This window comes from Carcharodon carcharias, chromosome 3, assembly GCF_017639515.1.
Source record: "Carcharodon carcharias isolate sCarCar2 chromosome 3, sCarCar2.pri, whole genome shotgun sequence".
NCBI lineage: Eukaryota > Metazoa > Chordata > Chondrichthyes > Lamniformes > Lamnidae > Carcharodon > Carcharodon carcharias.
This window is the reverse complement of record NC_054469.1, coordinates 138,056,632-138,128,720: the sequence shown is the minus strand read 5'-3', so window position 1 is coordinate 138,128,720 and position 72,089 is coordinate 138,056,632.

Genomic DNA, 72,089 nt, shown 5'->3' with positions numbered 1-72,089 from the left:
CCCCCCTGCCCCCCTCCTCGTCTTTCCCCCCTGCCCCCTCCTCCTCTTTCACCCCCTGCCCCCTCCTCCTCTTCCCCTCTCCTCCACTTTCCCTCCTCCTCCTCTTTCCCCCATCCTCTTTCCCCCCACCTCCTCTTTCCCCTCCTCCTCTTTACCCCTTCCCCCCTCCTCCTCTTTCCTAACCTCCCCCCAGCCCCACCTCCTCTTTCCCCCCTCCCCCACCTCCTCTTTCCCCCCTCACCCCTCCTCCTCTTTCCCCCCTCACCCTCCTCCTCTTTCCCCCCTCCTCCACTTTCCCCCTCCTCCACTTTCCCCTCCTCCTCTTTCACCCTCTCCCCTCCTCCTCTTTCACACTCCCCCCTCCTCCTATTCACCCCCTCCCCCTCCCCCTCTTCACCCCCTCCCCCTCCTCCACTTTCCCCCTCCCCCCTCCTCCTCCTCACCCCCTCCCCTCCTCTTTCCCCCTCACCCCTCCTCCTCTTTCCCCCCTCCCCCTCCTCCTCTTTCCCCCCTCCCACTCCTCCTGTTTCCCCCTCCCCCTCCTCCTCTTTCCCTCCTCCTCCTCTTCCCGTTCTCCTCCTCTTTCCCCTACCCCTCTTTCCCCCTCCTCTTTTTCCTCCCTCCTCCTTTCCCCCCCTCCCCCTCTTTCCCCTTTACCCTCTTTTGCCCCTCCCCTTCTTTCCCCCCTCCCCCCTTCACCTCTGCTCCCCCTCCCCTTCACCTCCCCTCCCCCCTCCCCCGCTTCCGCCTCCCCCTCTTCCCCTCTTTCCCCACCTCCGCCTCCCAATCTTTCCCCACCTCCCCCCACCCCCACTTCCCCCCCTCCTCTTTCCCCCCTCCCCGCTCCTCCTCTTCCCCACCTCCTCCTCCCCACTCCTCCTCTTCCCCCACCCCTCCTCTTCCTCTTTCCCCCTCCTCCTCCTCTTTCACCCTCTCCCGCTCCTCCTCTTTCCCCCCTCCCCCTCCTCCTATTACCCCCCTCCTCCTCTTCCCCCTCCCCCTCCTCCTCTTACCCCTCCCCCTCCATCTCTTTCCTCCTCCTCTTGCCCTTCCTCTTCTTTCCCCCTCCTCCTCTTTCCCCCTCCCCATCTTTCCGCACCTCCCCCTCCCCTCTTTCCCCACCCTCCCCCTCCCCCTCTTTCTCCACCCTCCCCCCTCCTCCTCTTCCCCCTCCCCTTCCTCCTCTTCCCCCCTCCCCCTCCTCCTCTACCCCCCTCCACCTCCTCTTCTTCCCCCCTCCTCCTCTTCCCCTCCTCCCTCCTCCTCTTTGCCCCTCCCCCACCTCCTCTTTCCCCCTCCTCCTCTTTCCCCCTCCTCCTCTTTCCCCCTCCTCCTCTTCCCCTCCTCCTCTTTCCCCCCTCCTCCTCCTCTTTCCCCCTCCTCCTCTTCACCCCTCCTGCTGCTCTTCCCCCCCCCTCCTCCTTCCCGCCCTCCTCCTTCCCCCTCCTCCTTTTCCCCACCCTCCTCCTCCTCTTTCCCCTCTCCCCCTCCCCTTCTTTCCCCCTACCCCTCCCCCTCTTTCCCCCACCCCACTCCCCCTCTTTCCCCTCCCCCTCTTTCCCCTTCCCCCTCCCCCCTCTTTCCACCCTCCCCCCACCTCCCCATTCCCCCTCTTTCCCCACTCTCCCCCCTTCCCCACCCTCCCTCCTTCCCCCTCTTTTTCCCGTCCCCCTCCCCCTCTTCCCCTTCCCCCTTCCCCCTCTTTCCCCCCTCCCCCTCCTCCTCTATCCCCCCTCCTCCGCTTTCCCCTCCTCCGCTTTCCCCTCCTCCGCTTTCCCCTCCTCCTCTTCCCCTCCTCCTCTTTCCCCCCTCCTCCTCCTCTTCCCCCTCCTCTTCTTCCCACCCTCCTCCTGCTCTTCCCCCACTCCTTCTGCTCTTCCCCCTCCTCCTCCTCTTCCCCCCTCCTACTCCTCTTTCCCCACTCCTCCTCCTCTTTCCCCCTCCTCCTCCTCTTTCCACCCCCTCCTACTCTTTCCCCCTCCTCCTCCTCTTTCCCCACTCCTATTACTCTTTCCCCCTCCTCCTCCTCTTTCCTCCTGCTCCTCTTTCCCCCTCCTCCTCCTCTTTCCCCCTCCTCCTCTTTCCCCCTCCTCCTCTTTCCCCCTCCTCGTCTTTCCCCCTCCTCCTACTCTTCCCACCCTCCTCCTCCTCTTTCCCCCCTCCTCCTCCTCTTCCCACTCCACCTACAATTTCCACCCCTCCTCCTCCTCTTTCCTCCCACCTCCTCCTCCTCTTTCCCCCTTCCACCTCCTCTTTCCCCCCTCGTCCTCCTCTTACTCCCACCTCCTCCTCTTTCCCCCTCCTCCTCCTCTTTCCCCCCTCCTCCTCCTTCCCCCTCCTCCTCCTCTTTCCCCCTCCTCCTCTTCCCCCCTCCTGCTGCTCTTCCCCTCCTCCTCCTCTTTCCCGCCCTCCTCCTCCTCTTTCCCCCTCCCCCTCCTCCTCCTCCTTCCCCCTCCTCCTTTTCCCCACCCTCCTCCTCCTCTTTCCTCCTCCCCTCCCCTTCTTTCCCCTCCCCCTCTTTCCCCTCCCCCTCTTCCCCTCCCCCTCTTTCCCCTTCCCCCTCCTCCCTTTTTCCACCCTCCCCCCACCTCCCCCTTCCCCCTCTTTCCCCACTCTCCCCCCTTCCCCACCCTCCCTCCTTCCCCCCTTTACCCCCTACCCCTACCCCCTCTTTCCCCCCTCCCCTGCTCCTATATCCACCCTCCTCCGCTTTCCCCTCCTCCTCTTCCCCCTCCTCCTCTTTCCCCCTCCTCCTCTTTCCCCCTCCTCCTCTTTCCCCCCTCCTCCTCTTCCCACCCTCCTCCTCCTCTTCCCACCCTCCTCCTCCTCTTCCCACCCTCCTCCTGCTCTTTCCCCCCTCCTCCTCCTCTTTCCCCCCTCCTCCTCCTCTTTCCCCCCTCTTCCTCCTCTTTTCCCCCTCCTCCTCCTCTTTCCACCCCCTCCTCCTCTTTCCCCCTCCTCCTCCTCTTTCTCCACTCCACTTCCTCTTTCCCCCTCTCCTCCTCCTCTTCCCCCTCCTCCTACACTTTCCACCCCTCCTCCTCCCCTTTCCTCCCCCCTCCTCCTCCTCTTTCCCCGCTCCTCCTCTCTTCCCCCCTCCTCCTCCTCCGTCCCCCCTCCTCCTCCTCTTCCCCCCTCCTCCTCCTCCTTCCCACCCTCCCCCTCCTCTTTCCCCCTCTCCTCCTCCTCTTCCCCCTCCTCTTACACTTTCCACCCCTCCTCCTCCCCTTTCCTCCCACCTCCTCCTCCTCTTTCCCCCTTCCACCTCGTCTTTCCTCCCTCGTCCTCCTCTTCCCCACCTCCTCCTCTTTCCCCCTTCTCCTCCTCTTTCCCCCTGCTCCTCTTTCCCCCCTCCTCCTCCTCTTTCCCCCTCCTCCTCTTTCCCCCCTCCTCCTACTCTTTCCACCCCTCCTTCTCTTCTTTCCTCCCCCCTCCTCCTCCTCTTTCCCTGCTCCTCCTCCTCTTCCCCCCTCCTCCTCCTCTTCCCCCCTCCTCCTCCTCTTTCCCCCCTCCTCCTCCTCTTTCCCTGCTCCTCCTGCTCTTCCCCCCTCTTCCTTCCCACCCTCCTCCTCCTCTTTCCCCCCTCTCCTCCTCCTCTTCCCCCTCCTCCTACACTTTCCACCCCTCCTCCTCCTCTTTCCTCCCACCTCCTCCTCCTCTTTCACCCTCCTCCTCCTCTTTCCCCTCCTCCTCTTACCCCCTACACCACCCCCTCCCCCTCTTTCCCCCTCCCCATTCCCCTCTTTCCCCCCCTCCCCCCTCCTCCTCCATCCCCCTCCTCTGCTTTCCCCTCCTCCTCTTCCCCCTCCTCCTCTTTCCCCCTCCTCCTCTTTCCCCCTCCTCCTCTTCCCCTCCTCGTCTTCCCCCCTCCTGCTCCTCTTCCCCCCTCCTCCTCCTCTTTCCCCCTCCTCCTACTCTTTCCACCCCTCCTCATCCTCTTTCCTCCCCTCCTCCTCCTCTTTCCCCCTCCTCCTCCTCTTCCCCCTCCTCCTCCTCTTCCCCCCTCCTCCTCCTCTTTCCCCCTCCTCCTTCTCTTTCCACCCCTCCTTCTCCTCTTTCCTCCCTCTCCTCCTCCTCTTTCCCCGCTCCTCCTCTTCTTTCTGCCCTCCTCCTCATCTTTCCCCCCTCCTCCTCATCTTTCCCCCCTCCTCCTCCTCTTTCTCCCCTCCTCCTGCTAAACCCCCCTCCTCCTCCTCTTTCCCACCCTCCTCCTCCTCTTCCCCCTCCTCCTCCTCTTCCCCCTCCTCCTACACTTTCCACCCCTCCTCCTCCTCTTTCCTCCCACCTCCTCCTCCTCTTTCCCCCTTCTCCTCCTCTTTCCCCCCTCCTCCTCCTCTTTCCCCCCTCCCCTTCCCTTCTTTCCCCTACCCCTCCCCCTCCCCATCCCCCCTCACCCTCCCCCCTCTTTCCCCCTCCCCCTCTTTCCCCTTCCCCTCCCCCCTCTTTCCACTCTCCCCGCCACCTCCCCCTTCCCCCTCTTTCCCCACTCTCCCCCCTTCCCCACCCTCCCTCATTCCCCCTCTTTCCCCCTCCCCCTCCTCCTCTATCCCCCCTCCTCCGCTTTCCCAATCCTCCTCTTTCCCCCCTCCTCCTCTTTCCCCCTCCTCCTCTTTCCCCTTCCTCCTCTTTCCCCCTCCTCCTCTTACCCCTCCTCCTCTTTCCCCCTCCTCCTCCTCCTTCCCCCTCCTCCTCTTCCCACCCTCCTCCTGCTCTTCCGACCCTCCTCCTGCTCTTTCCCCATCCTCCTCCTCTTTCCACCCTCCTCCTCCTCTTTCCCCCCTTCCTCCTCCTCTTTCCAACCCCTCCTCCTCTTTCCACCCCCCTCCTCCTCTTTCCCCCTCCTCCTCTTTCCCCGCCTCTTCCTCTTTCCCCCTCCTCCTCCTCTTTCCCCCTGTTCCTCTTACAACCTACCCCTCCCCCTCTTTCCCCCATCCCCCTCTTTCCCCCTCCTCATTCCCCCTCTTTCCCCCCACTCCCCTCCTCCTCTATCCCCCTCCTCTTCCCCCCTCCTCCTCTTTCCCCCTCCTCCTCTCTCCCCCCCTCCTCTTCCCCTCCTCCTCTTTCCCCCTCCCCCGCTTCTCCCTCCCCCTCTTCCCCTCTTTCCCCACCTCCCCCTCCCACTCTTTCCCCACCTCCCCCCACCCCCTCTTCCCCCCTCCTCTTTCCCCCCTCCCCGCTCCTCCTCTTTCCCCCATCCCCCCTCCCCCCTCCTCCTCTTCCCCACCTCCTCCTCCCCTCCTCCTCTTCCCCCTCCCCTCCTCCTCTTATCCCCCTCCCCCTCCTCCTCCCCCTCCTCCTCTTCCCCCCTCCTCCTGCTCTTCCTCCCTTCTCCAACTCTTTCCCCCCCTCCTCCTACTCTTTCCACCCCTCCTCCTCCTCTTTCCCCCCTCCTACTCCTCTTTCTCCCCTCCTCCTCCTCTTTCCGCCCCCTCCTCCTCTTTCCCCACCGCCTCCTCTTTCCCCACCTCCTCCTCTTTCCCCCTCCTCCTCCTCTTTCACCCTCCTCCTCCTCTTTCCCCCTCCTCCTCTTACCACCTACCCCTCCCCTCCCCCTCTTTCCCCCATCCCCCTCTTTCCCCCTCCCCATTCCCCCTCTTTCCCCCCTCCCCCTCCTCCTCTATCCCCCTCCTCTGCTTTCCCCCTCCTCCTCTTCCCCCTCCTCCTCTTTCCCCTCCTCCTCTTTCCCCCTCCTCCTCTTTCCCCCTCCTCCTCTTTCCAACCTCCTCCTCCTCTTCCCCCTCCTCCTGCTCTTCCCCCTCCTCCTCCTCTTCCCCCTCCTCCTCTTTCCCCCTCCTCCTCTTTCCCCCTCCTCCTCTTTCCCCCTCCTCCTCTTTCCCCCTCCTCCTCTTCCCACCCTCCTCCTGGTCTTCCCCCCTCCTCCTGCTCTTTCCCCCCTCCTCCTCCTCTTCCCCCCTTCTCTTTCTCTTCCCCCTCCTCCTCCTCTTTCCACCCCCCTCCTCCTCATTCCCCCTCCTCCTCTTTCCGCGCCTCCTCCTCTTTCCTCCTCCTCCTCCTCTTTTCCCCTCCTCCTCTTTCCCTCTCCTCCTCTTACCACTTACCCCTCCCCCTCCCCCTCTTTCCCCCATCCCCCTCTTTCCCCTGCCCATTCCCCCTCTTTCCCCCACTCCCCCCTCCTCCTCTATCCCCCTCCTCTGCTTTCCCCCTCCTCCTCTTCCCCCCTCCTTCTCTTCCCCCTCCTCCTCTTTCCAACCCCCCCCTCCTCTTCCCCTCCTCCTGCTCTTCCCCCCTCCTCCTCCTCTTTCCCCCTCCTCCTCTTTCCCTCTCCTCCTCTTCCCCTCCTCCACTTCCCCCCTCCTCCTGCTCTTCCCCCTCCTCCTCCTCTTTCCCCCCTCCTCCTCCTCTTCCCCCCTTCTCTTTCTCTTCCCCCTCCTCCTCCTCTTTCCACCCCCCTCCTCCTCATTCCCCCTCCTCCTCTTTCCGCGCCTCCTCCTCTTTCCTCCTCCTCCTCCTCTTTTCCCCTCCTCCTCTTTCCCTCTCCTCCTCTTACCACTTACCCCTCCCCCTCCCCCTCTTTCCCCCATCCCCCTCTTTCCCCTGCCCATTCCCCCTCTTTCCCCCACTCCCCCCTCCTCCTCTATCCCCCTCCTCTGCTTTCCCCCTCCTCCTCTTCCCCCCTCCTTCTCTTCCCCCTCCTCCTCTTTCCAACCTCCCCCTCCTCTTCCCCTCCTCCTGCTCTTCCCCCCTCCTCCTCCTCTTTCCCCCTCCTCCTCTTTCCCTCTCCTCCTCTTCCCCTCCTCCACTTCCCCCCTCCTCCTGCTCTTCCCCCTCCTCCTCCTCTTTCCCCCCTCCTCCTCTTCCCACCCTACTCCTGCTCTTCCGACCCTCCTCGTGCTCATTCCCCCCTCCTCCTCCTCTTTCCACCCTCCTCCTCCTCTTCCCCTCCTCCTCCTCTTTCCACCCCCCCTCCTCTTTCCCCCTCCTCCTCTTTCCGCGCCTCCTGCTCTTCCCCCTCCTCCTCCTCTTTCCCCCTGCTCCTCTTTCCCCCTCCTCTTCCTCTGTCCCCCCTCCTCCTCCTCTTTCCCCTCCTCCTCTTCCCCCTCCTCCTCTTACCACCTACCCCTCCCCCTCCCCCTCTTTCCCCATCCCCCTCTTTCCCCTGCCCATTCCCCCTCTTTCTCCCACTCCCCCCTTCTCCTCTATCCCCCTCCTCTGCTTTCCCCCTCCTCCTCTTCCCCCTCCTTCTCTTCCCCTCCTCCTCTTTCCAACCTCCCCCTCCTCTTCCCCTCCTCCTGCTCTTCACCCCTCCTCCTCCTCTTTCTCCCCTACTCCTCTTTCCCTCTCCTCCTCTTCCCCTCCTCCTCTTCGCCCCCTCCTCCTCTTTCTCCCCTCATTCTCTTCCCCCCTCCTCCTCCTCTTCCCCCTGCTCCTCCTCCTACTCTTTCCACCCCTCCTCCTCCTCTTCCCCCCTCCTCCTCCTCTTTCCTGCCTCCTCCTCCTCTTCCCCCTCCTCCTCTTTTCCCCCCTCCTCTTTCCCCCCTCCTCCTCCTCTTTCCCCCCACCTCCTCCTCTTTCCCACCTCCTCCTCTTCCCACCCTCCTACTGCTCTTCCCCCCTCCTCCTGCTCTTTCCCCCTCCTCCTCTTTCCCTCTCCTCCTCTTCCCCTCCTCCTCTTTCCCCCCTCCTCCTCCTCTTCCCCCCTCCTCCACTTCCCCCCTCCTCCTGCTCTTCCCCCCTCCTCCTCCTCTTTCCCCCCTCCTCCTACTCTTTCCACCCCTCCTCCTCCTCTTTCCCTCCTCCTCCTCCTCTTTGCCCCCTCCTCCTCCTCTTTCCTGCCTCCTCCTCCTCTTTCCCCCTCCTCATCTTTCCCCCTCCTCTTCTTTTCCCCATCCTCCTCTTTCCCCCCTCCTGCTCCTCTTTCCCACCTCCTCCTCTTCCCACCCTCCTCCTCCTCTTCCCCCCTCCTCCTCCTCTTTCCTGCCTCCTCCTCCTCTTCCCCTCCTCCTCTTTTCCCCCTCCTCCTCTTTCCCCCCTCCTCCTCCTCTTTCCCCCCACCTCCTCCTCTTTCCCACCTCCTCCTCTTCCCACCCTCCTACTGCTCTTCCCCCCTCCTCCTGCTCTTTCCCCCTCCTCCTCTTTCCCTCTCCTCCTCTTCCCCTCCTCCTCTTTCCCCCTCCCCCTCCTCCTCTTCCCCCTCCTCCACTTCCTCCCCTCCTCCTGCTCTTCCCCCCTCCTCCTCCTCTTTCCCCCCTCCTCCTACTCCTTCCACCCCTCCTCCTCCTCTTTCCCTCCTCCTCCTCCTCTTTGCCCCCTCCTCCTCCTCTTTCCTGCCTCCTCCTCCTCTTTCCCCCTCCTCATCTTTCCCCCTCCTCTTCTTTTCCCCATCCTCCTCTTTCCCACCTCCTCCTCCTCTTTCCCACCTCCTCCTCTTCCCACCCTCCTCCTGCTCTTCCCCCCTCCTCCTGCTCTTTCCCCCTCCTCCTCTTTCCCCCTCCTCCTCCTCTTCCCCCTCCTCCTCTTTCCCCCTAACCCTTCGGTGTCTTTTCCCCCTCCCCTCCCCCTCTTTCCCTCCTCCCCATTCCCCCTCTTTCCCCTCTCCCCCTCCTCCTCTTTCCCCCTCCTCTGCTTTCCCCTCCTCTGCTTTCCCCCTCCTCCTCTTTCCCATCTCCTCCTCTTTCCATCTCCTCCTCTTTCCACCTCCTCCTCTTTCCCCCTCCTCCTCTTCCCCTCCTCCTCTTCCCCCCTCCTCCTCTTCCCCCTCCTCCTGCTCTTCCCCCTCCTCCTCCTCTTTCCCACCCTCCTCCTCCTCTTTCCCCCTCCTCCTACTCTTTCCACCCCTCCTCCTCCTCTTTCCCCCCTCCTCCTCCTTCCTCCCCCTGCTACTCCTCTTTCCTCCCCCATCCTCCTCCTCTTCCCCTCCTCCTCCTCTTTCCCTCCTCCTCCTCTTCCCCCTCCTCCTCCTCTTTCCCCTGCTCCTCTTTCCCCCTCCTCTTCCTCTTTCCCCCTCCTCTTCCTCTTTCCCCCTCCTCCTCCTCTTTCCCCCTCCTCCTCTTTCCCCCCACCTCCTCCTCTTTCCCACCTCCTCCTCTTCCCACCCTCCTACTGCTCTTCCCCCCTCCTCCTGCTCTTTCCCCCTCCTCCTCTTTCCCTCTCCTCCTCTTCCCCTCCTCCTCTTTCCCCCCTCCTCCTCCTCTTCCCCCCTCCTCCACTTCCCCCCTCCTCCTGCTCTTCCCCCCTCCTCCTCCTCTTTCCCCCCTCCTCCTACTCCTTCCACCCCTCCTCCTCCTCTTTCCCTCCTCCTCCTCCTCTTTGCCCCCTCCTCCTCCTCTTTCCTGCCTCCTCCTCCTCTTTCCCCCTCCTCATCTTTCCCCCTCCTCTTCTTTTCCCCATCCTCCTCTTTCCCCCCTCCTCCTCCTCTTTCCCACCTCCTCCTCTTCCCACCCTCCTCCTGCTCTTCCCCCCTCCTCCTGCTCTTTCCCCCTCCTCCTCTTTCCCCCTCCTCCTCCTCTTCCCCCTCCTCCTCTTTCCCCCTAACCCTTCGGTGTCTTTTCCCCCTCCCCTCCCCCTCTTTCCCTCCTCCCCATTCCCCCTCTTTCCCCTCTCCCCCTCCTCCTCTTTCCCCCTCCTCTGCTTTCCCCTCCTCTGCTTTCCCCCTCCTCCTCTTTCCCATCTCCTCCTCTTTCCATCTCCTCCTCTTTCCACCTCCTCCTCTTTCCCCCTCCTCCTCTTCCCCTCCTCCTCTTTCCCCCTCCTCCTCTTCCCCCTCCTCCTGCTCTTCCCCCTCCTCCTCCTCTTTCCCACCCTCCTCCTCCTCTTTCCCCCTCCTCCTACTCTTTCCACCCCTCCTCCTCCTCTTTCCCCCCTCCTCCTCCTTCCTCCCCCTGCTACTCCTCTTTCCTCCCCCCTCCTCCTCCTCTTCCCCTCCTCCTCCTCTTTCCCTCCTCCTCCTCTTCCCCCTCCTCCTCCTCTTTCCCCTGCTCCTCTTTCCCCCTCCTCTTCCTCTTTCCCCCTCCTCTTCCTCTTTCCCCCTCCTCCTCCTCTTTCCCCCTCCTCCTCTTTCCCCCTCCTCCTCCTCCTTCCCCCTCCTCCTCTCTCCCCCTACCCCTTCCCCATCTTTTCCCCCCTCCCCCTCTTCCCCCCTCCCCATTCCCCCTCTTTCACCCCCTCCCCCCTCCTCTATCTCCCTCTTCTGCTTTCCCCCTCCTCCTCTTTCCCCCTCCTCTTCCCCCCCTCCTGCTCTTTCCCCCTCCTCCTCCTCTTTCCTCCCCTCCTCCTCCTCTTTCCCCCTCCTCCTCCTCTTCCCCCCTCCTCCTCCTCTTTCCCCCCTCCTCATCCTCTTTCCCCCCTCCTCCTCCTCTTTCCCCCCTCCTCCTCCTCTTTCCCCCCTCCTTCTCCTCTCTCCCCCTCCTCCTCCTCTTTCCCCCTCCTTCTCCTCTTCCCCCCTCCTCCTCCTCTTTCCCCCCCTCCTCCTCCTCTTTCCCCCCTCCTCCTCCTCTTTCCTCCCCCTCCTCCTCTTTCCACCTCTCTCCTGCTCCTCTTTCCCCTCCTCCTCCTCTTCCCCCTCCACCCTCCTCCTCTTCCCCCTCCCCTCCTCCTCTTATCCCCCTCCCCTCCTCCTCTTCCCCCACACCCTCCTCCTCTTTCCCCCTTCCCCCCTCCTCCTCTTCCTCCCCCTCCTCCTCCTCCTCCTCTTCCCCCTCCCCCTTCCTCTTCCTCCCTCCCACCCCTCCCCCCTCTTCCCCCTCCCCCTCCTCCTCCTCCTCCTCTTCCTCCCCCTCCTCCTGCTCCTCTTTCCCCCTCCCCTCCTCCTCCTCCTCCTCCTCCTCCCCCTCCTCCTCCTCCTCCTTCCCCCCCCTCCCCCTCCTCCTCTTCCTCCTCTTCCGTTCCCCCCTCCCCCCTTCCTCCTGTTCCCCCCTCCCCTTCCTCCTCTTCCCCCTCCCCCTCCTCCACCTCCTCCTCTTTCCCCCCTCCCCCACTCCCCCTCTTTTCCCCCTCCCCCTCTTTTCCCCTCCCCCTCTTTCTCCCTCCCCCTCTTTTCCTCCCCCTCCCCCTCTTTTCCCCCTCCCCCTCTTTTCCCCCCTCCCCCTCTTTCCCCAGCCTCCCCCTCCCCCTCCCCCTTCCCCTTCCCCCTCTTTTCACCCCTCCCCCCTCCTCCTCTCCCCCTCCCACACCTCCCCCTCCCCCTCCCCCCTCCTCCTCCTCCTCTTCTTTCCCCCTGCCCCTCCCCCTCTTTCCCCCTCCCCCTTCCCGCTCTTTCCCCCTCTCCCCATCCCGCTCTTTCCCCCTCCCCCATCCTGCTCTTTTCCCCCTCCCCCATCCTGCTCTTTTCCCCCTCCCCCCTCCACCTCTTCCCCCTCCCCTCCTCCTCTTTCCCCCTACCCCTCCCTCTCTTTCCCCCCTCCCCATCTTTCCCCCCCTCCCCATCCCGCTCTTCCCCCCCTCCCCATCCCGCTCTTCCCCCCCCTCCCCATCCCGCTCTTTCCCCCTCCCCCTCCTCCTCTTTCCCCCCTTACCACTCCTCCTCTTTCCCCCTTCCCCCTCCTCCTCTTTCCACCCCTCCCCTCCTCCTCTTTCCACCCCCCTCCTCCTCTTCCACCCCTCCCCCTCCTCCTCTTTCCAACCATCCCGCTCCTCCTCTTTCCCCCTCCTCCTCCTCTTCCCCCCCTCCTCCTCCTCTTCACCCCTCCTCTTGTTTCCCCCCTCCTCCTCCTCTTCCCCCTCCTCCTCCTCTTTCCCCCACTCCTCCTCTTTCCCCCACTCCTCCTCTTTCCCCCTCCTCCTCTTCTTTCCCACCTTGTCCTCCTCTTTCCCCCTCCTCCTCTTTCCCCATACACCTTCCCCCTCTTTTCCACCTCCCCCTCTTCCCCCTCCCCCTCTCTCCCCCTCCCACTTCCCCTCTCCCCCTCCCCCCTCCTCCTCTATCCTCCCTCCTCCTCTTCCCCTCCTCCTCTTCCCCTCCTCCTCTTTCTCCCTCCTCTTCTTCCCGCTCGTCCTCTTTCCCCCCTCCTCCTCCTCTTTCCCCCCTCCTCCTCCTCTTTCCCCCTCCTCCTCCTCTTTCCCCCTCCTCCTCTTCCCCCCTCCTCCTCTTCCCCCCTCCTCCTCTTCCCCCCTCCTCCTGCTCTCCCCCCTCCTACTGCTCTTCCCCCCCTCCTGCTCTTCCCCCCTCTTCCTCCTCTTTCCCCCCTCCTCCTCCTCTTCCCCCTTCCTCCTCCTCTTTCCACCCCCCTCCTCCTCTTTCCCCCCTCCTCTTCCTCCTTCCCCCTCCTCCTCCTCTTTTCCCCTTCCTCCTCCTCTTTCCCCCTCCTCCTCCTCTTTCCCTCCTCCTCTTTCCCTCCTCCTCTTTCCCTCCTCCTCTTTCCCTCCTCCTCCTCTTTCCCTCCTCCTCCTCTTCCCCCACCTCCTCCTCTTCCCCCTCCTCCTCCTCTTTCCCCACCTCCTCCTCTTTCCCCACCTCCTCCTCTTTCCCCATCTCCTCCTCTTACCCCCCTCCTCCTCCTCTTACCCCCCTCCTCCTCCTCTTCCCCCCCTCCTCCTCCTCTTACCCCCCTCCTCCTCCTCTTACCCCCTCCTCCTCCTTTTTACTCCCTCCCCTCCTCCTCTTCCCCCTCCCCCTCCTCTTACCCCCCTCCCCTTACCCCCCTCCCCCTCCTCCTCTTCCCCCACCCTCTCCTCCTCTTTCCCCCCTCCCCCTCCTCCTCTTCCTCCCCCCGCTCCTCCTCCTCCTTCTCCTCTTCCCCCCCTCCTCTTCCCCCTCCCCCTCCTCTTTCCCCCTTACCCCTCCTCCTCTTTCCCCCTTCCCCCTCCTCCTCTTTCCACCCCTCCCCTTCTCTTTCCACCCCTCCCCTCCTCCTCTTTCCACCCCTCCCCCTCCTCCTCTTTCCACCCCTCCCCCTCCGACTCTTTCCACCCCTCTCCCGCTCCTCTTTCTCCTCCTCCTCCTCTTCCCCCCTCCTCCTCTAACCCCTCCTCCTCTTTCCCCCCCTCCTCCTCTTCCCCCCTCCTTCTGCTCTCCCCCCCTCCTACTGCTCTTCCCCCCTCCTCCTGCTCTTCCCCCTCCTCCTCCTCTTCCCCCTCCTCCTCCTCTTCCCCCTCCTCCTCCTCTTCCCCCTCCTCCTCCTCTTTCCCCCTCCTCCTCCTCTTTCCACGCCCCCTCCTCCTCTTTCCCCCTTCCTCCTCCTCCTTCCCCCTCCTCCTCCTCTTTCCTCTCCTCCTCCTCTTTCCCCCTCCTCCTCTTCCCCCTCCTCCTCTTCCACCTCCTCCTCTTCCCTGCTCCTCCTCTTTCCCCCTCCCCCTCCTCCTCTTTCACCCCTGCCACCTCCTCCTCTTTCCCCCTCCCCTCGTCCTCTTTCCCCCTCCCCCTCCTCCTCTTCCCCCTCCTCCTCCTCTGTCCCCCCTTCTCCTCCTCTTCCCCCCCTCCTCCTCCTCTTTCCCCTTCCTCCTCCTCTTTCCCCCTCCTCTTCCTCTTCCCCTCCTCCTCCTCTTTCCCCCCTCCTCCTCCTCTTTCCCCCTCCTCCTCCTCTTTCCCCCTTCTCCTCCTCTTTCCCCCTTCTCCTCCTCTTCCCCCCTCTTCCTCCTCTTTCTCCCTTCCTCCTCCTCTTTCCCCCTCCTCCTCCTCTTCCCCTCCTCATCCTCTTTACCCCCTCCTCCTCTTGCTCCTCCCCCTCCTCCTCTTCCCCCTCCCCCCTCCTCCTCTTCACCCTCTCCCTCCTCCTCCTCTTCAGCCCCTCCCCTCCTCCTCTTACCCCCCTCCCCCCTCCTTCTCTTCCCCCCACCCCCTCTTCCTCTTTCCTCCTCCTCCCTCCTCCTCTTCCTCCCCCCGCTTCTCCTCCTCCTTCTCCTATTTCCCCCCTCCCCCCTCCTCTTTCCCCCTCCCACCTCTCCCCCTCCTCCTCCTTCCCCCCCTCCTCCTCTTTCTCCCCTCACCCCTCCTCCTCTTTCACCCCTCCGCCCTCCTCCTCTTTCACCCCTCCGCCCTCCTCCTCTTCCCCCCCTCCGCCCTCCTCCTCTTCCCCCCCTCCGCCCTCCTCCTCTTCCCCCCCTCCCCCTTTTCCCCCTCCTCCTCCCCTTTCCCCCCTCCCCCTCTCCCTCTGCCTCCACCCCGTTCCTACCCATCCACCTGCTTCCTCCACCCACCCTCACCCCCTCTTTTCCCTTCCCCTCCCCCCTCCACCCCCTTTCCTCAACCCCTCCACCCGCTGCCCACCCTCTGCCCACTTCCCCCACTCTGCCCGCTTTTTTAAAGGAACACAACCCTTAAACTCCAAATTATAAGCGAAAAGCAAACTTATCAAGTTAAAATAAAACTGTTCCTACTGTCAATTATATAGTCTTTATGTCAAGAGCACTTTAATGCAAAGGATTGAGGATTATATTATAGCTGTACAGAGCCCATGTTAGACACTGTCTGGAGGATAGTTCTGGGCACTGGAGAGGTTACAGTGCAGGTTCGCTAGAATGATACCAGGACTGAAGGTGTTAAATTATGAGAAAAGTTTGAAGAGAGATTGTTTATATTCTGTTGAAAGTACAAGATTAAGGCATGATCTAATCTGAATGTTTAAGATGATTAAAGGATTAGAGAGAAACAATTTCCTTTGGTGGAGAGTCCAGAATAAAGAGGCATAGCCTTCTAATTAGAGCTAGACCATTCAGGGGTAATGTCAGAAATCAGTTTTTCACAGAAAAAGTAGTGGAAATCTGGAACTCTCCTCTGACAAGTTGTTGAAGTTAGGTCAATTAAAAATCTTGAAACTATGATTGTTAGATTTTTGTTTGTTAGGCAAAGGTAGTAAGGTTCATGAAACCAAGACAGGTAGGGGGAATTAAATTGCAAATTAGTCATGATCTAATTGAATGACAGAACAGGCTTAATGAGCTGAATGTACTATTCTATTGCTATGACTGTTGCTACTCTGAAAGCAACTGCATATGGTGGGAAATACTCAAGATCTGGATTTTCATTTCACACACAGCGTGCAGATACATTCAAATAAGTAACCAGATTGGATTTAAATCTCTTACTTGCCGTTAGACAACTTAAATAAACATTCCTAGTAATAAATTATCTGTTGGCACTTGGAGCAAAAAGTTTTGAAGTAAAGAAAAATAACTAATTTCCAAATGACGGAATAGTTTTCAATAAAATTTAGCAAATATCTCTTCCTTTCTAGAGTAAAATGTGAAACGCCCATGTTCATTATAGATTCCAAGATATCAGAAAATAAAGTATCAATAATTAAAAATTTTTGAGGATTAATTCCTTCAAACGTCTCTGGAAATATCATCTTGAACCTTTAACATCCAGACACATTCAGGCTCCATTTTCTGTTTAAATTTAATAGAAAGTTATAAAGTCATATTATTTGCAAACACTTAAAGTGAATTCCAGAGTTAACATTCACTCTATTGTAATGACTATCCCATAAAGCCAGAGTATTTTCTGAATGACAAAAAACTAAGAACTGTAATTCAGCAGAATGATTTTGGTGTTCAAGTTCAGAAATCACTAATAGCTAGTGGACAGGTATAAGAAATATTTTGAAAGCTAATGGAATTTTGACCTTTGACACATCCACATTCTGATGTCACTCTCATCATGACTGAAACCTTTATCCGTTGTTTCTTACCTCATTGACTGATCTCTCCAACACTCTGCTAGGCTGCTTTTCAAGTTCCAACTCATCCTACACCTATTTATCATATACTAGATCCAAAACTTATTAATACCATTCATGGCTAAGCTTCATAGACAACACATAACCTTAAAATTGTAGTTATTTTCAAATCCCCCATAGCCTGATTCTGCTCAGTGTTTTCTTTGTGTCTCATTCCACTGCACAGGAATCTTTATGCAGCATGCTTTTGCACACTGAACTCCCTAAACCTTCTACCTTGAACGTCTTACCTTCAAGACATATCTTTTTGATCATGCTTTCAACCATCTCCATATACTCCCTCCCACTTTCTGCTTGGTTTCTTCCAATCTTCTGTAAAGTATCTTGAATATTTATAATATGAAAGGCAATATACACGTGTAAGATGTCATTTTAGCAAGTTAGGAAAGTATTGTCTTGACTGGGGAAATAAAGCTGTAAAGATTCAAAATAAAACATTTTCAGAAGAAGCACCAAGGATTTACAAAATACATTGTTATTACTCATTAAATGGAGTGCAGCTGAGCTAACTCAGTGAAGACTTGGAGTTTGGTGAGAGGGGAGTTTTAAGTGTTAATTTTTCTCCTACAATTTAACCTAGTCCATAAATAGCAGTAACTGGAAAGTACTATGTAAGCAGGCTTAATTCTTTCTTCCTCGCAGTTTGGACAGGGTAAACTCACTCTCAGCTGTAGGAGCTGAGTAGTTAATTAGCTAACTGGTTGAATCTGGTTACAATAGCCCCAGTTCAGTTTACTATAAATTTAGGGTTCTTTAGCGCAGCCTTCGGCAAATGGAGTGTAGCTGAGTTAACTGAGTGAAAACTTGGAGTTTGTTGAGAGAGGGGAGTTCAGGGAAGGATACAACACCTGCCGCTTTATCTCCTCCCTCCTCAACGTCCAAGGGCCAAAACACTCCTTCAGGTAAAGCAGTGCTTCACTTGCACCTCCTTCAATTTAGTCTACTGCATTTGTTGCTCCCAATACGGCCTCCTCTACATTGGAGAGACCAAACGCAGACTGGGTGACCACTTTGCGGAACACCTTCGGTCTGTCCACAAGCATGACCAGACCTTCTTGTCGCTTGCCATTTCAGCATCGCATCCTGCTCTCACACCCACATGTCCATCTTTACCCTGCTGCAATGTTCCAATGAAACTCATTGCAAACTGGAGGAACAGCACCTCATCTTCTGATTAGGCACTTTACAGCCTTCCGGACTTAACATTGAGTACAACAACTTCTGACCATGATCTCTCTCCTCCATCCTCACCCCCTTTTTTATCCCCCTTTTTCATTATTCATTTTCATTTTTTATCCACTTATTTTTATTTTTATTTATTTTCATTTTTATTCACTGTTTTATCCCCACCTTGTATCCTATTTACAATCTTTTTTCCCACCACTGTCCCCTCCCCCTACCCCACCCCCACAAGGGCTACCTTGTTCATGTTGTTCTTTCCAGAGTGCTTACCCTTGTCCTGCTATTATCACATTCTGCTTTCTGACCCTTAATGCCACCATCAGCACCTCCTCTACCCTGTACCTCTATCAGTAACACCCTTTTGTCCATGACATGTCTGGCAATCCCACCTTTGCCTCTACCTATTGCTGGCCTTCTATCCAGCTCCACCTGCTCCACCCCCCTTGAACAGTATAAATTTCATCACATCTTTATTTCTCTTTACCTCTGAAGAAGATTCATGTGGACTCGAAATGTTAACTTTTTTATCTGTCCACAGATGCTGTTAGACCTGCTGAGTTTTTCCAGCATTTTCTGTTTTTGTTTCGGGGAAGGATGTGTTTGTTCCTTTTTTCTATCTTTCTCATCCCATAGAAATTGGTTCTTGCTCTACTACAGGGAAAGGAGCTAGCTGTCTGGTGAGTATCTGGTAAGTGGTTAACTTCTATCCTATCCCTAAGGTTTAAAATAGTACACAAATTGGTGGTAAAGTTAATAAAATATATAAGAAAACAACATAAATAAGTGATTAATATAATTAAGTAATTATTAAAACACATTAAAGATGGCAGGACAGGTGATGTGTCAAGCTTGCAGCATTTGGGAGCTCCTGGATGACATTATGATCCAGGGCAAAAAAATGTCTGCAATAAGTGTTTGCGCTTGAGGAACTTTGGCTCAGAGTCATTGAGCTGGAGGCTCAGGTGCAGAATCTGCAGGGGGAAGGGGGAAAGTGGGAGGGGGGAGGGGGGAAGTTACCTGGATGCTTTATACCAGGAGGCAGTCACAACACTTTGGATAGGGTCTTCTGATTTGGTCAGCAACAGGAGGGTGTGACAGTGAGTGAGGCAGGTAAGGGGACCCAGGGGGCAGGAGTGTGAGCCTCTGCAACTGTCCAATCAGTTTGAGGTTCTCTCAGCTTGTTTGGATGAGGGCAGGGGCTGCACGGTGAATGATCGAACTGACCATGGCACTGTGGTACAGGAAACCATAAAAGTGGGGGCGCAAAAAGGAACGTAGTGGTAATAGAGGACAGTATAGTGAGGGGGATTGACACTGTTCTCTGTAACAAAGAGCATGAGTCCGTGCGGCTTGTTGCCTGCCCGGTGCCAGACATCTGCTCAGGGCTGGAGAGGAACTTGCAGTGGTAGGAGGAGGATCCAGTGGTTGTCATCCATGTTGGTACCAACGACATAGGCAGGATGAGGAAGGAGGCCCTGCATAATCAGTATGATGAGCTAGTCACCAAATTAAGAGGCTGAACCTCAGAGGTAATAATTTCTGGATTATTACCTGAGCCACGTGCAAATTGGCAAAGGGCAAATAAGATTCGAGAAATGAATGCGAGGCTCAAAGACTGCTGTGAGAGAAGTAGGTTCCAGTTCATGGGGCACTGGCACCAGTATTAGGGAAAGTGGGATCTGCACCACTGGGACAGTCTACACTTGAACTTTGCTGGGGCTGGTGTCCTTGCAAGCCAAAACTAGGGAAGTAGAGAGTTTTAAACTGAATAGTGGGGACAAGGGATCAAATCTGGGAAGATGTGGTAAACCAAAGTGTAGAGACCATGCAAGAGAGAAAGATATTAATATGGGAAATGATAAACAGACTGTGACAGAAAGGGACAGAGAGTACAATTCTAAGAGTAAATCAGCAGTTAAGGCTAGACTCTACAAAAAAAAAGGACAAAACTAAAAGCTCTGCATCTAAACACACGTAGCATTCAAAACAAAACAGATGAACTGATAGGGCAAGCAGAAATGAATAAATAGGATCTGATAGCCATTACTGAAACATGGCTACAGAATGATATAGAGTTGGACCTGAATATTGAACGGTACATGACATTTAGGAAGGGCAGGGAGTTAGGAAAAGGTGGAGGGGTGACTGTTAATTAATGATGGTATTAGCACATCAGCGAGGGATGACCTAAGCTCAGGAAACCAGGGTGTAGAAGCAGTTTGGTTGAGATGCGGAATGATAAAGGCAAGAAGTCACTTGTGGCAGAGGTGTACAGGCCCCCTAATTGTTTCTGCACAGTCAGACAGAGTATTAAAGAGGAGATAATGGGAGCTTGCCAGAAAGGTACAGCAATAATCATGGGGGATTTTAATCTACATATAGACTAGAAAAATTAGATGTGCAAAGGTAGCATAGATAAGGAGTTCATAGCATGTTTTTGGAATAGTTTCTGAGAACAGCATGTTCTGGATCCAACCAGGGCGCAGGCTATACTAAACTTAGTATTGAGCAACGAGATAGGGTTAATTGATAACACTATAGTGAAGACAGCCCTTGGGACCAGCGATCATTATATGATTGAATTTTACATTCATTTAGAGGGAGAAACAAGTGCATCCAAAACTAGTGTTTTAAACTTAAATAAGGGCAATTATAAGGGCATGAAAGTGGGGCTAGCTAAAGTGAACTGGCAAATGAGATTAAGGGATAGGTCAATAGAGGTTCAGTGGCAGACATTTAAAGGGATATTTCAGAATACACAGAACATATACATTCCAATGGGAAAGGAAAATTCCAAGGGAATGTCTTGCCAGCCGTGGTTAACTAAAAAAGTTTAAGCAGTATCAAACTTAAAGAAAAAGCACATAATTGTCCAACAGTTATGAGGTTCTAGCAAGCTGTGTGGATGAGAGCGGGGACTGCAGGGAGGATGAATGAACTGACCATGGTACAGGGAGGCGTTCAAGTGGGGGAAAGAAATAGGAACATAGTAGTGGTAGGACACAGTATAATTAGGGGGACAGATACTGTTCTCTGCAGCTGTGAGCATGAGTCCCGAAGGCTGTGTTGCCTGCCTGGTGCCAGGGTTAAGAACATCTCCTCAGGGCTGGAGACGTACTTGGAGTGGGAGTGGTGGGGGGGTGGGGGGTGTGCAGGATCCAGTTGTCGTCATCCATGTTGGTACCAATGAAATTGATAGGACTAGAAATAGGTTCTGCTGAAAGAATTTGAACAGTATGAGCTAAATTAAAAAGCAGAACCTCCAAGGTAATAATCTTAGGATTACTACCTGAGTCACGGGCAAACTGGCATAGGAGTCAAGGAGTTAAAGGCATGGCTCAGAGATTGGTGTGGGAGGAATAGGTTTCAGTTCCTGGGGCACTGGCACCAGTACTAGGTTGGAGGGAGTTGTTCCAGCTTCACCTAAACCATGCTGGGAGGAGGAGGTTCACTAGGTTGATTCTGGGTATGGAGGGATTTTCTTATAAGGAGAGGTTGAGTAGGTTGGGCCTGTACTCATTGGAGTTTAGAAGAATGAGAGGCGACCTTATTGAAACATATAAGATTCTTTGGGGGACTTGACAGGGTAGATGCTGAAAGGTTGTTTCCCCTTTTGGGAGAGTCTAGGCCAGAGAGCATAATCTCAGAGTCAGGGGTCGCCCATTTCAGACAGAGATGAGGACGAATTTCTTCTCTCAGAGGGTAATGAATCTGTGGAATTATTTACCGCAGAGGGCTGTAGAGGTCATTAAGTGTATTCATGGCTGAGATAGATTTTTAATCAGTAAGGGGATCAAGGGTTATCGGGAAAAGGCAGGAAAGTGAAGTTGAGAATTAGAAGATCAGCTATGATCTCATTGAATGGCGGAGTAGACTTGATGGACCAAATGGTCTACTTCTGCTCCTACATCTTATGGTCTAATTACGCAAAGATGGATGGCAGGTCAGAAAATTGGGAAAATATAAAGAACAACAAAGAATGACAAAAAGGTTAATAAAGAGGGAAAAATTAGAATATGAGAAAGTTGCTAGTAATATAAAAATGGATAGTAAGAGTTTCTATAGATATTTAAAAAAGAAAAGAGTTAACAATGTGAGCATTGGCCCTCTAAAAAGTGTGTCTGGGGAATTGGTAGTGGAAGGTAGGGAGATGGCAGAGGAATTAAACAGGTATTTTGCTTCAGTCTTCACTTTAGAGGACACAAGTAACATCCCAGAAATTGCTGTAAATCAAGAAATGGGACGGAAGGAGGAACTTGAGGAAAATTACAATCACCAGGGAAGTGATATTAAGCAAATTGTTGGGGCTGTGGTTTGCCAAATTCCCAGCTCTGGATGGACTTCACCCTCGGGTCTTAAAAGAAGTGGCTGGTGAGGTAGTTGAGGCATTGGTTTTACTTTTCCAAAATTCCATATATGCGGGAAGGTTCCATTTGATTGGAAAATAGAAAATGTAACTCTTTAATTCAAAAAGGGAGCGAGACAGAAAGCAGGAAACTACAGGCCAGTTAGCTTAAAATCTGTCATAGGGAAAATGTCAAAAGCTATTATTAAAGATGTTTTAATAGGGCACTTAAAAAAATTCAAGGCAATCAGGCAGTCAACGTGGTTTTGTGAAAGGCAAGCTTTGTTTAAATAATTTTATGGAGTTCTTTGAAGGAGTCACATGTGTTGTGGATAAAGGGGAGCCAGTAGATGTACTGTACTTAGATTTCCAGAGGACATTTGATAAGATGCCACATCAAAGGTTATTGCAGAAAATTGTGTAGGGGGTAACATATTGGCATGGATTGAAGATTTGCTAGCTAATAGGAAATAGAGAGTTGGCATAAATGGGTCTTTTTTCTGATTGGCGGGATGTAACAAGTGGTGCACCACAGGGATCAGTGCTGGAGCCTCAACTTTTTACAATTTATACAAATAACTTGGATGAATGGACTGAAGAAATGGAAGGAATAGGAAAGTAAATTGTGAAGAGGACATAAGGAGGCTACAAAGTGACATAGATTAAGTGAGGGGCACAGATCTGGCAAATGGAGTATAATATGAGAAAACGTGTAATTGTTCATTTTGGCAGGAAGAATAAAAAAGAAGCTTATTATATAAATGGTGAGAGATTGCAGAGCTCTGAGATTCAGAGGGATCTGGATGTCCTAGTGCATGAATCATAAAAGGTTAGTATGCAGGTACAGCAGGTAATTAGGAAAGCTAATAGAATGTCATCATTTATTGTGAGGGAATTGATTACAAAAGTAGAGAAGTTATGCTTCAGTTGTACAGGGCTCTGGTGAGACTACATCTGGAATGTTGTGTAAAGTAGTGGTTTCCTTATTTAAAGAAAGATGTAACTGCATTAAAGGCAGTGCAGAGAAGGTTTACCAGACTAATAACTGGAATGGTTGGGTTATGAGGAAAGGCTGGACAGGTTACGCTTGTATCCACTGGAATTTAGAAGAGTAAGAGGTGACTTAATTGAGACCTTTAAGAACCTGAGGGGTCCTGACAGGGTGAATATGGAGAGGATGTTTCCACTTGTGGGAGAACCTAGAACTAGGGTTCACTGTCTTAAATGAGCGACCCCTTATTTTTAAACAGAGATATGGGGAATTTTTTTCTCTCAGAGAGTTGTGAGTTTTTGGAACTCTCTTCCTCAAAAGGTGGTTGAAGCAGAGTCTTTGAATATCTTTAAGGCAGAGCTAGATAGATTCTTGGTTAACAAGGGATTGAAAGGTTATCGGGGGTAGGCAGGAATGTGGGGTTGAGGTTACATTCACATCAGCCATGACCTTATTGAATGGCAGAGCTGGCTTGAGGAGCCAAGTGACCTGCTCCTGCTCCTAATTCATATGTGGTATGCTAGTATGTAATAGTTGTATAAACATTTACTACAGTCTTTTAAATATGTTAAAGTGACGCTACGATTATGAATTAAGAAGGCCAGTCAATTATAATTTATTCTCCAGGGAGTTTTAAATATTTTTCATTATAATGCCTTAAATTATTCCAGGGTTTTTGACTCCATCTATCAAATGTCAATTCCACATGTTGATCACTTTGCATAAAAAGAAGTTCTGATATCTATGCTATTGTGAGTTTGAACTGGTATTGCCTAATTCTACTCAATTAACGTAATGTTCTCACCTAACTTTTTCTATACATTTAACAATCTCAGATTTCTACAAGATCACCTTGGAGGCCTTTTTTGAAGATGAAAAGCCCAAATATGTTCAATCTTTCTTCATAACATGGGCTTAAGTGATCTGCTTCATGGCTCTTCTCTGCATTGCCTACAATGCTTGAATGTCCCTTAGTGACCAAAATTGGATGCAGTATCTAATATGCAGTCTAATGTGCCTCTTCTAATTCCACTGTCCTTCTAATTTTGTATCACCGGCAAGTTAGATCACTTTGCATTGAGTTCCTGAATCTGGGTAATTTATGTGAAATAGAAGGAGTGGCCCTACCGTGCACTGGGCCCTGAGTTTTTATTATTTCTCTAATGCATACAAGTTTCCTAAATTTCACCCAATTTCTTGTCCATCCACATGGTTTAGCCTTGAGTTTGGGTTATAGCCTTTCGTGCATAATATTATCAAAAACCTTTAGGCAGGATCTTTTCCCGAATACTAAATGACTGCTGCAGCTAAGTTATTATTGTACAGAAGATCAAGTTTACTCCTGATAGTCAATTGAAATGGAAAATTATTGGGTCTGTAGTTTTCTACGTCGGTTTTCTCAACCGGGTTATTTCTAACGTAATCCAGATTTATTTATTTTGAGTCCATTTAGCCTGTGTATGATTTCCACTTTCTTTACAGCATTGTCATTAATTTTACTTGGGATACCTTTGTATGTTATTCATCTTTTTCTTACTTGGTAGTAGTTACAGAATGATTGCTAACTTATGCACACTCATTTCAAGCCATTTGTATTAAGAGTTTTGTCATCTTCCAATTGCCTGCTTACTGTTATCTCATTAAGAAATTAATGTTCATTTCAAAATATGTTGGTACTTTTTTGTCTTTTTAAATTGTTTCTTTAGATTCAAAATTAAAATGTTTGTAGCAAGTATAAGCTCATCACATGTCATTATGGATTTCATTTACGAAACTTGTATCTTTTAAGTATCAAGTATCTTTTAAGAGCCCCCATTGAAAAAGCAATTAACTACAAATCCATCTATCTGCAATTCCTCATGTTGAGGATGATTCTTTCTTGTAGATGGCTGGCTTTGAGTCAGATGTCAATGTTAGCTATGGGTTATCAGGTGGCTTATCTTAGTCTTGCAGGTTCCTCCACAGTGAGGGCATTGATTATCAGGAGGTAGAGGTGATGGTGGATTGTTAGCTCAAGCAGCTGCCCTCTCTTTCCATTTCTCTTTCATTGGCTGCTGTTATTAACTGGAAAGTCTAGACACCAGTTTTGGTGATGAATCACCATTTTAGTCACGATTGGACATCTGCTTCCCATTTCATGTTAATAGAGCAGACCTTCATGGAAGCTTTGAAATTGTGTTTAAAACATTATATTTGGCCCCCTGTATGAATTGACTCCCTGGTGTGGTTCTGAGTAAGCACCTGTTTGGGTACTGTGACAACTTGACCAGTTCACCTTAGCTGGTATGAGATTATCATGGCATATCTGTGTCTTCGAAGATCAGAATCACAGAATCACACAGTGCAGAAGAGGCCCTTTGGCCCATCGAGTCTGCACCAACACGCGAGAGACACCTGACCTACCTACCTAATCCCATTTACCAGCATTTGGCCCATAGCCTTGAATGTTATGATGTGCCAAGTGCTCATTCAGGTACTTTTTAAAGGATGTGAGGCAACCCACCCCCACCCTCCCAGGCAGTCCATTCCAGACTGACCATCACCACCCTCTGGGTAAAAAAGTTTTTCCTCACATCCCCCTAAACCTCCTGCCCCTCACCTTGAACTTACATCCCCTCGTGACTTCAACTAAGGGGAACAGCTGCTCCCTATCCACCCTGTCCATGCCCCTCATAATCTTGTACACCTCGATCAGGTCACTCTTCTCTGCTCCAACGAAAACATCCCAAGTCTATCCAACATCTCTTCATAACTTAAATGTTTCATCCCAGGCAACATCCTGGCAAATCTCCTCTGCACCCCCCTCCAGTGCAATCACATCCTTCCTATAATTTGGCGACTAGAACTGCACACAGTGCTCCATCTGTGGCCTCACCTAGGTTCTGTACAACTCCAACATGACCTTCCTATTTTTGTAATCTATCCCTCAATTGATAAAGGTAAGTGTCCCAAATGCCTTTTTCACCACCCCACTAACATGCCCCTCCGCCTTCAGAGATCTGTGGACACACGTGCCAAGGTCCCCTTATTCCTCAGAACTTTCTAGTATCATGCTATTCATTGAATACTTCCTTGTCGAATTACTCCTTCCAAAGTGTATCACCTCACACTTTTCAGGGTTAAATTCCACCTGCCACTTATCTGCACATTTGACCATCCCGTCTATATCTTCCTGTAGCCAGACAACTTCAACTTCACTGTTAACCACTCGGCCAATCTTTGTGTCATCTGCAGACTTACTAATCCTACCCCCCACATAGTCATTTATGTTGTTTATATAAATTACAAATAATAGGGGACCAAGCACAGATCCCTGTGGTACATCACTGGACACTGGCTTCCAGTCACTAAAGCATCCTTCTGTCATCACCCTCTGTCTCCGACAACTAAGCCAATTTTGAATCCACCTTATCAAATTACCCTGTATCCCATATGCATTTGCCTTCTTTATAAGTCTCCCATATGGGACCTACTCAAAGGCTTTGCTGAAATCCATATATACTACATCAACTACACTATCCTCATCTACACACCTGGTCACCTCTCAAAAAATTCAGTCATATTTGTTAGGCATGACCTCCCCCTGACAAAGCCATGCTGACTATATCTGATCAAACTTGCCTCTCCAAGTGAAGATAGATTCTCTCCTTCAGAATTTTCTCCAATAGTTTCTCCAATACTACCACTGATGTGATACTCACTGGCCTGTAGTTCCCTGGCTTAATGCTACAACCTTAAATAGCAGAACCACATTAGCTGTTCTCCAGTCCTCTGGCACCTCCCCCGTGGCCAGAGAGGAATTTAAAATTTGGGTCAGAGCCCCTGCGATCTCCTCCGTTGCCTCCCTCAGCAGTCTGGGACACAAATCATCCAGACCTGGAGATTTGTCCACTTTTAAGCTTGCACTTCCAATACCTTGTCACTCCCTATATCAATTTGCTTAAGAACCTCGCAGTCTCTCTCCATGAGTTCGATATCTTCATCCTCATTCTCTTGGGCGAAGACGGGTGTAAGTATTCATTCAATACTCTACCGATGTCCTTTGGCTCCACCCATAGATTGCCCCCTTGGTCCCTTATGGACCCTACTCTTTCTCTTGTTATCTTCTTTCCATTGATATTCTTATAGAATATCTTGGGATTTTCCCTACTTTTACCAGCCAGAGCTTTCTCATATCCCCTCTCTATTCTCCTAATTGCTTTCTTAAGTTCCACCCTGCATTTTCTGTACTCCACTAATGCCTCCACTGATTTACTTCCCTTATACCTGCTAAAAGCCTCTCTTTTCCTTCTCATCGTAACGTGAATATCTCTGCTCATCCATGGTTCGCTGGACTTGTTACTCCTTCCTATCAGCCTAGAGAGAACATGTTGAGCCTGTACCCTCCCCATTTCGTTTTTGAACACCCCCACTGCTCCTCTGTAAGTTTCCCCACAAGTAGCTGTTCCCAGTCTACGCTGGCCAGATCCTGCCTTGTTTCACTAAAATCCGCTCTCCCCCAATCCAAAACATTTTTTACAACTAGTCTATTTCTTTGTCCATAACAAGCTTAAACTGTACCATGTTGTGGTCACTATCACTAAAATGCTTTCCCACTACCACCTCAGCCACCTGTCCAGCTTCATTCCCCAGAATTAGGTCCAGCACTGTGCCGTCCCTTGTTGGACCGTCTACGTATTGACCTAAAAAGTTCTCCTGTACACATTTCAAGAAAGCCACTCCGTCCAAGCCCTTAACACTGTGTCTATCCCAATTAATGTTGGGAAAGTTGAAATCACCTAATATAATTACCCTATTGTTATTGTTTTTACACACCTCCGCAAATTGTGCACATATTTGCTCCTCAATTTCCTGCTGACTACCTGGGGGTCTATAATAAACACCTAACAATGTGGCTACCCCTTTTTTATTCCTAAGCTCTACCCACAAAGCTTCATTTGATGCCCCCTCCAAGATATCATCTCTCCTTACTGTAGTAACTGACTCCTTAATTAATAATGCAATAATGCCTCCTCTTTTACCTCCCCCTGTCTCGCCATAAGATTCTATATCCCAGAATGTTGAATTGCCAATCCTGCCCCTCCCTCAACCACGTCTCAGTGATGGCTACTATATTACAATTCCACGTGTCAATTCTCAGCCTCAACTCATCCGTTTTCCCTGTAATATCCTGGCATTAAAGTACAGGCCTTCCAGCCTTGCCTTACTCCTTGAAACTTAATGCAGCTGTACTCCCTCTGACTTGATTGTTTTACTGTATTATGATGTGTCCTTATTCTGCTAACATTCTGTGTCCATTCCCCCTGCCGAATTAGTTTAAACACCTCCCAACAGCACTAGCAAACCCGCTCACAAGGATGTTAGTCCCGCTCTGGCTCAGATGTAGACCATCCCGCTTGTCCAGGTCCCACCTTCCCCAGAAACGGTCCCAGTGATCCAGGAATCTAAAACTCTCCCTCCTGCACCAACTCTTAAACCACGTATTCACCTGCGCTATTCTCCTTTATCTGAGCTCACTAGCACGTGGCACTAGGAGTAATCCAGAGATTACAACCCGAGAGGTCTTGCTTTTTAGTCTACTGCCTAACTCTCTGAATTATTGATGCAAGACCTCATCTCTCTTTCCACTTATGTCATTGGTACCAATATGTACCATGACCTCTGCGTTTTACCCTCCTCCTTCAGGATGCCCTGCAGCCATTCAGTGACATCTTGGACCCTGGCACCTGGGAGGTAACATACCATCCTGGAGTCACATTGACAGCCATAGTAGCACCTATCTGTTCCCCTGACTATGGAATCCCCTATTACTATTGCTCTTCCTCTCTTCCTCCCCACCTGTACAGACAGGCTGCTTGTGGTGCCAGAAGCTTGGCTCTGTCTGCTCTCCCTGGAGGAACCAGTGCTCTCATCAGCCTCCAAAATGGAATACTGATTTGCGAGCGGGACCCCAGGGGACTCCTGAACTACCTGTTCCTCTTCCTGTTTCTCTTGGGCTGCCTGGTGGTCACCCATTCCCTTCCTTCCTCAAGTCCCTTCAGCTGCGGTGTGACCACCTCTCTAAATGTGCTATCCACAATGCTCTCAGACTTGCAGACACTCCACAGTGTCTCCAGCCACCATTCCAGCTCTGAAACCTGAGCTTCCAGGAGCAGCAGCTGGCACACTTCCTGCACACATGCTGGTCCTGGGCACTGGAAATATTCTCGGCTCCCCACATGGAGCACAAGGAGCACACCACAGCTTTGAGCTCTCCTGCCATGACTTATCCCTTTAAATTAAACCTTTTAAATCAATTATTCTAGGGGCCCTCTTTCCTAATCCTCGTTCCTATAGAATATACAAACTATAAACCACAAAAAGACCTTAAACTACAAGCGCTTAAAGTAGTAAATACTTACCCAACCTTACCCACTACTTACCAGTCATTCCTTTCCTTTGTAGCCTGTACTGCTGCAGAAGGGCAAGACCACTCTCTGAAGATTTAAGTTGTTGGATAGCAAATAAATAATGCAAAGTGCACCGAATTCCCACTGTGCACCAAACTGCCAATACCCACACTCACTCAAGCTGTATCTCACTCAAGATGAGCTCTCTCCCCTGTTTGTATGCAAGGATGCTCATGTTTATTCTTTTGTCCTCCCACTCGATGTATAAGATCCTTCTAAGATAGTGATATTGTTTTAGGGCCTATAATTTGCCCAAGCTTCAGGATTGTAACGAAGCATTGAAGTGCTGGTGGAGGAGTGGGGGGCGGGGCAGGGTGCGGGTGCAGGGGGAGGGGGGCAAACATTTCCCAGTAGACTTTGAGTCTGGTGTTGGGTCTAATGTCATGACTCTTGAAAACTCAAGTATGTAATTTACCATAGGTTGAGCCAACACATTGGATTCAGTGGTGTACCTCTACATCAATGTCAGCTTTTTGGGATATGTAGCTTCCAAGATATGAAAGTGAGGTACATTTTCCAACATTTCACCATGAATTTCAATTGAAGGCATTGGATCTGATACATTTAGTTTAGGTTGGTAGCAGACTTTGGCCTTCCTTGTGTTCAGGGCAAGTTTCATGCTCTTGTAGGTTCTGGTGAATACACCAACTATTTGTTGCAGTTCTTCTTCAGTGTGAGCACTAACTTGTGCATTGCTAAAATACATTACAGCAATGGTTGTATCTTAGTTGTGGCCTTCAGCCATTGAGATTGAAGTGCTTGCCATCAGTGTGATAAATTAGTAAGATGGCAAGACTCTCTTCAAAGTTGTGTACACTATCGAAACCCACTGCAAAGAGCACTTTGTAGAACTACTCAGTCAAAACTCAATGGTGGGCATACACCTGCTGGAGAACCTCCCACAACATACAATCGGAAATGAACTAGACAATGAACCAACGCTCAATGAAGTGGTAACTGCTGTCAGCTGGATGAAAAACAGTAAAGCTTCTGATCCAGACAACATCCCTGCAGAAGTACTGAAACACAGGGGAAACATATTGTTCTCTCAGATGCATGCCCTATTTGTGAAACTCTGGCAGAACGAAGAAATTCCGAGTGACCTTAGTGATACCATGATGATCACAATCTTCAAGAAAGGAGAGAAGTTGAACTGTATCAACCACATGAGCATAGCATTGCTCTCAACAATGGGCAAACTCCTAGCTGAGTTACTTCTTAATTGTCTCTTGCCAGTTGCAGAGGAGGTCCTTCTATAGCCCTAAAGTGTCTTCTGATTCACCAGGGGAACAACTGACATGACCTTCACAGCATGCCAACTTCAGGAAAATTGCAGAGAGCAGAACATCCCTTTATGCATGGCTTTCTTCGATCTCACTAAAGCCTTTAACTCAGTGATTTGAACTGCCCTTTGGAAGGTTCTACAGCATATGGATCCCCAGCTAAGTTCACAAACATCATCCTTCTCCTCCATGACAATATACAAATAACAGCACTATGCAATGGCTCCATCAGAGACCCCATTCCCTATTGAAACAAGCATCAAGCAGGGGTGTGTCATTGCAACAACACTATTCTCAATCTTTCTTACCTACAAATACCTCATTTTGAAGTGTGGCTTCCCAAGTTAGCTATCTTCAGAATGGCTCTCAGGCTGGTCTGAAAATGCCATCTTTTATGGAGTTGAGGCACACAGGTTGGAATTTTAACTGTGGTGGGCCTTTCCTGACATCAGAACTGGACGCTAGCATAGTTTCCACTCTCTTTTTGTGGTTCCCACATGATTCAAATTAAAATTCAAAGTGCCAGCGGCATGCACGGGAGACATAGGTGATCTCACATTGGGGGAAGCTTTTCATTAGTGAAATCCACTGTCAGTCTGCAATGCAGCAGGTACAGATGGGTCATTAAAAAGGCTGCAGATCTTGCTGAATGATGCCACATGTCTGTGACTATTTCCCAGGGCAGCCTCAGTCGTCGCTGCCATTGCCTCATCGACTTCTGTAGTTTTGGACCTGAGGACGTGGTGATGCTCCAGTGTCCGTCTTCTTCTACATGCCTTCTCTCTAAAACCCTTCAATCTCCCCGATTACTCTGGAAACTGTCACCCTCCAGTTGTATATGACATTCCTCCTCACCCCACCCCCACTCCCAATTAATTAATTTTGCCTCCACTTTTTCTGTTCTGGCAGACCCCATAAAATAGCTGCTACAAGGTGGGTCGGCAGTAGGGCACTCCATGTTAGTGTTATGTTCCTTCTATCGGGTCACTTTGTTAAGTGAACAGAATTGCACGCCTGTCTGCTGATGAGTAAGTTGGTAAGCAAGGTGACATCGATGAAGAGACCATTGTTAGGTGAAGCACATGCTGTTTATTCACATAATTCACAGAGCACCAACGAATGTACTTCTCAAACCAAACCAAAACCCATTCTAAGCTACTGATTAACTATGTAGCCTGCGCTACACAGCAATTGGGTAATACAATAACATGGTCGATCTGCTCACATTCTCTTAAAGGTGTATTGTACCTCAGATTACCACAGTTAGGTGTCAACACTATGAAGAATATTAATGGCGTAACATTTTTAAAATTAAAATCAAAATCCTCCTGAATTGAGCTGATTAGTTCCTCCATGAAATAAGGAGGATATTGAACTACTCCCTCCTTGCTTTTCTTTCCCTTTAAGACAGCATATTCTCAATTCAGCTGGATCTGAAGGCCTCTGTCATGTCTTTAAGTTAGGTGTTAGAGTGTCATGCTCATTTTACTCAGCAGACAGACCAACTATTTGAAGAAGGAATTAAAAAATTAAACTAAATTGCATGGCAAAAACCCCTGACCATACCTACTTTGGACATTTGCATTCCCCTTTCAAGGTAATAATAGGATATATAAATTTCACGGTACATATGGTACAAAGAAATAAGTCCTGTCTGAGGTATATTGAGAATTAAAATGGGCAGATGACATTTAATGCGGAGAAGTGTGAAATGATGCATTGGTAGGAAGGATGAGAACTAAATGATACAATTTTAAAGGGGGTGCATGTACCCAAATAGGGTCTTTGGTTTTGTTAATAGAAAAGTAGAGCATGTTTGTGTAGCAAGTCATTAAGGTCTGGAATGCAATGGCTGAAAGGGAGGTGGAAATAGACTCAGTAATAACATTCAGAAGAGAATTGGAGGAATACTTAGGGGGAATAAATGTACAGGGTTATAGAGAAAAAGATGGCGTTTGGAATTAATTGGATAGCTCTACCAAAGATTCGGCAATGCGTAATGGGATGAATGGCTTCCTGCTGTGCTGCATCTATCATTACGAGCAGAATTTTCCCGTTGGCGTGCGGGGGCAGGCCCCGCAAGCACGCGCGTATAATGATGTGTGGTGACGTCGGGCGAGCGTCCCGATGTCACGGAGCACCATCGTGATATTTCGTTGGGCAAGCGTGCGATGATCTCCGATGCGTGCCCGCCATTAATTAACGGGCCACTTAAGGCCCTTGAGGCGCCAATCGACCACGATTTTTTGGTGCCCGTGCAATCTTCAGGTCGGTGCATGGGCACAATAGGCTGGCGGGTAGAACACATTTGTATAAACCCCATCCACGGGCAGGATAAGAGGGCTCAGTGGGATTGCAACTGTGCTCTGTCAAATATTGATGTTCCAAAGTTACTAATACTTGCCTGTGTAATCTGCAATACTTCAAAACGCATACCAGCTGCTTGCTCTGGACTCACAACCTTCAGGTCAGCACTCTGCAGTGAGGAATCTTTTTTGGACCTGCATGTTTCAGGAAGCCTTCCCTTAGCCTGGGAATGGGAGCTGAACTCTCCACTGGAGGCACCCCCTCTGAGGAGGAAGAGAGGACTAGAAGGGGGAGGAGGCCAGGAGTACACATTCAGCCCCCAGGGGAGCCACCTTTGGGAGTCAGGCACAGGCACAATGTGTGTAGGGCCAAGAGGTAATCCAAGGCGGAAGGGGCCTCAGAAGACGCCACTATCCTGCTGCCAGGGTATACAGGCGGCGAAGCAGCTACCTCAATATGTCTGAGGTGCAGTGCCAAAGGAGGCTCCATCTCTCAAGGGAGGCAGTCAACTATATCTGTCAGATGATTGGGCCTGAGTTCTCTGCTAACTGTGTGGGTAGACACCCCATGCCAGTGGCTCTAAAGGCCACAGCTGCCTTCATCTTCTATGCCTCTGGCTGCTTGCAGGGGTCGATGGGCGATCTTTGTGGTGTCTTCCAATTAGCTGTCCACACTTGGGTCAAGCAGGTCACAGCTGCTCTGTTCAGGCATGCATTGACCTTCATCCTCTACCGCTGGGACCAGGCAAGCCAGACAGAGTGAGCTGGAGGCTTCGCAGCAATTGCTGGCTTCCCCCGTGTCCAGGGTGCAATTGACTGTACACATGTGGCCACTAAGGCACCAGAGGGTGAGTCGGGAGCCTTCGTCAACAGGAAGGGCTTCCACTCCATGAACAGGCAGATAGTGTGTGACCACAGGATGCTGATTCTTCAAATCTGTGCAACGTAGCCAGGCAGCTCCCACGACGCCTACATCCTCAGACACTCCCAGGTGCCGGGGCTCTTCAGTGCTCCAGCCCGGCTGGATGGATGGCTGCTGGGTGACAAGAGCTATCCCCTCAGAAGGTGGCTCATGACGCCTCTCCGCCACCCAAGAACAGAAGCTGAGCAGCGCTACAATAGGAGCCGTGCATCCACAAGGGCTGTGGTGGAGAGAGCCGTCGGTCTTCAAGATGTGCTTCCAATGCCTGGACTGCTCAGGGGCCGCACTCCAGTACCCCCCAGATCATATGTCGGTGATAGTGGTTGCATGCTGCACTGTCCACAATCTTGTGCTGGAACGGGGGGGACGCCGTGGACAATGAAGACATCGACGCAGTGTCTGCGGCTGCACATGATGAGTCCAGCAGTGAGTTCGAGGATGAGCACACACAGGGAAATGCTGAGGGGGTAGACACTGACCTGGACATACTCCAGGGAGGCTTTAATCCAACAAAACTTCAGCTAGCACACCACATAGGGACCTTCAGAACAAGCCTGGGCTGTAGGCTCCATATTTGAGACCTAAGTGCAAAATCTGCCTGGTTAGGAACATTAAGGTCTTGTTAATAAAGCTGAATGTCCCACAAAACACTCATTACATTATTGGAAACCATCCACCTGCAGAACACCTCAGCCATGGTGACATGTTTGAATTTAATATTGTGACCAAGGAAACTTAATGAAACAAAAGGAAAAAGGTGTCAAACATCACACCAACTTATAAAGACCTCATTGCAGGCCAACATAAAAACACCACTGATAAACCCGTGGTGTGCCTAACGTACCTTATGTTAACATTTTCGGGTGCAACGTCTTGGTGTTGCCCCCTCGCTCGGAGTGGCTTGTGAGACAGCCTGCTCACTCTGCTGTCCTGTTGGCCTCGATGACCTTGGCAGTTGTCCTCTGGCCTGTGGAGCCTGTGCTGGCCCCACCTGGGAGGGAGTGGCCAGTTCCACAGCTGGCATCTCTCCAGTCGTCACAGTCTCACCGGATGCAACGGTCACAGGCAGAGGCGCGGAGGCGGAGGAACTGCTGCCCTCATCCAGAGCACAGAGACAACAGGCAGCTGCTGTGCTGACATGAGGTTGCTTCGGACTTCCCTGCTCACCGTGGATGGATGGGCACCGAGCTGGAAACTTGGTGCCCAGACCATCTCCCACACTGGCATTGACCTGCTGAGGTCAATGCCAATGTGAGGGCTTGCTGGTCCGAACACACCATCAGGAAGCCCTCCTGAGCCTCCTGGAGTAGCCTCTCCACGAGAGTTGCCACTCTCTCTCCATGGAGGACGCAAGATGCTTGGACATGTGGCTCATTGTTTTGGCGATCGATCGCGTAGACTCCTCCACCATGGAGACCAAGCCAAGCATAGCATCATGTATCTCACCCAGATGATCCCACACACTCGGCCGCATTTCCTGCGCTTGCTGCGTTGCGGATGACTCCAGAGGCACATCATCAAGCACCGACTGAGCATGTGCCTGGTTCCCTGCAGTCCTCCGACTGCTGGCGCCTTGGGCACTCTCTGTCTCTGCCAGCCCGTCCAGCGACTGTGAAGTGCCCTCACCACTGTGCCCCGGGGCACTAGCCGATGTTCTAATTCCCACCGAGGTGCTAGTATCTGCGCTGGTGCCTGCCTGGCAGAGATGGTGTGATGCTGGTGAGGCTTCAGGGCCCTCAGACGTGAGAGGGGGCCCCTGCTGCTCCTCCCGGCCCTGCTCCGCTGATGCTGAAAGGAAGAACAAGGATATTGGATCAGTTAATGTGAAAATTCTGTCCCATGTATTCTAAGCCGTTTTAGTATTATTTGATCATTGGTCATTTTATAAGCTTAGATATAATGAATCTCTTGCTCAGCTATTGATATACAATAAAAACTAACCTTAGAGACTCTTATCTTCATGATTCTAAATTCTGAATAATTGTCCTATTTCCAAGCGCCTTTAAAAATACTTATTATTTATTATTTTGTCAAAAGTCATCTTTGAGAGCAAGACACATGGAGAAAAGTCGGTTGACACAATGGTTTTGAACTAGATTCATTCATAACTATCTGATCTCTGGGATCTTTCAGTTGATTGTGGGCAGTTAAGTTTATAATTGATACACTTCATTTTGATGAAGAGCAGCATACCAATAAATATAAAGTTCATTATTGTGCAGCATTTGAAAAAGGTTCAACTGCAACTAAGAGGTAGAAAGCATCAATCCTTCATTAGAGCATTCTTATCATAAAAAGATGCTTGAAGAATAAAATGATCTGAATGTTAATCAAGTTACTGCTACTTTTTAAGTGAACGACATCTAATTCACAAAATGCCATATAAACATAATTAATTATTTGTCAAAAATCAAAAGTGAGAAAAATTAGAAATTACATACAATTGCAAAGTGCTAGTGCTGCTTGCTCAAATTTAAGTACAGACATACCAATGAAATTAAGATCATAAAAATTTAGGACAGGGATTTGTGCTGGGAAAGTAAGCTTAAAAAATCCCTTTTCTCTCTCAAGTGTAGACCTATTTTGCTGAAATGTGTTCACTTGATGTGAGTCATTTCAAAGTCTTAAAACAAATAAAAAAGAGCTGTCTGAAAAGACAACTGTGCAAAAATGTAATTATTGATTGCCAAGAAACATCCACGTTTATGATGTGATGCTCAATGATTTCAAATAAAACTCTCAAACTGTTGGCAGAGCATGATATGTGCTTTTGCCCAAGAAATTAGGAGGTGTGCCATTAGGTTATATCATCTTGCATGGCATTCAACCAATTAAAATGTAGACAGCAAATGTATTGCACTTTAATACAGTGGCAACAAAATTAAAATATATCAGAGCATGGGAGGAGGATGCTTGGAGAAATGATTGTAACTACACTGTGACTTCCATTTTTTAACACGTTAGGTAGTGTAGTACATTTGGAGTTGACTTGCAATGAACAAGTCAATACTCTATTTTCCAAGGAATCAGAAGATAAAAATCCTCTTTGACAAAATTCTACAGCCGTAGGGTTTTGCAATAAAGAACACTAAATGTAATTTAAATTTTAATGCCCTTGCAAAAATCTTTACAGATGCAGAGCAATGATTAAAAGATAGATCATTGATGTTTCCATAATGGATTTTATTTATGCAAATCTAAATAGCGGATTTGATTATTTGTTCTATGCATATTGATAGACTAATAATGTATATACCACTTTCCAGTCCAAATTGAAGCTCTAAATTAGGACATCCAGTTGTATCCTTTTAATCTAGGGTTCAGGTTCACCAGCGTTCAATTTTTGGACCCGAAAGGCCTAGGATATGCAGTTAGAACCACTTATTTTCCCCTGTGTAAATTGGATAGCTAATTGGTTAGGGCAGAATTTTGAAACATAAATGCATTATGACAACTTCCCATGTAAGGTGGATGATAGCATAATGGTATTTCCACCTCAGTAACATTGCCAGACTTTGCCCCGTCTCAGCTCATCTGCTGCTGAAATCCTCATCCATGCTTTCTTTACATCTAGACTCAATTATTCCAACACATTCCTGGCTGGTCTCCCACATTATCTCCTCTGTAAGCTTGAGGTCATTCAAAACTCTGCTGCCCATGTCTTAATCCGCAGCAAGTCCTGTTCCCCTATCATCCCTGTGTTCACTAACCTATATTGACTCCTGCTCAAGCAGCATCTTGATTTTAAAATTCGCATCCTTGTTTTCAAATCCCTTCATGGCTGTACCCCTCACTACCTCTGTAATCTCCTCCAGCCCCACAACTGTCCATGATATCTGCCCTTCTCTAATTCTGGCCTCTTGTGCATCCCAAATTTTAATCACTCTACCATTAGTGGCTGTGCCTTCAGTTGGTTAGGTCCCAAGTTCTGGAATATCTTCTCGACACCTTTTTTTTCTCCCTACCTTCTTTCCTCCTTTAAGACACCTCTTAAGACCTCACTCTTTGTCCAAGCTTTTGGCCATCTTACCTAATATTTCCTTATGTTCCTCAGTGTCATACATTGTTTTATAATGTTCTTGTGAAGCACCTTGGGCTGCTTCATTATGTTAAAGCTGCTATATAAATTTAAGTAGTAGTAGTTGTTGTTTTTGTTGTAATGTTATTGGACTAGTCATCCAGAGACCTGAACTAATGCTCCAAAGGTATGAATTCAAATCCCACTATGACAACTGGGGGAATTAAAATTCAATGAATTAATAAATCTGGAATAAAATGCTCGACTCATAAATAATGATCAAGAAACCACTGGATTGTCGTAAAAACCCAAAAGGTTCAGTAATGTTGTTCAGGGGAGGAAATCTGCCATCCTCACCCAGCCTGGCCTACACTTGACTCCAGATCCACACCAATGTAGTTGCCTCTTAAATGCCCCCTGAAATAGCCCAGCAAGCCACCCAGTTGTATCAACCTACGACAGAAAGCATTAACACCACATGACTGCAGTGGTTCATGAAGGCAGTTCACCAGCTCTTTCGCAGGGCAATTAGGGATGTGCAATATACGCTGGCCTTGTCAGTGATGCTCACATCCCAAGAACGAATAAAAAAAAATCTGACATTGACACACAGGATCCTTTGCATGCAGAAATATCCATTCGGAGAGTGAAGCCCTTCTTGTTGAGGAAGTTGGCTATAAAAACTAGCAAAAGAATATACATGCTAGCTATTTCACCTTGGACCTTGAGAAATCCAGGATCTTTATTAAACTGAATTAATATCTAGGTGAATTCTCCAAATCCCCTGTGAAGCTCTGGAGCCAGCTGACTAATTTGTGCCCGTACTGCAGCCTGGCTGATATTACAGACAGCACCAATGGCTGTGTAAAAAGATCCTGTGCCATAATGGTTAAGTACAGTGATCACCTGCACAGCTACAGTAGATGATTGGCTGTGAATCCTCATGCAACAGATGGCCCAGTTCCCCTATTGACTATTTGTGGAAACACTCAACTCATGCACACCTCATTCAAAGTTTTTACATTCCTAAAGCCTCAGTGTATTTCCTACAGTGTGAAACCCAATAACCCATTTTTTTGGCAGCAGAGTGGTATGTGAGGAATACCTGGCAAGATATATTGTCAAAGACTGCTTCATTCTTTCATCCAGTGATTTCCTGCTCACTCCTCATCTATAATGGCTTAGAATGATCTGTGCATAGGGAATAGCATGCTTGCTCTAGAGAAGCCCTCATCCACCATTGCCCTTTCAGACTGCTGGCTGATGAACAATTAATGTTCCTTTTGAATTTCCATTCAACCGAGAATGTTCATTCATGAACAACGTCCTTGCCATCCACTACATTATTAGGAATTGACATTCTGGTTTTGACTGAAACTTGGCTCATGACTGGATACTCCTTGACCAGTACTGAAGACTTGACACCTGGTTTTACTTTGCACCATTGTGGTGTTAGTATGGTCCTCATTACCAAGTTACACCTTTCTCTCTTGCTCCTCTGGCACTTTTTACTTCTTTGAACACTTCACCTTGTTTGATACTTTCACTTCTGCTTTATATGTGTAAAAGCTACAGGACAGAAGCAAGCCATTTAACCTAACAAGCTTGTCAGCATTTACACTCCAGGGCCAGAATTTTTGGCCTTTGGAGCTGGCACGTGGTGGTCCAAAATTTATGTGAAATAGCACGAGAAGATATAAGGCACTTGTCCTGACGTCATCATGCCATCATACAATAGTACAGTCGGCAGGCGTGCACAGGTGTCAGAAGCTTGCCCGCTGAAAATTGAAGGGGCAATTAAGCCCACTAAAAGGCAATTGACTGAAATTCTAAGTGGCCTATGTGATTTAACGCTCAGCTCACAGGCCACTTGGCAGCCACCACGTTTTTAATTGAAACTCAATCCAGGGCAGGATAAAAGGCAACCAGAACCTTGGCAATTTGAGTAGGTAAGAGTTTATGTGTGAATTTGTTGAAAGTGGTTTTCACACAGTTCATTGCATCTTCTGTGTTTTCTGAAGTACTCTTTGGGTTACAAGCTTTCTCAGAGGCTTTCTGTTGAGTGTCCCCTTCAGTGCACTATCCTGTGCCATCTTGTTGGATCCTAGTTATTAGTTTGGTTGGACTTATGGATCCGAGTTGCAAGCTTGTTTCAGGATGGCTAAGTTGGTACCATAGACACAGTAAATCAGCAGACAGTTCTTAGGTAGAACACATTCTACTTATTTACAAAGGCACTCAGCAGCTACACTTGTACGCTTTCAATTCAAACCCTGTCTCTCCATTACAGACTCTAACTATGGACTACTGACTACTAAGGTAGCCTGCGCTACTCTGCTTTTGGATACTAAGGTAGTGTGATTTTCCATTATAACATTCTTCTTAAAGGTATATTACACATCAGATTACCACATCCCTCCCCATTTACTTGGAAATACATTTTACAATTACAATTACAATTTTTCACAAATTATCAAATTATTTACACAGATAAGTAATTTACAAATTCAGTCTTTTTGGGGGTTTCCTTATGGGTGTAGAACATCTCAGCTCTACAACTTCAGATGTTTTGTCAGAAACCTTCTTTTCTGAAGCTCTCTGTACATCAGGTTCTTTGGTGGGCACCTGCAAATCTGTTTCCTCAAGTCTTGCAGATCCAGCCGACCCTTCAGGCACACCTGTACACGGTTGAGTTCTTTCAACAGGAAACATTTACTCAGTCATGAATACTGGAGGAATCATTTTTTGGTATCCTGTTTCTCTCCTCCTTATATGATCCACATATCTCTGTATGACTCGGTCTTCCGCTTTCACACGGTAAGAAAGAAGTCCAGTCACTGCGCTTATTTCACCCGATAACCACTTTAGTCCTTCTACAAAATTCTTCACATGTACTGTCTCTCCTACGGTAAACTTCCTGTCAAGACTATGCCAGTCATGTCCAGTCTTCTGACTTCCCTGACTCCTTTCCACCTTCCCCCCTAAAGTCGGCATTATTAAACTCAATCCCATCCTGAGGTGGTGTTTCATCGACAATTCTGCAGGTGCGACACCTGTTGTTGTGTGAGGGTAGTCATATAATGGAAAAAAAACATACTAGCTTGGTCGTGATAGAATCTCTAGTTAATTTCCTCATGCCAGCTTTTGAACCGCTCTCTTGGCCAGTCTATTTGAGAAAGGGTGGTATGGTGAAGTTTTTACATGGGTAATACTATTGAGGCTGATAAACCATTGAAACTCAGCACTCGTAAATGCGTTGCTGTTATCTGATATGACCATTTCTGCTAGTCCGTTGATGGCGAAATTTTGTTGTAGCTTGTTAATTGTAGCAGATGTTGGTGACTTCATCTCATATATGTCCACCTTTTTGAGTGAGCATCAACAATAAGCAGAAACATTGTTCTCATAAAAGGTCCTACGTAGTGAATATGTAACTGCACCCATGGCCTTCCTGGCTAATCCCAAGGGTGTAACGGAGCTGTCATAAAATGACGGCTGTGTACTTACTGGTGAAATTTCTTGACACCAAAGATGATTGAAAGGTCTTCTTTTTCTATCTGTGAGTACCCCTTTTCCACTGTGTTTGGCGTTCTTGATACATATCCAATAGGCCGTTCTCAGCCATCATCCATTCGATAGGAAGGCACTGCTCCCACTCCATAGGTAGGTGCATCTCATGTCAACATCAGCTCTTTTCTCCAGTCAAAATGTACTAATAGGATGGATGACTGTAACAATTGTTTCACCTTTGTGAAAGCTTCTTTCTGTGGTGTCTCCATAGACCAACATTAATTTTTCTTGAATAGGTAATACAGTGGTACCAGTTCTATGACAAATTAGGTAAGAAACGCTCTTAGTAATTAATCATCCCCAAGAATGATTTGAGCTCAGAGGTGTTCTTTGGCACTGGTGCCTCTCTAATGGCTCTCACTTTTTCCTCAACCGGGTGGAGGCCCTGTGAATCTACCCTGTGTCTTAAATAGAACACGTCTTTCGCTTGGAATGTGCACTTTTCTTTTTTTAAATGTACTTCAATCTGCGAGAAAGGTTTTAAAACTTCTTCTAAGTTCGCCAAATGTTCCTTTTCAGTGAGTCCTGTCACCAAAGCTTCATCTAAATAAATTACAAGGCAGGGCAGTCCCTGCAGTAAACTTTCCATTGTTCTCTGGAATATGGTGCAAGCTGAGGAGACTCCGAAACCAAACGGTATATTGGTACAAACCTTTGAGTGTATTAATTGTGACAAATTCCCTGGAGGCCTTCTCTAACTCTAATTGTTGATAAGCATGACTCATATCAAGCTTCGTGTAGGCGGTTCCACCTGCCAGCTTAGCATACAGGTCTTCGATTTTTGGTATAGGATGTCTGTCCAACTTAGTCATTTCATTAACTGTCAGTTTGTATTCTCCACAAATTCAAACACTTTGGTTGGACTCGAGGAGGGGAAGTATTGGTGCAGCCCATTCTGAGAACTGCACAGGTTGTATCACCACCAGTTTCTCTAATCTGTCCAGTTTGGCGTTGACCTTTTCTGTATCAGATAAGGTACTGCTCTTGCCTTCATGAATCAGGGGGTTACCTCTATCCATATAAATTTTTGCTTGCAGCCCCTGGATCTTCCCAAGTTTGTCTTTGAAGACTAAGATGTATTTTTGCAGTAGCTCTGGTAGCCCACTTGCTGTCAGCTGGATAATTTCCTTCAGTCAGTTTCATCCAAGGAGGCTTGGCCCCTCGCCTGCTGCCACCATCAAGGGTAATTTTACCGATTGGCTTCCAAACTGTACAGTAACTCTGCTTATGCCTTTGACTTTGATATCTTCTCCCATGTAAGTTTTCAATTTGGCATCTGTTTCTTGCAAATTGAATTTGTGTTCCCCACAATTCAAATATTTGAAAGTTTGTTCACCAATTACCATAGTGGAAGTTCCTGCGGCCACCTCCATTCTAATAGGTCTATTATTCACTCTCACTCTTATATAGATTGGTTCTGTTCTTGCTACCTTCAAATTATACAACGAATGAATATCTGAATCTGTTACTTCAGGCTCTTCTACTTTGCAAATCTCATGGGGTCTTTTCTTTTGTTTGAAAGTCTGCCTGATTCTATCCTTGCAATGTCTCATGGGGTATCCGTTTCAATGACAGTAAAAACATTTGTTTTTTTTGAACTTCCATTCCTTACAAGGTTCTCTGCTTTCACCTCTGTAACCATTATTCCATGTTTTTGCTGCTAAGTCATTTCTTTTTATTTTTCTGCTAGCAGTGGCTGCTTCCCGCTTCTCAGCAGGGTCTTGCATTTTCATACCCTTTTTGACTGGGGCTTCCAGCCCATTGTGGAGGATAGCACCATTATGCACTCACTGTATGGATTTCGAATCCCTTATTGCACTTTCCATGGTCAGTGCTATCTCTAAGATCTTCTTAAAATCTGAATTTGTTTCGGACAGTAGCCGCTTCTGAATCGGATCTTCATTTACAATGTACACCAAACAATCTCTAAGCATACCATTTATAAATGTACCAAACTTGCAATGTTCTGTTAACTGTTTCAGACTTGCCATATAGCATGCAATTATCTCCCCTGGGGCTCTATTTCTTGAGTTAAAGTTGAGCCGTTGCATCATCACCGAGGGCTTTGTCTGGTAATGACTCTTTACGAGGTTCACTAAATCAAAACTTTTTGAATCTAGGCACTAGGCGCCATCAAACTTCGAATCAATCCATATGTCTTACTCCCATAAGTGTATAAACGGATCACTTGCCTCTTCTCCTCCCCCACTAATGTCATTCGTTTGGAAAAAGAATGCAAGGCGATCAATATAATGAGACCAATCATCCGCGGCTGGATCGAAAGGATCAAGTCTTCCAAATTGCGGCATGCTTTGAGGGGATTGCTTCAACAATTGGGATGGAAATTCTACTTACAATTACTATGCAAGGTACGGCCCGGTTTCATTTCTCTTGACTTCCTTCACTAAATGTTTTATTCTTGAAGACAGCTTATTGTATCTTTGCTTTTTCCTCGCTTTTGCTTGCTTTTTCCTCGTCGCCAGTTTGTTGGATCCTAGTCACCAGTTAGGGTGGGCTTATGGATCCGGGTTGCACGCTTGTTTCGGGATGGCTGACTTGGCACATTAGACAGAGTAGATCAGCAGACAGCTCTTAGGTGGAACGCATTCTACTTATTTACAAAGGAACTCAGCAGCTACACTTGTGTGCTTTCAGCTCAAACTCTGTCTCTCCACTACAGACTCTAACTATAGTGTACTGCCTACTGAGATAGGCCCCCCCAGTACTCTGCTACTGGATACTAAGATCATGTGGTCTTCCAATATAACATTCTTCTTAAAGGTTTATTACACATGAGATTACCACACATTTGTATTTCAGCAAATGGGGACTGTCTACTTTGCTGGAAGAACCTCCTCTGAAGAGGAGGAGAGGGCCAGGAGGGAGAGGAGGCTTGCCTGCAGGCTGTGTCCCAGAGTGTGACCTGTGGGAAGGGAGGCACAGCCAGAGGGAGTGCTGGGCTAGCAGGAAGCGTAAGGCAGAAGGATCTGCAGAAGATGCCATTATCCTGCAGCCTGAGTCTACAGGCAACGGTCTAACTACCGGGACTTTGAGGTCCAGTACTGAAGGAGGCTCCGCCTCCCTAGCAATACCTTAACCTCCATTTGCCAGATGATTAGCCCATAGATCACCTCAAACTGTGTAGGTGGCCACCCTATGCCAGTGGCTGTTAAGGTGACAGTGGCTGTTAAGGTGACAGTGGCCCTGAACTTTTCCACCTCAGGTTCTTTCCAAAGGTCAGTGAGAGATCTATGTGGTGTTTCCTAATCTGCTGCCCACAGCTGTGTCAAGCTGGTCACTGACACTCTGTTCAGACAGGCCAGGAACTTCATCTACTTTCAGACCGATGAAACCAGCCAGGCTGAGCAAGCCAGAGGTTTTACTGTAATTGTTGGGTTCCCTCACATTCAGGGAGCTATAGATTGCACGCATGTGGCCATAAAGGTGCCAGCGGGTGAGACAGGTACCTTCATCAACTGAAAGGGGTTCCACTTCCTAAACATCCAGATAGTTTGTGACCACAGGACTCAGATTTTGCACGCCTGCGCCAGGCATCCTGGCAGCTGCCAAAGCTCTTCATCGCTCCAGCTCGATTAGATGGTTGGCTCCTGGATGACAAAGACTATACCTGGAAAGGGGGCTCATGACGCAACTCAGACACCCAAGGACAGAAGCGAAGGAGAGGTACAATCAAAGTCATGGCTCCTCAAAGGTGGTAATTGAGAGGACCATTGGCCTGCTCAAGATGAAGTTCTGTTGCATGGACCGATCAGGGGGAGTACTGCAATATCTTCCAGAGCATGTCTCGCTTATTGTCATCGTGTGCTGCGCACTGCACAATCTGGCTCTGTCAAGGGGGACCCATTGGAGGATGAAGACAGCGAGACAGCTCCACAGATCACAGAGGATGACCCAACTGATGGGTCTGAGGAGGAGCCGGAGGAGGCCCAGGATGAGGACGTGGCTGCAGGAGTGAGGAACCTTGTGGGAGGCAAGGAGACCAGGGAGGCTTTGAATCTCCAGTTCATTCAGCTAGAAACCCAAGACATGGTTTGATAGTGAGGACAAGGGTGAAGCCTCCTTTTTGAATGTTCCAGTTGAGGCCATCCTGTCACCTTTACATCAAGCAATGACCTCTGAAATAAAGTTTGCAGCCCTTCCCGTCTGTCACATGCCACTCCCATGCCCATCACCTATGAGAAACATGAAGCACAATCAGGCCATGACACATAATGAGATCTTTATATATTGGCCCCACTAACACTATTTATACATAGTAGATGTATGAACTAAATCTATATCAGCTGTGACAACTCCTCTTGTGTTTACAATGCCTTAAACTTCCACTTGCGAGTGCTGCATCTTGGTGCTACCCCCCACCCCCACTTGTTGGCAATGGCATTAGAGCCAGCCCACTTATTGTGATGTCCTTTTGGCCTCGATGGCCTTGTCATAGCCTCGCAGAGCAAAACAGAGCCATAGATGTCTTTATGGAGGTGGCTGTGCGTTCGGATATCCGGGACAACGCAGTGCTCATGTTCCACATGGACTCCTCCGTGACAGATACCATAGCAAGCAGACCCTCAGGGATCTCCAGCAGATCTTCCCAAGCATCCAGCATCTGCTACTTGATGGACAACTCCAGAGGCTCATCATCTGCCTCGGACGTGGCATGGTCCTGGTCTCCATCAATCTTCTGACTGCCAGTGCCCTGGGCACTCTCTATATCCACCAGCTCCTTAGCAAGTGCGATGTGCCCTCACCCACTGTGCACTACCATCTGAGCCGACGTGCTATTGCCCACTTATGTGCCTGTGTCTGCACTGGTGCTTGGTTCGGAGAGATAATGTGTCTTGGGTGCTTCTGTCCACGGCTCCTCCTCACATGTCAAAGAAGGGTCCTCAGGGTCTCTTTGGTGTCGTGAGGATGGCGCATTTGAGGGAGGAAGAGAATATGTCAGTTGGTTGCAAAGTGACTGTGCATGCATGACGGCTGCTTGTCACAATGGACAATGCCTCACTGAGGCATTGTGATTGGACTAGCAATGGGGACTCTTGGTGTGAACTTCTGATTGGAGATGCCATGACCCATCACCTCTTACACACTCCCCCAGTCTCTAACCTGTCCACTTGACTCTTACCTTCCTCCGAGACCCCTGCCTCTCCATGGCCTGTGGACTTTGCTCCACATTTGCATTCCATGTCAAGGACATCCATCACAAACTTTGAAAGGATCAGGAGGTTGGCCACCCTACCAGCCGTTCGTACACACTCCTGCGCATTTTGGCTTCTCTTCTCCTGTACAAACAAAAATGCTTTCCTTAATCCACATGCCACACCATACCAGCTGCCCCCCACACCACCCTCCAAGACTTCTATACACAGTTCCAGGCCAAGTTGGTACTCACCCTTGCGGAGCGCAGAAGATCATTGAACCTTTCTCAGCACTGGACCCATGTGCGGTGCACAACATCATGCCCACTCACCTGGGCAGCCACTTCCATCCGCCTTCTTCATTTGGTGGGGTGGCCTCCTCTTGCCATCCTGTGGCATGATGATCTCCTGCTGGGCACTCACTGCCTCCAGGAGAGTGCACAGCCAGTCGTCAGAGAAGCAGGAGGCAGAGTGCCCACCGGCATTGCCCTCCTGCCTAGCGTGCCCAGCGGCTACTGAGGCCATAACTTCTGCCAGTTCAAAATGCTTCGAGTCTCTCTTGAACAGCTCCCTGACGTTCCTCACCAACTCCTGGCATTCTTCAGGGAGTGCCTGTGCTGTTCTTAAACCCCTTTCGGGTCCCCATTGGAGCCGACACCTGCCACCTCCCACCTCTGCCAGCTGCACTGAGCCACTATCAGCACATGTTTCATGTTGGCTGGTCCTTAATTAGCCAACCAGCATGAAGGAGGGTTTGGTTTGCGATTGTGGGGCGGTGGGGAGCAGATATCGCATCCGCTTCCAGGCCTGTCAATTGCGTGAGCATGACATGTACAAAATTTAGGCCCAGTTGTGCAGTCCTTATTCCCATTTCCTTTCAGCCGTTTTCCTTTATCCACCTGTCCAACTGACTTCAATCACTAACACTGGAAATTAATTGTCCAAATTAATGTAAAGAAGCTTCTCCTGCCCTTCATTATCAGATTTATACATGATCCCTAAACTATTAGTAACAGTCTGCTTCTATCTACCATCTCCCATCCTTTTATAATATTAAACACTTCCACATAATGTGTTGTTACAAATGAATTGTTTTCAATGCTTCCTTCATATTGTATTCACTTATAATAGGCATCATTCCAATGAATCTGCATTGCACTCACCTAAAGCCACAATATGATTCTTACAGAATGAAACCCAAAGCGGGGTTATTGAGTTACAGAGGAAACTTTGAGTCAGTTTTTACTGATAGCAACTCTCATGGTTTCCCAAAATCTAATTCCAAGAGATTTGATCTGTGCACAACTTTGTACTATATAAAGAGATGGCACCTTGTGTTTTAAATTGTTTTCTCTTTCCAATACAGCAAGTGGAAAATTGCACAAGTGAAAATATTTTATATTTGCAGCCTTCTGCTGTTCCCCATTCATCTGTCAAAATTCCTGTTCATGAATTACCCCCTTGACAACCTCTTACTGTTTTTGGTTAGCTGCCTTCAACTGCCATCTTGCAGCCTCTGAATCTTGGCTGTATGTCAACATTCTGACCTACTGTGTCCAGATGGTCAGAATGTCAGTATTGTTGAAGCCCAGGGCTCCTGATGCTGCTCATCTGAGACCAAGGGGTTTGATTTTAAATATGAAAGCAAACATTTACGTTAAATGTTTACTTTTATTAAGTATTTTTCAAAAAATTATAATGTTCAAAATTATGTTAAGAGATTAAATGAATGTGTAAATAGTTTGAGGAGTTCATCATCACATTGCTTTCCACCTCAGAAATACAGAAGAGATACAATGAAAAATATTATAAATGTAATGTATGAGAGGAATTCATGGAAAATAAGTAAGCTCAATGAAAGAGGACACCGATTTAGAACACTGAATGGCATGATACATTCATGTGTGCTATGGGAAACAAGCACATATTCCTGCCTACACAGAGACAGCAATCAAACCGTTAAACTGAGAATGCTTTTGTTTTGAACTCCTTGCTCATTTTAAAACACGGTGACAGCTTTGCAGTGCTGTAAAAAAAACTGGGTCAGTTTGTTAATTGGATTAAAGAGACACATGGCTGCTTTATGCAAGCCAACTGTGTTTGTGTAGCTGCAGAAAAAACAGATTGTGAAACATAAAACATGCAAGGAAAAGCATTTGTTTTCTATAGAATTACCTAGCCACTGTGTATTAAAAAATCAATACCCAGTGGAATGTGAAAGCAATTATCGATATATGTTATCTGCAATTGTGTCTTAACATTTCTGAAATTCTACTTAGTTTAATGGAATTATTGAATGGTTAAACACAAAAAAGGAGTATTACAGCCCATTTTGTCTGTGCTGGCTCTCTGCAAGAGCTACCCAGGTAACCTTGCTCCCCCACCTTTGCCCTATAGTTATGCAATTTTTTTCTTTTTGGAGAATTGAACAATACCTTTTTGAAAGCCACCAATGAAACTGCCTCCAGCGCACTCTCAGAGATTGCATTCTAAATCCAACCAAATGCTGTGTAAATAAGGTTTTTCCTTGTGTTGCCTTAGGTCCTCTTGCCATCACCTTAAATTGGCATCCTCTGATTCTCAATACTTCTGCCAATGGGAACGGTTTCTCCCAAATCTGCTCTGTCCAGAATCTTCATGATTTTGAACACCTCTACCAAATCTCCTCAGCCTTCTCTTCAGCAGTCCCAGTTTCTCTAATTTATCCTTATAAATGAAGTCCCTCATCCCTGGAACGATTCATATAAACCTTTTCTTCACCCACTCTAATGCCTCCATAGCACATCTGAACAATCCCAGGCAATTCAGATGTAAACCTGTTCATTATTTTGCTTATGAGCTTTTACAGGGGCAAGATTAGATTTTCTATATACATTCCTACCATGTGCAAAAACCATGTATAAGAGCGGGGAGGTTATGCTGAATTTATATAACACACTCATTAGACCTCAGCTGGAATATTGTGTACAGTTCTGGGCACCATATTATAGGAAGTATGTGAACACATTGGAGAGAGCGCAGAAGAGGTTTACAAAAATGGTTCCAGGGATGAGAAACTTCAGAAACTTCAGTTATGAGAATAGATTGGAAAGGTTGGAACTGTTCTCCTTGGAGAGAAGAAGGCTAAGAGGAGATTTGATAGAGATGTTCAAAATCACAAGGGGGCTGGACAGAATAAATAGGGAGAAGCTGTTCCAGCTGGTAAAATGATCAAGGAGAGGGCACAGATTTAAAGTGATTTGCAAAAGAAGCAAGTGTGATGTGAGAAAAACTTCTTCACACAATGAGTGGTTCGGGTCTGGAATGCACTGCCTAGAAGTGTGGTGGAGGCAGGTTCAATTGAGGCATTCAAGAAGGTATTAGATGATTATTTGAATAGAAGCAGTGTGCAAGGGCAAAAGGCAGGGCAACAGCATTAAGTCATAATGCTCATTTGGAGAGCCGGTGCAGACATGATGGGCTGAATGGCCTCCTTCTGTGCCGTTAAGATTCTGTGAACTATACCTGTACCGTGAATTGCTAGCACCATTGTTATTAGCCAATACCTTATATAATACTTCATATGACATCAATAACTAAATTTACTTCAGTCAAATACAAGAGGCTAGGCAATTCTTTTTGCCCATTTGATCTTGCATCAACTTTTCCCTTCCTCTGTCACTTCCCTGAATATGCTGACACTTGCCAGGGTGTAGTTCAAGCAACAGTCACCCTCTGATGCTCTGACAAAAAGAATTGTTTCAGCCTATTGAACACTGGAAGGCATTACAGATGAGCCTTAATCTGCTCTCACCCAATGTCTGCATTAGTTCCTGCTCGAGATATTTTTGGCTCCCATGGTCTAGACTTTGTGGACCCTGCTGGAGCAGGCAAGATGGCAGGCAGGCTTGGAGAATCATGTGGGAGGCCACACATAAGACACATTTTGGCCACCAGTTATTTCGGTGGCGGGAGGAAAAGCTACTGGGAAACTCATCCATTAGTGGCTGGACCCTCATATATATTCAAAATTGACAACTTGCATGCAATTTTCATGTAATTTGCCACGAATTAATGCAACCTCCCCGCTTAAATGAAACTGACACAATGCTCCCATGCCTTCAATAAACCGCCTGGAAATTTAAACATGGCTTGTCTGACTCACTGTGAGAGCTATTTTGACTTGCACAAGAATGAGTCATAGGGAGTTGCATTGTCTTTGGAGAGCTTTTCTTTGAGTTCAAATTTGATAATCTGACACTCTGAGGACTGGAGTCTGAGTTAAGAAGTGACTAGGCCAAAAGTGTTGGTTCAAAAAAATTAAAGGGCCAGTGCATAGACTTGGGACAGAAGGGGTACCCATTAAAGTGGCATTTCATGTCTGAGATTCCGAGGGGAGAGCACTTCAGAGATTGCCTTGAAAGGAAGGGAGAGGGTATTGCACAGTGGGAAGCATTTACCTGTACTTTATCGCAAGCGTTGGAGCAGATTGGCACTGCACAGGAGCACCATGTTGCACAGGAAACCAGAGCAGGCAGCCCAGCAGCAGTTACAGAAGGGAGCATGAGAGGAGGCCATGCAGCAAAGCAAAGGTAAATGCTGGACCCTGGTGTAAAAGAGAGTTTACAGGGCCAGGATGACATACCTACAAATGTCAGAGAGACCATGCTGGAAGAGACAACGCCCCTAATGCAGGACAACCTGTGTCAATGGGGATACAATAGGCAACCTATGCCAGTGGCATCGAAGATTACTGCAGCTCTTAACTTTAATGCAGGCATCAAGGAGGTGACAATTGTACTGAACAAGAGGGCTGGAGAATTCATAAGATTCCAGATGGACATGGACAGGCAGCCAGGGAAGGCAATGGAATTTGCAGCCTTTGCTGGCTTTCTGAGTATTCAAGGAGTATTAGACTGCACCCATGTTGTTATCAAGACACCATCTGAGCAGTCAGCCATGTTTATTAACAGCAATGGATCCTATTTGTTCAGTGTGCAGTTAATCTGTGACCAAAGGAAGCATATTATGCTTGTGTGTGCTTGCTGTCCTGGCAGCAGCATGATGCCAATGTGCTCTGACACTTGTTGGTGCCTCATTTGTTTGTACCAATGGCACAAATCAATAGATGGATCCTAAGTGACAAGGGAAACCCTCTTCACAATGGCTGATGATGCCCATAAGAAACTCTTGTGGTGAGGCAGCAGAGAGGTTCAATACCAGTCACGGCACAACAAGAAACATCACAGAGCAAAACGTTGGTCTGCTGAAGATGTGCTATCACTGCCTTTATTGTTTGGGGGCGCTCTCCAATGTGACTTGGTAAAGGTGTCACAGATAGTTGTTGTGTGCTGTGCATTGCATAACATTGGCATGCCAAGGGGTGAAAAAACCAGCCCAGAGGAAGAGGAGGAGGCAGTAGGCTCATCTGATGAGGGGGAGGGGGAATTAGAGAGTGAAATGGAAGGGGAGCAGTGGTCTGCTGCCGATGTGCATGCCATGGAGGTTGATGCAAGGGAGAAAGGAACCACCTCACACTGATCCCCTTTCAACCACCTGGTTACTATTAAGAGACATAAAATCAGCAGCCTTACCCCGTTTTCATATGTTGTGATGGAGAGCTCACAATGCTCTTTCTCTGTCATCTCGCAGAGGTTCACATCTCAATCTGTGAGCAAGCAGCCAGTGTACTTAAAAAAAAAGATATGATAAATCATACATTTTTGAAGGGGATACATAATGAGGCCTTCATATGGAAAAAAAACAGATGCTGAATAAAGCACAATAACACTTTAATGTGACACTAACTATTCTTCTTTAACATTGTTATGATCCCAGTAGAGACCAGTAACATTTATTTATTTTTTAGATTCTGAAAACCCAGGTATTGACTGAAAGAATGAAGCCACAAAGTTCACAGTTTAAATCCAAAGAATTTCACTGCATTAAAATCTAAAAATATGAATACTAATAACTAAACTCTATCTTAACTAGTCAGTTATGTTAAAGATATTAAAAGTACAATGAACAGAGGTGCTTATATTTTATACCAAGATTCTGAACTCAACTTTCCTTCTATACCCATTGGACTTACAACCCATTAAACACAAGTCTGATAACTTATCAGTAACTGTGATTTTAGAGCAAAAACCCTGTATGAGACCAGAGTCACACCCACAATCTATTCATTCTTGTGATGAACTTCTTGTTGACCCTTTTTTATTGTTTATCTCCCAGGCTACTTTATCACATAATCAGTCACTGGAAGCAAGGTGCTTTACCAGAAATCATCGCCCAGAGAAACCTAGATTGTAAAGGAACCATCACTCTGACATAAAATATTGATTTTTCCCCACATAGGCCATCACAACATGATAATATTGTTGCAGGGCCATACTGTTAATGATAGAGTTGATCTGCAGGCACTTCTTGGGTAGAAACATTAAGCTTATTTACAACATACTTGGCAGCAACTACACGTGTGCTTTCAACTCCAATCCTATCTCTACACTGACTGCTGAGGTAGCCTGCACTACTCTTCTATTGGTTACTACAGATGTGATCTTCATTAACAAGTATTATCTTAAAGTTACATTACACACTAAATAAAACCATAATTACTACATTCCTCCCCCTTTGACTCGGCTATACCTATTATATTTACAAGTACATATTTTTCAAGACAACATAATATTTACACTGGGTAAGGAATTTACAAGTTCAATCTTTCAGGTGGTTTCCTGCTATGTGTGAAACGTCACAGCTCCACAACTTTAGATTCTTTGTCAGGAATCTCCTTTTTGGAATTGTCTGAACATCAGGTGCTTCGGTGGGCACTCGCAGTTCTGTATCCTCAACTCTTACAGGAACATCAGATATGTCAGTCCTGGGTTGAGTATCCTCAACAGGAAATGCAGACCCAGTCATGATCATTGGTGGAACCAGATCTTGGTGATTTGTCTCTCTCTTTCTTAAATGGTTCACATGTTTACGGATGATCTGGCCTTCCACTTCCACAAGGTAAGATAGAAGTCCAGTCACCGCACTTATTTCACCTGATAACTACTTTGGTCCTTCCCCGAAATTTTTCACGTATAACGGCTCTCCCACGGTAAATTTCCTCTCACCACTCTGCCAGCTGTGTCTAGTTTTATGGCTTCCCTGATTCCTTTCCACTTTTCTCTCTAAATTCGACATTATTAAACTTAATCGCGTCCTGAGACGACATTTCAACAATAACTCTGCAGGTGTGACACCTGTTTATTGTATGAGGGATGGTCCTGTAATGAGAAAGAAAGCGTGCTAGCTTGATTGCCAAGGAATCGCCAGGTAACAATTTTATGCTTGCTTTGAACATTTGAACCGCCCTTTTGACCAGTCCATTTGAGGAAGGATGGCATGATGCAGTATTCATATGAGTGATACCATTAAGGCTGATAAACCGTTGAAATTCAGCACATGTAAATGCTGTGCATGAACGGAAATTATTATTTCTGGTAGTCCATGAATGGCAAAACTCTGGCGTAGTTTCTCAATTGTCACGGCCAATGTTAATGACTTCACCTCACATACATCCAACCATTTTGAATAGGCATCAACAATGAGCAGAAATATTGGGCAGAATCTTCTGGCTGATGTGCGAGCGTCCCGACATCACGTGGCATCGCGAGATTGCGGTTGGCGGGCGCGCTATGCAATGGGACGTGCACCCGCCATTAATTAAAGGCCTCGTTGCCAATCGTCAATGATTTTCAGGGGCCCATGCGAACTTCAGCTCCGCATGGGCCAACGGGCAGGCGGGTAGGTGATTTTTGTACAAATCTCATCCAGTGGCAGGATGAGGTATGATAGTGGTTTTAAAAATGTTTAATAAAGTTTTTGTTTATTTCATTAACATGTCCCATCTCATGTGACATTTCCAACATGAGGGGGACATGTTAATTAATTTTTTATTGTTCTGTTTTTTTATATTTGCCAGCCTTTCAGCGATCTCCCTGAGGCAGCGCTTTGCCTCAGGGAGATGTGCGCTCTTTTGCATGCATGCGCAAAAGAGCGCCCTCAGATAGTTGGGGAATCCCCCCCCCAGCACAGGAAGTGCATAGCGCTTCCCATTGGGCGGTTTGCTTAATTGGCTTGCCCACTTAAAATGGCGGCGGGGCCCGTTTTGGCACCGGTGATCGGCTGCCCACCTGCCACTGAGCCAGTGGGGCCCACCCGCCCATCAAGGGCAAAATTCTGCCCATTGTTCCTAGGAAAGGTCCAACATGGTAAATGCATAAGCACACCCAGGGTCTACCTGGCCACTGCCATGGGTGTAATGGATCTGCCTCTGGTATCTTTGGCAGTTGCTGACATTGCACACATGCTTTACTAAACTCTCTATTTCACCAACCATCCCTGGCACCATAGATACCTGCGTGCTATGGTCTTCATTTGGGAAATTCCTGGATGGACACTGTGTAGTTCAATTAAAAGTGGTTCCCTTCCCTTTGGAGGAATTATCACTCATGCTCCCCACAATAAGATGTCTTCTGTTGAAGTACAGTTCCATTTCATGAGATACAGGCTCCTGTGACCAACCATGTAGCACTTGTTCTCGTACTTGCGATAGGACTGAATACCAATTTTAAAAACATTTTTTTGATTCACCCATGGGATGTGGGCTTCGCTGGCTAGGCCAGCATTTATTGCCCATCCCTAGTTGCCCTTGAGAAGGTGGTGGTGAGCTGCCTTCTTGAATCACGGCTGTCCATGTGGTGCAGGTACACCCACAGTGCTGTTAAGAAGGGAGTTCCAGGATTTTGATCCAGCGACAGTGAAGGAATGGCGATATATTTCCAAGTCAGAATGGTGAGAGACTTGGAGGAGAACTTCCAGATGTTCTCATCTATCTGCTGCCCTTGTTCTTCTAGATGGTCGTAGTCATGCGTTTGGAAGATTCTGTTGAAGGAGCCTTGTTGAATTCCTGCTGTGCATCTTGTAGATGGGACACACTGCTGCTACTGTGCGTCAGTGGCGGAGGGAGCAAATGTTTGTGGATGTGGTGCCAGTCAAATGGGCTGCTTTGTCCTGGGCGGTGTCAAGCTTCTTGAGGGTTGTGGTAGTTGCACTCATCCAGACAAGTGGGGAGTATTCCACCACATTCCTGACTTGTGCCTTGTAGATGGTGGACAGGTTTTGGGGAGTCAGGAGGTGAGTTACTCGTTGCATGATTCCTAGCCTCTGACCTGCTCTTGTAGCCACAGTATTTATATAGCTAGTCCTGTTCAGTTTCTGGTCAATGGTATCACCCAGGATGTTGATAGTGGGGGATTCAGCAATGGTAATGACATTGAACATCAAGGGGCGATGGTTGGATTCTCTCTTGTTGGAGATGGTCATTGCCAGGCACTGGTGTGGCATGAATGTTACTTGCCACTTGTCAGTCCAAGGTCCAAGATGTTGTCCAGATCTTGCTGCATTTGGACATGGACTGCTTCAGTATCTGAAGAGTCACGAATGGTGCTGAACATTGTGCGAACATCCACACTTCTGACGTTATGATGGAAGGAATCTCATTGATGAAGCAGCTGAAGATGGTTGGGTCAAGGACACTACCCTGAGGGGCTCCTGCAGTGAAGACACTGGAGTTGAGATGACTGACCTCCAACAACCACAACCATCTTCCTTTGTGCTAGGTATGACTCCAACCAGTGGAGAGCTTCCCCCCAATTCCCATTGACTCCAGTTTTGCTAGGGCTCATTGATGCCACACTCGGTCAAAAGCTGCCTTGATGTCATCTCACCTCAGGATTTCAGCTCTTTTGTCCATGTTTGAACCAAGACTGTAATGAGGTCAGGAGCTGAATGGCCCAAAGTGGGCGTCAGTGAGCAGGTTATTGCTAAGCAAGTGCTGCTTGATAGCACTGTTGATGGCCCCTTCTATTACTTTACTGATGATGGAGAGTAGACTGATGGAGCAGTAATTGGTAGGAGTTCCTCAGCATAGTGTCCTGCTTTTTGTGTACAGGGCATATCTGGGCAATTTTACCCGGGTAGATGCCAATATTGTAGCTGTACTGGAACAACTTGGTTAGAGGCATGGCAAGTTCTGGAGAATAAGTCTTCAGTACTGTTGCTGGAATATTGTCAGGGCCCATAACCTTTACAGTATCCATTGCCTTCAGCCGTTTCTTGATATCACGTGGAGTGAATTGAATTGTCTGAAGACTGGCATCTGTGATGCCACAGACCTCCGGAGGAGGTCAAGCACATACTGGTGAGAGGAATCTAAGAAATTTAACGGTAAAATAAGTTCATGTGGAACTCGGACGTGCTCATCATTTTCTTGTAAAGGCAAACGACTAAGGGCATTTGTGTTTGCGATTTTTTTGCCAGGCCTATGTGCGAAAGTGTATTTGTATGCTGCCAGAATTAAGGCCCTATTAGTATTTCTGTATCTTCTTTCTACGTGCCTTCTTCTTTCTAGCACAGACTTTAATCTCAGCCTTCTTTTTGACTTCACTGTTGGTTAGATTTATGTCAGATGCAAGCTCATCTTGTATGAGCTCAGTGGCTGAGTCTCCCAAAATTTCATTACCTATATGCTTCAAAGTCTCTTTTGCTTCACTTAGCTGATTCTTCAGCTATTCCATCTCTTTTTTGTATTTGTTTTCTGCCTCCTGGAAAATTGAACATTGTTGTGTCTTCTCTGCCAATTCATTCTTCAGTTTTTTCAGAGAAGTGCTGAATTCTTTCTGTTTCTCTTCATACTTTTCTAGGGGTACAAACTTTGCCCTAAGGGAATCTTGTAGTGTGTGAAGGTCTTTCAACAGGTTTTCTTTTTCCCTTCGAAGGTTGTTCACCTCGTCTCAAACTCTGTCATCAAGCAAGGTCTCTTCGAGTTTCTTCTGCTGTTTTTCCAGGGTTTGGCTCAGGACAGCCGGCATTTCTTCAGGTTGTTGAGTCCTTACACACTCCTTTTTCAAAACAGGAATGCTTCCAGCTTCCTTTGGAATCTCAGTGGTCAAGCAAGGTTGATTTCCTTAGCCAATATCGCCCCAGAAGATTTGGCCCTCTGCCTCTCAATACTAACAGTGGTAGCTTTGCCAATTGGCTTCCATAATGGACAGTTACTCTGCTTATGCCTTTTATTTGAACGTCTTCACCCATATATGTTTTAGCTTGGCTTCTGGTTTCTTCTAAACTTAATTGCTGTGCACCATTACTCAAATATTTGAAGGTATGTTCCCCAATTACAGTAGTGGAAGCTCCCATGTCCACTTTCATTCTAACAGGTTTGCCATTTACTTTCACTTTGACAAATATTGGTTCTGTCTTTCCAACTTTCAGATTAAATATTGAGTAAATGTTTCAGGCTCTTCTACATTGTCGATTTCATTGGGCTTCTTCTTTTGTTTACAAGCCTGCTTGAATCTTTCCTTGCACTGCCTCATCATATATCCATTTCTATGACAATAGTAGCATTCGATTTTTTTAAACTGCCAAAGAAGTTCGTTTCCACCTCTATTAAAATTATTCTTTAAATCTACTGCAAGGTTATTTTTCTTTATTATTTGGCAAGTGGGGGCTGTTTCCCACTTCTCGCTGAGTGCCACTCTTTCGGCTAAAGTTTCCTGCACGACGTGAAGGACAAGTACTAACACAATACTCAAGAGGATCACTCACCTCTTCTCTTCCCTGTAATCTCGTTTGCTTGAAAAAAGAACATGAGGAGTTCTATGTATTGAGACTAATCATCTGTGGCAAGATCAAAAGGATCAATTCTCCCAAATTGTGGCATTTTAAGGGTGGATAACTTCTTCAATTTTAACAGAGCTTGCTACTTCAATCACTGGGCAAGACACTGTGCCGATTCCTTTCTAACTTGATTTCTTCTGTTCAATCCTGTTTCATCTTCATTGCCAGTTTGTTGTAGGGTGGCCGAATTGTACTGTTAATGATAGAGTTTATCTGCAGACATTTCTTGGGTGGAAACAATAAGTTTATTTACAATATACTCAGCACCATGTACACTTGTGTTTTCAACTCCAACTCTATCTCTATGTTGACTACTGAGGTAGCCCAAGCTACTCTCCTATTGGTTAATACAGATCATGTGATCTTCTGTAATAAGTGTTAACTTAAAGGTACAGTACACACTAAATAAAACCATAATTACTACAAATATAAAAATCAGTGCTACCTTACTGTATGAAAGTGAACTTCTTGAAACACTTCCATATATTGCAGTGATGTGCATCCCCAACATCTGCAGACATGGTGAGAGCAGGCTGTGCTCTCTTTGTCCCATGGCCTTTGATGACCATAGCAGGTATCGTATGGTAGCCCTAGGCCTAGATGGCCCAAGGGCTGCAATGCTGTTCTGCAAAAATGCAGAAGAGTCACCTTTGATGACTGCCACTGGAGGAATTTGGTTCACTGATGGAGGCACAACATCTCATTGGGCAAGCTGACATGTCCAGCTCTGCCTCTGTCAGCAGATGAATCTTCAACACTCCACACCTGGACTTGGCCCTCTCCCTTGTGTTCTGGACCCTTTTTCCCTGCAAGGGTAAGGGGATAAAAATTGAGGTTTCCAGTGATGCTGAGGATAACCCCTTACTGCCTGACTGCCCCCTGGTCCCTTGAGGTATCAGTTTAGCCAGCTGTCCTTCCAATTCCCACACTCTCAGGAAATCTGGATAAGGCACAGAGGAAAATGCAAATTCTTTCAAGGAATCAAAAGCATGTGCAGGCTTTGGATGCTGTGTCAGACAGTGCACTGTTTGTGATAGGCCAAGTGGAGGAGTCTGTTGTATTTTCATAATGATATAAACACACAAATCACCCATAAGGGATTGAGTAAACACGTTGTGTGTTCAGTATTAAGACTAGACACATGAGAGTAGATGTGCAAAGGTAGAAAGATTGAGGGCATCAGCAGCAGAGCTGTTTGTGCTGTGTTTTGCTCACAGACCAAAGTGAAACAGAGACTGGATCACATGACACACTTCCTTTATAGTGAGGGTATACTATTATCCCTTAAAGACATATGACAACATCCTCCTTTCTTTTTAAAGATAACTTCCTTGCTTCTAAGGAATTGTAACTATTTACAACAAATGTTCATGCTTAATTACCATTACATGAATGTATAGAACTGATTAATCTATGACCATTAATCTATTAATCTAAAGCATAGAGATAATCTGCTGGTGCACCCAGACCCTGTAATGATAACCGTGTCTGGAGGTTTCTTTAATGGCTCACATTGATCTGTGGGGTTGTCCTTTTTGGATGTTGTTCCTGGTTGCATTTGGGAACTTGTGCTGAGCTGAATGCAATAGGACTGCATGATGGTTGAGGAGCTGGAATGAATCAGATTTTTTCTCGGTGATGTCTCACCTTCGTCCCTTTGTACGTAAGGATTCTGGATGTGAACTTGTTGTCTCAACTGTAAACTTGGCAATTCTGTATCTACATTTTTATTGTGCACGTTGATCATCTTCTCTTGCAGTTTTAAAACTTGCTCTCTAGTTTCTGAGAGAGTAGAATGGGTAAGAGTAGATAAATTGGCGTGCATTGGTCTGCCAAACATGAGCTTAGCTGATGATGGAATGATTGCACTTCAAGGCGTTGCTCTCAGATGTAACATTGCAATGTGTAGATCTTGCTTGGTCTGCCTACAATTGAGAATTAAGGATTTGACTGTGTAAATCATTCATTCAGCTAGTCCATTAGATCTAGGGTAATGAGGGGAAGTGTGATCAATATTCCACTTCTCGCACATATCATGAAATGGCTTACCAATAAATGTGGACTGTTATCCGTAATGATCTCTCTCGGCACACCAGATAAATTGAAAATAATGCTTAGAGTGTGCACAACAGTTGTGCATGACATATTGTGCAATTGTTGAATAACGGGGTACTTTGTAAAGTACTCGATGATGGCAATGAAGTCAGTACCATAGACATGAAAGAGTTCAGATGCAATTTTGGACAAAGGATGGGTAGAAACTTCAAGTGAAATCAAAGCTGCTTTGTGCTGACTTGGCATATTCTCTTGACATGTCTCGTACTTCTTTACAATGTGTCCTGTCCAAAAGACAGGCAGGAATATATATATCTATATATCTACATCAGCCTGACTACTTTATAAAATTATTATTTTTATTTCTAAAGTGGACAAGGCTTTTTCTTGACTAGCCATGACTCATACCAGATGAATTTCTAACCTTCAAATCCAGGAGGAGCCTTGTTATCTTTAAAGAGGCGCTAATGCCCCCGTGACTGCAGAAAAGCAAATTCTAAAGAAATGCACCAACACTCTTGACATTTCTAAGGCAGAGCTCCAGCCAACAGAGACGGCATGTCTGCAAGGACAAAAGGGGCCCTGACTCCTCAATTAAACACCTCAAGATTCCACACCTGGGAAAATACATCCTTTTTCCAATGCCCAGGATAATAGTGGGTGGTATGTCAAATGAACTCCCCAAAACTGCTAGAATCTGTAAGATTGCCATGTGGAACGAAACCCAGTCAGTCTACCATTTTACCATCTAACAGGTAGTAGCAGAAAGAGCTCTGTCCAGGTAAAGTGCTTGGCCCTAATCTACACTGTGAATCACTGGAACATAGAAACTCCTGTATTTGTGCCTGTAAGACTCATTCATCTCTGCGTGCCTTCTTCCATCAGGGAAGTCATCGCTTCTAGAAAGTTGGATCACCCTGAAACAGTTTCAGCCTGCTAATCTCTGAAGGAATATTCCATTGGACTTTTGATTCTGGACTTTGGATTCACGTAAAAGCATACTCTTATTTTTATTGTGGTCTTGCCTTATACCCCTTTCTTTCCCTTATCCCTCTTTCATTGTATGAGTGCAAACAGGAGCAGACATTGCAAAACCCCTTCCCGCATTATGTGTGTGTGTAAAAACAAACCAACCCTCTCATTTTACCTTATCTCGAGTTTGCTGTGGGGTTAATAATAGAGGAGTGGATCACTCCAAACTGAAGGGTTGGGGGAAACATGCCACCATTAAAAAGGGGGAAATCAGAAACATCTTTCTGTTTATGGAAGGGTAATGAGGGGAGAAATCAGGGCTGTTTAAATTAACCCCCTCCAGTTCGTACCAGACAACTTCAATGTCATTGTTCACACCTAGCCAAAAGACTGTCTCTCTTACAAATCTTTTCTTCCAATCTATGATCATGTGTGAGTGAAGAAGTTGTTGAAGGATATGAGGTCACAAAGGTTCTGGTATAGTGACCTACTTGCTTTTTAAAATGACTCCCTGGGAGAGCTGAGCTCATTCCGATGAGGCTAAAATGGTTTCATGTGTTGGTGGACCTGCTGATTTGAATCAGGCCAGCCTTCAATAATGGTTTTCCACAGTTTCTGTAATGTAGAATCTTTCACCATTTATTCTTGTAGCTGCTGGCAATTGCGTTGTGCAAAATGTACCAATCAATTGACAGACTTGCATTCTCCTACAAGCGTAACATTGTAGCTCCCTCAAAACTGCCAATTTTATCAAAACAGTATGGATATTTTGATGTTAGGTTGTGAACTGTGGTGGTAGGAGTAGTTTTTGAGGTTGATCTGCCATATGAGGTCTGACTGATTCCATGGGTTTTCACCAGTGCAAAGTCACGTCATGCCTGTAGACCTGCAATTGCTGGGCCTTTAGTCTCCATGATGTAAAACATCTGTGACACCCAGAAGGATTGATTGTACTTGCCCTCATGTGGATCCTGCACATGGAATCAGTAAACCGTTGTACGCTGCAAGTTTCATAGCAGTAGATTTCGCCATGACCTTCCATGTCTGTGGATACATGAATTTTAGAAATGGTAGGGGTAGTATGTTGGCGCTTGCCCTGTGTCAACTTTGGCCAATAACAAGTTGCTACCAACTTTCTGATAATTTGAATCTTGGCAAACACTTCAGATGGTGGGATGGCATGTATGTTTTCCATGAGGTTGACAGGGTGAAACTTGCACTCACCGCTTTTTGTCTCATCGTGCACACCATCATCATTTGCTGGTTTGTCGGTCACCTTATGTATATATTTTTGATGGGATAACAGATGGTCATTCTTGTTGCTTAAAGATAGCTGTTGTGTATAGTCTGTTTGGATCAGTGCATGGCTCTTTGTAGCTGCATCAGCCTTTGCTCTAGTGCACTGTTGCTGCCAATGGCCCTTTCTGCCACATGCCTTGCAGAATTGAAGGAAAGCTGAACATCTCCTTGGCGTATGCAGAAGGTCACACCTTCCACAAGTCTTACTAGACTTGAGTGACTGGATCAACAACTGGGGTTGTGTTTAGGATCTGTAAGCTTTGTCGAACTGTGAGGATTGCTTCATACTTACATCCATCCATGAGTAGCTCTTTTGGGCTTGTCTAGCAGATCTTTCTGGAACATTTCCATGGGAGTGGATGCAATCACCAACTCAACAATTCTGTTTGCTAGCTCTGTGTTTGAAAAATCACAGTACATATCTTATTGTCTGCATCTTCTGATGAAGTGGGCTTTGGATTCTGTAGGCTGTTGTTGAAATGGCATGAACTCTAGTCGATGAACACAGAAGTTTAACCTCTTTCTCAACTGGTCTTCCAATGTAGTCCATATCTTTTGGGGATCCTTTAGGTCTTCTGCTGTCAATCCTGTGTGTTCATCTGTGTAGACCTTCATTCCCAATTACTAGGTGAATTTTTATGGGCTACTTGGATGGTTCAGAAACACCTGAATCAAGAAGCCATATCTCTGTATATTGTTTAGACATTTTGAATTCAGATAGTAGGTCAGCTGCATTTTGTGGGCATTTTGATAATACCCCTTTGACCTTCCTTCTCCTATTGTACTTGGGTTGAGTGTCGCTGTAACCGCTTTTGTGCACTTTTTTGAAGCTCTGCCTGTTATAATCACAACCTTCTCTCCCTCTATTTTTATGACTTTGTGTTTTTTTTGTTGGTCTCTCCTTCGCTCATTATCAATCCAGCCTGTACCTTGGTCACATATCCCAACTGAGCTAACCTGGTGCTGGTCCACTCAACTCACCATGTGGGGTTCGTCTGCTTACCAGCTCTATCTTGGTGCTGTGTCTTCAAAGCTTTTCTGTGCAGGCAGTACGCTGAGTTCTCAACACTTTCTGATACTTTGTCTTTGTTGCAATCTGACCAAAATGTCAATGCCATGTAGCATGATCTAAGGTTGCTCATCATGTTGCAACTGTACTTAATCTTGCTGCCAAGCTGTTTGACCACCGCTGAATGCCTTATTGTATTTTTATAATGATATAAAAGCATCAATCATTCATAAGGGATTGTGCAAACACGTTATGGGTTTGTTTATTAATGAGGACAGGTATACAAAGGTAGAAAGCTTGAAGACGTCAGCAGCAGAGCTGTGTGTGCTGTGTCCTGCAAGTCCTCCCAAGTGAAACAGAGACTGGATCACATGACACACTTGCCTTCTAGTTATGGCATGCTGCTATCTCTTAAAGGCATATTACAACAGAGTCCACTATCCATATCTAAAAACCTGAAACCACTTTGCAGCAACACAGACTGCCCTAAGGTGTTTGCCAATCCAGGGATATCTGCAGAGGAACATTGCTCAACAAATGCACCAGGTGCAATTTCTGCTTGCTACTGCCAGACAATTGCCAAAGAAACTTTGGTGCCTGATTCTCTCTGTCATGAAGCTATGAATGTATATAATCTTATTGGAAAATATTTTTCTTTTAAAGTAGAAGTTTAGTCTGTGAGTGTGCTTTAATTGGACTAAAGCCAGCTCGTCTGGGTGCTTTGATATGTGCTAGTTTTGATACGTAAAAGAGATAGCATGCATTTGCATTTTTTGAATAGAGTATTCAAGAAGTGGGGTGAAAAATGATACCTATCTAGCAGATATCAAGCCATATGTTTATATAACTATGTTTATATTACTAATAAAACTGGTACTATGAAAGGGGTTTTATTGTTAGAGAGCATTAGTTCAGAGGTTGTTGATACAATGAGAATCAACATTCAATCAGTGGTGGTAGATATAACAAGACAACTGTTTTGGGTGTGCAGAGCAGAGGCAATGTGAGATCAAGATGCAGCTGTAAACCTCCAACTGGCTTCACAGAAATCAAAGTGAAAAGAACCTCATTTGGAATTCGTACGGTGGAAATGCTTTGCCTGGTGTTTGGTTAAGTCTATGGGTTGCTGTTGCTTTAATGGAGATTAGTTTGGGAATTTGTTAAAAGCTGTGATAATAGTAATTTGTAGGCATGTGTATATATATTTTAACCTGTGTAGATTAATAAAATGTTTCATTTAGTTTAATGTAAAGTGAACTGGTGGCTTGATTCCTGAATTTAGAGTCTCATCTCAAACATAACACTAAAATTATAGGTCATGACAGTTGTTTAAAGTTTCCCTCTGGGATTTTTAAATAGCTCAGCTGGACCAATTGCATTGGTCATAACACTGTCTCCCAACCTCAAAATAATTGGGGCTGCATTGAAGACTCTCATGAATGACTTCACTGATTTCATTGGTACCATTAGGTAAACTATCCTATAGGTTAATGGCCATGCAAAGTCTGACCTGTGTGAGTACTACTGGCAAGAGTAGGTACAAATGATGCTACTCAGATAGGGGATCTCCTGCCAGACTGACCAATGCTTGCATATGTGGCCAAAAGAATGCTGGACCAGGGTGCATACTTATTCATACAAGGGATGGCTGCAACTTGAAGAAGGTCCATCTTGGGCTCTAGCCAGCAGGAGGTGAGGGTTACCTCAATCCCAAGAAACGTCTATGGAACTGCAACAGCCAGTCACCAAACACATCCCTGTCATTCAGATAGTACCTGGGAGAAGCATTAGGCTAGGTTTAAGAACTCACACATCAAAAAGAAACACAGTGTAAGCTGCAGTATGAAGGCCAACACGATCAAATAAAATAAGGTGGTGCTGTAACAATACAGCAATATGCATGTGACAGTATGACAGGTGAAAGTGAGAAAGACCTCTCCAAAATATGTACAATTCCCGGTGGGTGTTGCACAGGGGTTGCTGAAACCAAGAGCAGAGTTCAAGTAAATTTAGGTTAGATGGCAGTGCATAATTGGAGCAGTGCACAGATATAATTCTATCCCCATTTTAAAGTTATACGTTTTGCCCTTATTGTCTTCAAGCATAAATACCTTGCACCTTCTTCCCAGTAAAGCAATCCAAGCGTTCCTTTAATTGCTAACAATCAGCTTCCTGTCAGGCAGACAGCAGAACAGGTCGCATGACCTTGTTCATTTATCTTAAATTTAAAGCTACAGTCCCAAAATATGATAATCTTGTAAACCTTATAATTGTAACATAAGTCTGGAATGTACAGCCTGAAACATGCACCTGTTGAAACATGCACCATGACTGTTGAAAGAAGTTAATGGGGTGATATAGTTTTTCAATCCCCATTCAACATGCACATAATGCTGTGAGACTGGAGTCATCAATTCCAACACCTTTGTTTAAGCATGAAAGCAAAAGGGTATGCCACACGATGAAAGTAAAGGAAAGGGAATGGAAAAAGAACAAGTGTGGTTTAAAGACTACATTTTCCCCTAAAAAATGCAGTTCCTTTGCCAGACACATCATCTAAAAAGAAACAAAGCTAAAATAATAGAAGCAACAGGGAAGTAGGGAGAGAAAGAGACTAACAGCTACATGAAGATAGAAACTCTTATCAAGTCCCACTTTTATCCATCTTCCCTATGCTTGTGACCTACAGTGGTTCCTGGTCAAACAATACCTTGAATTTAAAATTTTAATCCTTGTTTTCCAATCCCTCCATAGCCTCATCCCTGCCTATCTCTGTAATCTCCAGCAGCCCTACAACAATCACCCCCACCCCCCCCCCAAGATCTCTGCACTCTGCAAATTCTGGCCTCCACAGCATCCGCGATTTTTCTCGCTCCACCATTGATGCCAAGGCATCCTGCTGCCTATGACCTGTGCTTTGGAAATCCCTCCCCAAATCCCTCCACATCTCAGCCATGCTTTTTTCCTTTAAGGCACTCCTAAAATCTACTTCTTTGACTAAACTGTTAGTCTTTTGGCCTAATATGTCCTTTTATGACTTGGTGTCAAATTTTGTTCGATGATGCTCCAATGAAGCAACTTGGGATATTTAATATGTTAAAGGTGCTAAATGAATGAAAGTTGTTGTTGCTGAGACTGATACCTGTCAGGCTCGTGACATATGTTTGTGAATGTATGAAGATAATGAACATTTTTACTTTAAAAAAACATGCCATGTGGACAATCTACCTTGATCTGGCAAGGTAGGGGGGTGGGGGGGGGTCAGGTGACTTGTTATAATTTCTGCACAGGACAAGAACTAACCCATGACTCTGGAAAATCATTAAGATGTAAATCTTAATAAGTTAAGCTGTAAATGTAAATTTGCATGGTACTTCAATGGTACTACACATTTAAGACTGGAATACCCTTTGAAAAGGCATTCTGGATATGAAATCACTTGTGAACTTACAGATCTAAACAAAGAGGGATATAATTTTATCACAAGTTGGTGTGAACAGCCACAATTAATCCTTCATTATGTAGCAATGGCTTCTAACATTATATCATCTGTGTGGAAAGTAGAAGTATTGATCATGTGGTCCCATGGTTGAAACTGACTAGGAGTAACATATCTTATTATACCAAGGACCAGCCAGTGGCAAGTGAGTCTGGAGACAAACAGGACACAAAAGGTCCACCTTCCAGCTAGGAGAAACGAACCCTGCCTAATGTAAACAGCCTTCTCAGGCAGTGAGCGAGGGGCTAATTTGTCTTCACCTGCAAGATTCACCTTTACAGATGCTCGGCCACAGCTTCATAGGAAAATCCCAGAGACTTTCAACCTCCATTTATCTTCAAAGAACCAAGAGAGAGGACCCATCAGGCTTGCAATGCTTGCATCTTAAAGAACTAATTTAGACATGTGGTTTTCAGTTAGTAATCTAACTTTGTCTCTAGAATTAATCTTTTCTTGTGTTTGTATGTTTGAGGGTTTTCACTGCGTTCATTTTTTGGGGTGCTGTGTGAATAAACATTTATCTTTTCTTCTGATTTAAACTTACCAGGAAGCCTGTTTCACATCTATTCTTTAACATTACAGCACTCAAAGGATTTCAAACACTCCCTCTAAAATATACATCTTGTTGCAGACAAGCGAGAGGTGAGGACAAAGAGGAAATATTATCTCGTCATCTCTCCCCAGCCTTAATATACCATAATGGCAATTTACCAGGATTGGAATTTGATTGGTGAATTGCACAAAATTGACTTCAGTAATAAAGAAAATTAATGGAGACATAAACTGGACTGTTGATTCATTGTCCATTTTACAACACCACTGAACATAAACTTCATCCCCAACATGTGCAATGCTCTCAGAGATCCACCATATGTATAATATAGAAATTTGAGGAATATAAAACTATCCACCATAAGCAATTGGAAACCACTGAGGATCAATTATCGAGTTGCCCACATGGCTGAGATTTGAATTTAAAGATCAAGTATCATCATGGAAAAATGGAACCCAAATTCCTGATTTATATTGCTGGCAGCCTTAAATGTGTCCTACCACTGAAGTACCATGCAAATTTACATTTCCAACTTAATTTAGTAAGATTTACATCCTATTGACTTTCCGGACTGATGAGTTAGCTCTAGTTCTGTTAGTTCTGTGCAGAAATTACAACAAGTTACCTGACACGCCCATCCCCACCTCCCCAACTCCTTGCCGGGTCAAGGTAGACCTTAGGGTGGGCATGTTTAATCGTGTACAAATTAGATTACACCACATTCTATGAGCTGGATTTTGTTGGGGCATCAGTTGCTACCCGAGTTGGCTGTTTCAGGGAGTCCTAACTGGATTCTAATGGCAACCTAGCAACTAATGAGTTGCTGTCGGGGCTGCTGTCCCTTTAAGGGAAAAGATCCTGCCTCCAAGAGCTTCTTTCCAATCAGAAAGCTTGCAGCTCTACCGTTATATTAGCACCACCAGGAGCAGGGGCCACTGCTAGGGCTGCACTCAGCCAGAAGCAGACAAGGATGTTGCTCTCCCAAGAAGGTAAGTGGGATCAAGGTAGCTGGGGCCAATCAGGCAAGTCCCAGTGACAGGGGAAGTTGTTGGTGAGGGCAGGGAGGGTGTTGATGTGGGCCACCGAGTGCCTGATCAAGAGAGTTCCCCTGCCCAAGCCTGCAGGGAGGCTGCCAGGTTTTACTGGCAGTATTCCCACACGATGAAGGGCCCATCCGCAGTTGGTAAAACGCCAGCAGTTGTGGGAAGTGGTCCTCAATTGGTCTCTGGAGGGAAGACCATCTTTGACTTTCCCCATCATGGATAGAATTCCATGGGGTAAGTAGTCGACCACACCCCTGCCTTCCCTCGCCATATTACAGCTACCCACCCATCCTTCCAACCCACTCCTAAGGACCCCATTAAATTCTGCCCATTTCCCACTATTTGCAGCCTGAAAGTGCTGAGTAAAAGGAACGCATGACACCTTGGGTTGCTACAGGCTTTGGCAAACAGTTCAAAAAGTCTGTAATCTCTGCTTTTAATGTTGGCCATCTGCACTGCAGAAAGTATCTGTCAAAATTTCATTTCCATCAAATTGAAGAGGGGACTGCAGTGACTCTGACAATGGCCTCAGTTACTGGACTCCTTAATACTTAAATAATCCTAACACTGGGAAATGGCCTGGAATCAGGAGTGCAGGCAATGTAAGACAGCAGTCCTGTCATATTAAAAATCTACCATTGCTGAAGACTTAGTTGTCAAATCCCTAAGTATACCTGTTAAAGCATGATGGATAAGTTCAGTTGAAAGTTCTATACAATATGACACGCTAAGAAATGATGCAAAATGGTTAACACAGTTAATGTAAAACTTTACTGGAGATGCTTTAAGCTGCGGACAGCCTCAAGGAAACTTCTGATCCTTTGTCCAGCAAACATGCTCTGTACGGTCAAGAAACTGTAAAGTGAAATAAGTGCATTGTTACGAGGCTATGCCCCTATATTTTTGAAAATATGATTTTTAACTTTCAACGGACGGAAATTTTGCAATTTGAACTGAGACAGAGCAAACTGCTTAAAAATGCAAAGCCACATTCCAAGCTGATGGTGAGAAACCAACAAATCAGCCTCAGGGGAGTGTAAAGAGAAAGACATTTCCTATAATCCAGCCACCCATCATTAAAAATGCAACATACTGCATATTGAAACAATGGCTGCCATAGACAGACACTCCCAAAACCTCTTGGAAATACTCAATTGGTAAATTATTTCAAGGCAGAGATGCCAGCCACTAAAGAGATTGCAAGTGATGCAGGCTGTGACAAGAACATTTTCAGCAGAGGAGTCAAGCTGAAGACTGTTCACTCTCCCACTTTCCCTCTTTTGGAATAAGCGTGTCACCTGGTTCAAGAAACAAACTCTGCCAGAAGCCTACCAGAGAACTGAGATCTCATAATAATTGCAACATCTTCTACATCATCCTGGAACTCCCTTCCTATCAGCACTGTGGGTGTACCTACACCATATGGACAGCAGCAGCTCAAGAAGGCAGCTCACCACCACCTCTCAAGACCAACTAGGGATGGGCAATAAATGCTGGTTCAGCCAGTGAAGCTCACATCCCGTGAATGACCAAAAAAAAAATCAAGAAATAAGTGCCACAGTCAACCTGAGGTCAAGGACCGGTGTTCCACTGTGAATACAACTGCTTACCACTGCCTTTTGCTTTGCATCATGATTTGCACTTACTGTGATAAATTTTAAAAATTCTGTGAAGCTTGTGAAAATACACTCGTACCTCGTGGTCTGTCTGAACTGACAGTCTCTTTTAGATTACTCCCCCAGTTTACTCTAATTGACCCAAGTCTTACAACCAAATTAAAGCATAACCCAGTTCTTACAACAGGTTCTGAAACACGGGACTTAGACCCGTACAAAAATCAAGCGTGTTGAAGCAAGTTTCAAGAATGTAGGAACTTTGTTTGGCCAGTGTTTATTCCTGTGGGGAATCATCTCTTTAAGGGGTGGCAGATTATACTAACCCAGTGGTGTCTCTTGAAAGTACAAGCTATGTGGCAAAAGAATAGTATAATGAAGGGCCTCTGGGAAACATATGAGGAAAGGTTAAACACTAAATGTGATATGAACAGTATCCAGTCTCTGTTAGAAGAGTGAGTATGGAAGCATGAGCACATTTGGTTCAAAGAAATAGTAGAGCTTATCCACATGCAGGATAAATGTTGGAAGAATGAAAAGGTTTTAAATCTAATTGCACATGAGGAATCAAACTGTGCACAGTGCAATGAGGAAGTGACAAAAAGATTAATAAGGAGGGAAAAATTAGAGTACGAGAAAAAGCTAGTTAGTAATATAAAGACAGATAATAAGGCCAGAATTTTACATTGAATGGACGGGCGCGTGCCTGACCTGAACGCATGTGAAATTGTGCAAAATGATGTTGGGTGTGCATCCCGATGTTATCACTCACGCGAGCAATATTGAGGTCAGCAGGCGGGCATGGGAGTCTGAGCTGCGCCTGCCGACAATTAAAGGGCCAACTAAGACCATTAAAAGCCCTATTGTCCATGATTTTATATTGCCTGTGCAATTTTGCGCTCATCGCACGGGCCACATGGGCAGGTGGGCAGCCCGTTTTCAACCAAACCTCATCAAAGGGCGGGATGAAATGCCCGGGGTGAAATATAATAAAAACAGATATCTGGGGACTGGTGCATTTTTAGTTCTGCTGTCAGGTGGTTGAATGTGTTGCATAGACACAGGTTAGTACATTTTTTCTTTTGCCATTTAATCTGCACAGGTCTGCAGTTTCCTGATGCAGCTCTGCAACAGCAGTATGCCTTCAGGTTGCTGGCTAGAAGTGCCCACCCACACTGCCCACCTTCTCGCCTCCCTCAGCAACGCTGAGGCTTTCTCAGTGCGTGTTTCACGCTGGCTTGTTGTTAACTGGCCAGCCAGCATGAAATTGCGTTCAGGGCTGATCGCGGGCAGAAGCGCATTTTGTGTCTGGTTCCGGGCCTACCAACTTGGCGCATGACATGTGTGAAATTCAGGCCTAAAAGAGTTTCTATAGATCTTTAAATAAGAAGAGTTAGCAAAGTGAACATTGGTCCTAAAGAAAGTGCATCTGGGGAATTGACAATGGAAAGCAGGGAGACGGCGGATGAATTAATCAGGTATTTTGCTTCGGTCTTCACTATAGAGGACACAAGTAACATCCCGAAATAGCTGTAAATCAGGAAATGAAAGGGAGGAAGGAATTTGGGTAAATTGCAATCACCAGGGAAGTGGTATTGAGCAAATTGTTGGGGCTGCGGGCTGACAAGTCCCCAGGTCTGGATGGAGTTCCTGAAAGAAATGGCTAATGAGATAGGTGATGCATTGGTTATAATTTTCCAAAATTCCCTAGATTTGGGGAAGGTTCCATTAGATTGGAAAATAGCAAACGTAACTCCTTTATTCAAAAGGGGAGGGAGACAGAAAGCAAGAAACTACAGGCTAGTTAGCCTAACATCTGTCAGAGGGAAAATGTTAGAAATTGTAATTAAAGATGTTATAGCACTTAGAAAAATTCAAGGCAATCAAGGAGAGTCAAAATGGTTTTGTGAAAGGGAAATCATGTTTAACCAGTTTATTGGAGTTCCCTGGGCAGTGACATATGCTGTGGATAAAGGGGAACCAATTGACATACTGTACTTAGATTTCCAGAAGGCATTTGATAAAGTGCCACATCAAAGGTTATTGCGAAAAATAAAAGCTTATGATGTAGGGGGTAACATATTGGCATGGATAGAAGCTTGGCTAGCTAACAGGAAACAGAGAGTAGGTATAAATGGGTCTTTTTCTGGTTGGCAGGTTGTGATGAATTTTGTGCCACAGGGATCAGTGCTGGGGCCTCAACTTTTTACAGCTTATATAAACAACTTGGATGAACGGACAGGAAGGATGGAAGGAATAGGAAAGTAAATTGTGAAGAGGACATAAGGAGGCTACAAAGTGACATAGGTAGGTTAAGTGAGGGGCACAGATCTGGCAAATGGTGTATAATGTGGGCAAATGCAAAGTTGTTTATTTTGGCAGGAAAAATAAAAAAGAAGCTTTTTGTCTAAATGATGAGAGATTGCAGAGCTCTGCGATTCAGAGGGATCTGTGTGTCCTAATGCGTGAATCACAAA